Raw genomic sequence first — 72,089 nt, 5'->3', positions numbered from 1 at the left:
CTAAATGTCTTGAGATACATATTGTTTATTGTATATATGTTTGGAAAGTGACATTAATTGTTGCTTGCTTTTGCTTCTATCATTAGATGCTCAAGGTGGTAAAAAGTTGAAAGTGGTAATTTTATTGCTGTTTGTTGGCGATTTGGAGGATATGGATGTTGGGAGGGTCTTTTCAGCGACACACAAGAGGCAGCAAGAGAAATCTTAATAGTATGTATGAATATGATGATGATGATGATGATGATGATGATGATGATGATGATGATGATGATAGTTTTGCCCCTTCTACAGGCCTAAGAATAGGGTTTTTTCTAATGGACAAATAAAACATACATATAGATATTGCAATTTGACTAGGCAAGTTCTATCTCATCTTTATTTTTACTGTATAGTATTACTTTTACTAATCTTGTGTGCTTTTTCATGTTTTCTTGCATGTTGATTGGGCTAATATCATACTGCAAAACCTATGTAGACCGGATGCAAAATTAATTAATTGTAATACCAATTCATTTTGGGTTCAAGAGGATCTTTATGCAAAAGTTATATTTTTTTTATTATATAAAAGAGTCACTTTTATATAAATGTCTTGCTATAATTTGGTGCACCCTTCTCATTCTAGAATTTATATAAAACTTACGGTGCATTTGTTAAACAAGGATAAACTACGGTAGTGCTCATAAATTTTGTAATTTTATAGATATCGTACAGGTGATCAACATGTGTCCGACTCGAAAATAGACGGTTTTTGGGTACATTTTTCCGATACGCGGCCGGGACGACCCGACCTGAATTTTTGGGAAAAAACTGGGCCATGGGTGATTTAGACCAGGCTAATTTAAAATCCGACATGAAAATGATCCGAAAAAACACATGACCCGACACGAATTAGTGGATTTTGGCGCGGGATTCTTGGCCCGAAACAGGTCACTTTTTTTTAGCGAAAGCTCGGCCTATTTTCACCTCTAAGATATCGTCGTGGTTCTTATTTGAAAGTATTAATCATACTTCTTTATAATGATAGTCATATCAATAAAATTATGTTTTGACTAATTAATGATTGTAAATAATAATTGTTAAACGGGTCAGGGTTGCGCGACCACGGAGGAGCGCAAATCCGCTTTACAAGATCTAGAGCAAGAAGGTTCCACCTTAAAAGCATATGACAATAAGAAGAGTAGCGCTTTGCCTTATAAACTGGACACAACTCATATATTTGTTCATTGTGGGACACACATCCCAACACTACCCCTTAATTTGAAATTCATTAATTATGGTTAACACTTTCACTCACATATGGGTTGTTCATGCGCTCAACAATAATCATATATCAAATACAATATTGTCATATTATGTAGTACCTCTCTCTTTTTTTTTTTATAATATGGTTGCACTTTGCTGCTTGTGGTTAGAAACACTAATAGTAAGAGTTCGTTTGGTTACCGCTGGAACTTAATTCCCATGGGAAGTCTTATTTCATGGGAAGTAAATTCCTTTGTCTATTTCCTAGGAAAGGGATTTTGGTGTTTAGTTGAGCATACGAATTTGTAATTGACACAAGAACTTCTAATCACGGGGGGGGGGGAGTATTTGGTGATTAATTTTCTATACTTCATAAGAATTTCAATTTCCTTGGAAATTCTTTTTCCCATGAATTTCTTATCTCTTGCATATCAAACAACTATCCTATTTTGTACTTTCTAAGAAATCCAAATTCCAATGGAATTTGAAGTGAACCAAACGACCTCTAAATATCACATGTATAACAAATAACATTTATACCCCGGACAAATTAAAAAATTCACCTGATACCCTCAATGTTTCAAAAATTCACCATATACCCTTGAGTTTTCAAAAACGTGCACCAGATGCTCTTTTTCTAACTTCCGTTAACTCACTCTTAGCATTATTTACCATTTTGCCAATTGTTAACCCTAAACCCTAATTCTAATCTAACCCTAACTCTAATCTAACACTAATTTAAACCCTAATCCTAAACTCTTACCCTAAATCTAATCATAAACCCTTACCATAACCCAAACATCACCCCTAACCCTAACCACCTGCCAGCCCCCACCCCATCCCCCTCCACCCCAGCCCAATCCCGACACCTCCTCCTCTTTTCCACTCCACCGCCACAATCCATCTCCCACCCCTCCTTCTCCATCGTTGTTTCCCGTCTCCCACTCCCTCCCCATCGGTTTCCCCCTCCCCTTCCCCGTCCAATTCCCCAACCAACAACAACAACAACGATAACGAAACAAGAGAAAGAAGAAGAGCGCGAAAGAACCACCAGCAGCCGCAACGAGGACGACAACAATAGCATCGTCGGCGGTACATGAGCAACAGTGCAAAACAGCACAAGCATTGCCGTCATTCGCTGACCACCAGCGTACCTCTAAGCGCCACCTTTTTCGCGTCCCAGCACCACCCCTCGAAAAACAGAGGACAGAGAGAGCGTGAAATGGAACCCTCCCCCTCGAAATCGAATTTTTAGAAGAAGATCGAAAAATGAATAATAGAGGAGAGAGAAAAATCGACGGGGATTCGTGGCTGGGTTAAGGTGGTCGTGGGTTTAGGGGATTCGTGGCGGAGTTTTTTTTTTCAGGGGATCCGTGGCTGCGGGGTTGGTCGATGGTGGCAATGCAACTCGAATTCGGCCATCGATCTCGGCTGGCAAGGGGGAGGGGGTGAGGGATGCGGTGGTGGAGGGGAGGGGGTGGGGGCTGGTGGAGGGGAGGGGAATGAGTAGGTTAGTGTTAGGATTTTCATTTTAGGGTTAGGAATTAGGGTTTAGATTAGGTTTAGGGATAAGGGTTTAGAACAAGGGTTTAGGGTTAATAATGACAAAATGGTAAATAAAGCTAACAGTGAGTTAACGAAAGTTAGAAAAAGGGCATCTGGTGCACGTTTATGAAAGCTCAAGAGTATATGGTAAATTTTTTAAACATTGAGGGTATATTGTGAATTTTTTAATTTGTCGGGGGTATTATTTGGTGAAAAAGCCAGAACCATTTTCATGCCGTATGTGGTTAATTAAATTCATTTTAATGTTAAATTTCAAAATATACCAACTTTTAATATTTTTTATACATTCATATATAGTGAAATATATATTTTTATAGTCAAATGCATCTATATTCGGTTTTTTCACCATATACCTCTGATGATTTTTTAATTCACTAAATACCCTACTTTTTTCAAAATTCTCCTTATACCCCTGACTTTCTTAAATATACATTAGAATGCCTTAATGATTGACGATGATTAACTCCGCTAGTCATTAACCTTGGTTAATCATAAAAAATCCTAATTAACACTAATTCTCTCTCCATAACCACCAATACTCGACCGCCACCACCCGAGCTCCACCCCAACCCCACCAGCCACCCTTCCCTAACCTACCCTCACCAACATCCCCCACCCCTGCAACCCCCGCTCTCCCTCCACCCCCACCAGCAGCCCCACCCCTCCCCTACCCCCATAGGCCGCAGATTCCGGCATGAACAGATGTTCGGTAACCGGCAAGACAATGCTGTTGGATGGTCACGAGTGTGACAGCAGGGGGAACGATCGAAAACCCTAAAAACCCTAATTATCTCTCCATTACCACCAATACTCAACCACCATCACCCGATCGCCGCGTTTTCACTGCCACCCGCTATTGCCACTGCTATCCAGAACCACTACCACCCACCTTCATATGCACCATTTCCACCACCACCTCCCACCATTGTCAACCCTCAATACCCCAAGAATTTAAATCAGACCCCAAACTCTAGAAATCAAACCCCAAAAATCCTAGAAATTGAAATTAAACCACCAAATATCGAAATCAAATCGCAATAATCGAACCCCAAAAACCCAAACATTGAAATAGAACCAAGGATCTAATTTTGATAAAAACGAAATCGAGAACCTTGTCGAAATTTGAATTCCCAAAATAGACCGGCTTCAAAATCTTGAAGATCGAAAATACAACCTTGATGCCATAACTCAACTCGCATCGTCAGCTGATCTATTGAAGGGGTTTATGAATTGAAGAGAATATTTAAGGGAGACGGTAGACAAAAGTGAATATGGTTTTGGACGAAATGTGGTTTCAAGCGAGTGGTGTTCATGATTGAGCGGTTTCAGATGAGTACCAGTTTCGGGTTGATGAGGGTGGATTAGGTGGTGGTGGTTTGGTGAGTGGTTAAAATCGTGAGTTGTGGTGGTCGGTTGCAGAGGCTGCTGGAAAAGGTGATTGGTGGGTTGATGAGGGTGGAGAAAGTGGTTGGTGGGTTAAAAGGGTTATTAGGATTAATGACTAACAGAGTTAATTGCCGTTAGTAATTAAGGATATTTTGATGTATTTTAAAGAAACTTAACAACAAGGGTATTTAGTGAATAGAAATATTTATCAAGGATATATGGTGAAAAAATCGATATATATTTGAGACCATGAAAAAAAGTGTAACCATTAAATTTTGTAATATAACTTTAAGTAAAGTTTGAATAGTAGTTCACTAGTTTGTTCATGGGTAAAAAATGTAAAAAGAACTTATAACAACAGTGGTTTGTGACTTTTATTTTGTTTTTCGAAATAGTATATATCAAAGTGCTTGTGTATGTACTAAATATTCCATAATTACTTTCAAGGGTTTTATCATTACTAGTTGAAGAAACCCAACCTTTCTGATCTCTTTGTTTCCTCTCTTTTTCTCTCTCTATCTTTCCATGTGAAGAAAAAAGAGTAAAGGACACTTAATTAGCATGGAAAGAGATCACACTAGAAGCAACAACAATTTCCCAAACTATGACCTCCACATGTCCTTGATTCATTCCAATAACCACCACCATGAAAACACTACTACAAATTTACAAGGGTTTCCTCAAAGCTTGGAATTAGCTGATGATCATTCCAACCATGTCATGCTCACCACCTTCTTGACTCATCAACCACCACCACCACCACCACCGCCACCATATCAGATCGCCGAACATCGGGTCTCGCCTCTCTCAAACACCGCCACCGCCACCACCACCACCAAAGGGCTTGTTGGTAATTTCAATGATTATGTTACCACCAGGCACTCTTGGAATAATAGTACTACTGATCAGCAGGTTTAATTTATAGTAAAGCACTATCAATCAGCTCTACTAGCTTAGTCCATATGACATGCATAATTTCATATAGAACGGATCTTACATCTCCATCTATTTCATATCATACAAATTTGTATTCATATATGTTCTCTTTGTATATTGCAACATGGGTCTCAAATTATTTGTTTCATTTTTCTTTTCACAATCTCGATAAAACTTTGTGCATTTATATCTCCAATTACGTGTTTATAAATGTAACAAAACGTTCATATTTTGAAAGTAGACATTGTTATCAAGATCCTATATGGTACTTTCTCTGTTTTTTAATCGCTACAATTTGACTTTTGTACTATCACTTATTGTTTGGTGGCGATTTTAGACAATATGTACAAGAAAAATCATGTGCATGTAATATGTTGCTGAATTCATTTATATCTAGTACTTATGTTTTCACAATATCAACTTTGTGTAGTATTTGCAAATTTTTAAAAAATTAGAGATATTAATGCTCAACATTTTGCATCGATAATTGTAAAAGTCAAGCGAATAAAAGCCCTTGAAAGTAATTATGAGTGATCAAATATAAAAGTATTTTGAGTGCGCCTATATTATGAGACATTGGGAGTATAGTTGTAGTGAAATTGAATTGAATGACTCTACTTATTATCTGAGAGTCTTGATGATATATTGATATTAATATGTAATTTAGATCTACTAATTATAATTTATAAATAGTGTATATAAGTGTTTTGATAGTGTACAATGATTTCCATGATGATTATTTAGGTGGAGGGTTCGTCAGCTCCCAAAGCTACCATAGCTGGGGACAATACCAATGGTGATGGCCGCAACGATGAAGCCGAGCATTCTTGGTAACATTTTTTTTTTCTTCTCTTCTTCTTTCTGAACTTCGATCTGATGAAGGAAAAAAAAAAAAAAAAAAACTACTGCTTCATTTGTTTGCTTTATATGAACAAACATAATGTTGAGTTTTAGTAGGAGCTGTATTACGTACATTATGTAAAAACTAAAATGCCCTAGGAAAAAAAAACTTGAACTACAAATTTAATCAACAATATTAGTTTTTTTTAACCTTTTGCAGTGGGATGATTTATATTATTAGTTCACGAGCTTATCGTGCATGAGATGTAAGTTATGTATTACATTCTTAATAAAAAAGACTGCCCTAATTTTCTGTGTACATTTCTAATGTATACGTATCTCTCAAATATATTTAGTAAAAGAAAAATGTGTGAAATTAATGTTTTCTGAACTTTAATTTCTCTTTTTAATAATTAGCAAGTTCATACACTTTTATTCAATCTATAGTTCAGACATACTATATCTTACATGTTAGTTATATAGATGTACTAGGTAATTTAGAAAAAATCTTCTAACCCACTTATTCATATTATTATTTGTGTCACTTAATCTTATTGGTTATTGTCAATTATTCTTTGTCTTATTTATTGTTTTTAAAATAAGAAGTTTGTTAAATTTAATAATGTGGACCAATAATATTTATTATTAAGTGGACATATAATGGTATGAAAACATGGAACAATTAATTAGAATCATGTATTTAATTATAATTTGTTGAAAAAAAACAAGTTTGTAGACATTTAAATGTTTACTCATGTAATATATTGACATTGCCGCATTGTAATATATACTAATATATTAAAAAACGTTCCAAATAAGGAATGATATCACGTGGTGCTTTCCCTTAGAGTGTTTAACTCCATATAATCCACATATAATAAAAAAATAGAAAATACATTGTATACCCGTGATCATAATCATATATATATATATTAAAGTTTTAACCACTAAACCATATTATACTTGATGTTATTATTTTAAAGTAAAATATTAATAAATAAAAAACATAATTATCCGAGACATAATCTGAATCTAAAAACTAGTTATATAATTAATGGGTGTTCAAACTGAAGGTGGAAGAGCTCAACCTCAGAGAAAAACAAGATGAAGATAAGAAGGAAACTGAGGGAACCAAGGTTTTGTTTTCAAACAAGAAGCGATATTGACGTACTTGATGATGGTTACAAGTGGCGCAAGTATGGTCAGAAAGTTGTCAAAAATAGTCTTCATCCAAGGTAGTTAGCTGTCTTAGCACATATCCTTTACTTATTATTGATTTTATTTGCTCGATTTAGTTAATCTGTTGAGGTTTTGATGAGTTTGTACGTGTGCACTATACGTAAATCTTACTCTATTGAATTAAACCATCTAAAAGATAGGGGGGAAAACAGAAACCAAAAAAAAAAATGATGAATTACGAATTGATTTTATATATTAGTAAATATATTTATGTAGCTCCACATTACCCGTGTTATCGCGAGATATGCATATATAAACTAGTTTTTAAGTTTGAGTTATGTTTCGGGTAATTATGATTTTCATTTATTAATATTTTACTTTAACATTATCATATAACCAAACATAACTTAGTTTAGCGATTAGGACTTTAGTATATAAGTTTGAAGTCATGGGATCAAATCTTATGACATGCATTTTCTATTTATTATTATATGTGGATTACATGAAGTAAACACTCAAAAACAAAGTGATACGTGGTACAATGTCTTGTTTAGGCATGCTTTTTAAAATATTAATATAGATAGATAGATGCTACCTCAGTAGCTCGTTAGACGACCTTAATTGCTGGGTGTATGTAAAGTAAAACTAATGAAATCGAATTGGGGAAATATGTGATTGATCATGAGGGATGAGAACTCCCATGAGATAATAAGACAAGAGATATAAGTGAGAGTTATTGTTAAACGAGCAAAAATAATAATTGAAGTGACTCTTATTAGAAGAGGGAACGAATTCATGATTTTGTTACAATTTTTACCTCAATCAAGTGGATGATATATAATACCAATTTGAGGTGATTCTTTATGAGTTTGAACCGCGATCGTGTTGAGGTAATTTTGTTTTGTTGGTCGATCGATGGACAATAGGATCTACAAGACGATCATCTCAATAAAAATGTAGATTTTCACTTTGAAAAAAGTGGTGCACTTCATGGAGGAATTAAATATCTAGTAGATAGGACTATAGGAGAGTTCTAGTGATATAGTTCAAGTGACTTAGTTCTAGTGTTTGCAAAGTGACAAATAGCTAGTTTGTGGGCAAAAACAGAACTGTTATGATCTTAAGGTTGCAAATATGCCATTCAGCCATTGTCCATTTTACGCGTCTTGAATTAGTTAAAACGCGACTAATAGCACCACATAAGATATACAACGGTTGCATTAGATATATTCTGCGAGATTATCAATCTCATCAGTTTTTTTTTTCAAATAATTCGTCCGAGGCCGCTATAGTGATCGATGGGACGGGTCTATGCCTCTAACTACCAAGTCCTCCATTACTCCATAGTAGTCCATACATACTGTTTTTTTGGGTGGGAGAGATGATTAAGAGAAACACTCGTAATATACTGTCGTACTACACATAATGTAATTGTGGAGAATCTGGACCACTATATATCATATATGCGTAGTGTATTGCAATTTGCAAGTGATGAGAAAGTGGAACACATGGATAAGCAAATACTCCATGCATGCTATAATGCCCTTATACGCATATATACTGATATATATAGAGCTAGAAATGTATCTAATGTTGTTACGCTATAACAGAAGATCACATACACATAGAAATATAGAATGCTATTTTTATTTATTTCCTGTCCTTTTTTTTTTTCTTTTGAATTTGGCAACATTTCTTATTACCTACTTATCCAATTAATAGATGTATGATCAACATAAGCATCATTGTTTTAGCTAATTAGATTGCTTCTCGTGCAGGCAAAAAGGTGTAGTTGCTTCATATTGTGAACTAATTATTTAGCATGTGTGCTTAGTAGGCCTATATCACTACTAATGACTATACTGCTGAGATCACTTCAACCCTAATTTATTTACCAATCACTTCAGTCATGGTCAATCTAAATCAATATTACTTATGTTACCAATGCAATATTATTTGTTTTCTTTAATTTGTATACAATTTGCATCCTACACCCAGATTTAATGCATGCACCCTCTCATATTCTCCATTTATGTCCAGTCATATGCAAAACATATCTTGCAGAAAATTTCTGAGCAAGTGTATCATGCTTTAGGTAAATCCGGGTGTATAGAGAATTTTTTTTTATTTCAATGTATAGAGAAAAAAAAATGTCAGCAACTAATTAATGACTTCATTTTATATGCACATGACATATATAACTTAATTTGGAGCAAAAAAAAACATATATAACTTAATTAACAATAATGTTATTGCTTACTAGGTTTGAATAAGAAAGCTTATTTGAAATAAAAGTTTATGAAAAAAAACCTTTTAAAATGTTCAATTTTGCGAGAAAAAACCTTTTAAATCGTTCTTTGCAAAAAAAAAATCACAAATTTAATTTTTCTTGCAAGATAAAACCTATTTCCATTTTTCGGTGTGGTTTTTGAGATTTATAGGGGTGGTGCTGCAGTTAGTGGAAATAGGGGGTTAAAGAAAAATAGAAGGGTCGTTGTGATTGAGAAAAAACACACCGAAAAATGAGAATGGGTTTCTTCTTGCAAGAAAAATTAAGTTTGTGGTTTCTTTTTACAAAGAATGCTTTATAAAAAAATTTCGCAAAATTGAACCTTTTAAATTTTTCTTTTTACAAAATTTCCTAATTGTTAAGTTAAGTTGATCATTTGAACCATGTTAAATGCATGTTGTAATTCTTGGTTACGCTCTTTTTGTCTAAATTTATAAGGCTTTTATGTCATCTTAAGCGAAATAAGTTTGACTACTGAATTTTCTAATTTTGAAATTTTATTTGATATATGAATTTGACAATATAATGTATCTTTGTAATTTTTTTCAATTACTTCCTCCACTCCTATTTGTTCGTCTTATATGGAAATATGAGAAAAAACCAAGGTAAATGCATATTTTACATCCCCTCTCTTACATCTTACTCTTTAAAACCTCTCCCTTACTTTTTAAAACTTCTTTCTTACTTTTTGTTCTTCATATTACTTAATATTTTTTATAGGAAAAACTTTTTAAATTATTCTCATAGATAAAAAAAACAAGATGAACAAATAGGAATATAAAAAATATGAGAAAACACAATTGTCAATTCTCATTGTTGAAATATATAGACACCTTATTTGTCTAAATATTTAGATACCTTATATTTTAAAACAGATTGAGTAATCTTTATTCTATGATATATTCCCATTACCCTTTATTTGAGTTTTTGTCATAGATGACTTTTGACCCTTAATTTTTGCAATTATTATACCGTTTAATTTAGTCAACCATATTATACGTGCTCTCATTCAATTAACAATGTATCTGTCGAAAGATCCCTAATTTTGATTTCTAAAGTGTGCAATAATCAATTGAATGTTCTAAATCTACTTTTTTCAATTTGTGAATATTAGAATGACCATTATTACATAGCTTTATCTCTTGACAAGTCGATGGGATAGTTGTTACATGATTGTTTGCATGGCTTGCTTTTGGAGTTTTGGTAATTGATGAGTAGTTTTGATTACAGACAGAAAGATAATAATTAGCTAGGTATAGTAATTAGCACCACGGATTATTCTTGAGAGAGAGAGACAGAAAGACAATAATTAGGTCTAGTAATTAATGTAGGCATACACTAATTTTAGAATCCCTAGTAGCAGTTAACACATGATTTTCACTAATTGAAAAATAGAGCAAGGGATACATTATTATTAAGATGATGTTAAAAACCGTGCTACAACATATAGAAAAAGAGGTATTGTACGTCCATTCTTAATCATACTCCCTCCGTCCCATAATATAGTGCTTGTTTCTTTTTTACACGGTCTTCACGACGTAACTTTGACCTTTAATATCTTCAATTCCGTATTAATAAAAAATATAAAAAGTTGATATTATTAAACTACACATTGAGACGAATCTAACAAGATCCCATGTGAATATGTTTTTTTTATATATACAAATGAGAATATTTGGTCAAAGATTTTAAAGTTTGACCCATCAAAAATGAAATAGGCACTATACTATGGGATGGAGGGAGTATAAGTTTATTCACACGTCAATATCAAGCGATATTTTATCGTTGACCTATAAATTTTTCAATGTTTAAAACCCTTTTTAACAAAGTTTCACCTAACTTACCTACTTAGCAAAATAAAACAAATTAAGGCATAACAAAACTGAACAATCCATACTAAGGGAGCATTTAGTATGATTAATAAAAACGGAATGAAAAGGATTTGGATAAGGAGTGAAAATGTAAATAATAATTGTTATCTTTAATAGTTGTTTGGTATCCTAGTAGAATGGAAACAATTGAGAAGTTTATGATTGAGGAAGGAAACGTGATTTGTTTCCATTAGTTTGATAAGGGTCACAAATGGGGGGGGGGGGAGGATTGTGAATCCTTCCGAAAACGATATTTGTTACTTAACACTCATACTAAACAATTAGAAACAGAAACACTTATTTGAATCCGTTTCCTATACCAAATTTTTCTATACCAAACATCCTCTAAAAGTCTACAAGCTAAGCTAACCTATTTATTAACTTGTTTGTTGGTCAATCTTTTCATCTATACTTCTTTTTTTTTTAACTTGGGTGAAAAAAATTCAAAGTACTAACCCAAGATAATGGATCATTGTACCGACTACAGCTCTCATTATATATTAGTGGGCGTGCGCGCAAGCATAGCTCGTCTTTTAGTCCTTGTAATTTTATTGCATGATGAGAATCTATCTTACACCAATTTCAGTCAACAAGTGCATTATATCAGTTGGCAGTTGATTCTATATACTTCTTCGTAAAAAGTTTCAGCTAATCATGATTTTTGGTACGTTCTAACTTCTAATGGATACCCTTACAAGTTACAGCCTTACTGTCTTACACTATTTAGTCTGTTGCATGTATAAAATAGTGTAAAATTTGTAAATGGTCTCATATTCCATTATGCATCTCACTTCATTTCATGTCTTTTTCTGTTTGCCACATAGTGAACTTAACGTTTTTTCATTTGCATTTGATGCATATTAGTGGATTATACTGTAGTAGCTAGTTATGTGCCAAGAAAAAAAATGTGGGATATAGAATGAGCCTATATATATATACTAGAGGTTGAGGTAATAGAGTAATGGTATCACTTCTGAACTCGTTTTCCTGAGTAGGAATTTTAAGACTCATTTAAGGAATTCCCGGGTACACCTATATTTGAGAACTTAATTGGCATTCATCGTCTTACTATCATCATATTTAACAACTAGCTCATAACCAAGGATATATTGACCTAATGGTTAAGATTGAAGTGTTATGAACAATAGGTCATAGGTTCGAATCTCCGTTCCTTTCTTTGTACTTTGTATTGCCTTCGTGGCTCGTATGGATAAAAAAACAACTAGCTCATCAAGTTTTTTTTTTAAAAAAAAATTCTGATTTATCTGTACTTTCGCGAACAAGATGGACATTATACCCATGGGAATAAGATCAAATTTGCTGTGAAGAAATGCATTTTATCGTTGTAAACTCTCACATATATCAGTATTGTTGGCTTATGGATTATGATGATAATATAGTATTATTGTTGGGTGAAAAATATATAGGAGTTACTACCGCTGTACTCATAGCAATTGTAGAGTGAAGAAACGAGTGGAAAGGCTGTCTGAAGATTGTCGAATGGTAATAACTACATATGAAGGCAGGCATAATCACTCTCCTTGTGATGATTCCAGCTCTTCTGAGCATGATCAATGTTTTTCCTCCTTTTAAAAATCAAATTCAAATTGAAATATATCATGCTTTTATTGATTCTATTATAATTTATAATAATGTATTAATGTGTATAATGATATGATATAATGCCCATTATTGTTGTAACTTCTTTACTCTCGATATTAAGCAGTTGTAAAGAAAAGTAGCCTATGCATGAACAACGTATGTACGTACTTTTAGGTCATATGTAGTACAATTTTGATGATTAATGAATTACTCCATGATGCATGGTGAGGTACGTACGTAGGAGCATGAATACAAGCTTCTTTTTTTGCATATTTGTTTTGAGTAATATAGGATGAATACAAGCTAAGATGATGAATGATAGTGGACGTGTGCGTTGATCCCAGATTCCCAGTGGTTATAATCAGTACATTCCTCTTTAGATATAGCATGAAGTGTTTCAATGTTACATGAGCATCTCTTCCAGGATTGCAAATAAATATTAAGTACATTTCCTAGTTAGAATATTATGAATTTAGGAATTTATGGCATAATCACACTTCAATCGATGTAATTAATGTTTGTCTATTACTTAATATAATTAAGGATGTTTTGGCTTAATGGTTAAGATTAAGGTGTTGTGAACGATATGTCACAAGTTCGAATCCTCCTTCCCCTCCTTTGTACTTTGTACTTTGTATTGCCTTCATGACTCATGTGGATAAAAACATGACGATATTTGGCACTTTAACAATTTATATAATTTTGTAGGGTTGTGAAAAACTTACCCAATCCGTTTACCGAACTCGACCTGAAATAAGCGGGTTTGAGTTGAGATTTTTGACCCAATTAGATAAATGAGTGGATACAATTTACTCATTTAATTAAATGGGTTAGGTTAAGGTTGACATTTTTAACCCGAAATTAACCTGTTTTAACCTGTTTAACTCATTAAAATATAAATTTCTTAAAAAGTTGAGTTAAAGTTGGTGAAAATTTTAAAAATAATAATTGTGGAACACAAAAATCGAAAAGAAAATCAAATCATGCATACTTTTATGTGAATTTATTGTTGAAAAAGTAATAAATTTCAATAGAAATTTATTAGTAATAAGTAGATAAATGGGTTAAGCGGGTTATATGAGTAACTCGTTTAATAAACAGATCAAGTCAAGGTTGAGTTTTGCAATCCATTTAATAAACGGATTAAGTTTCGATTGGGACATGTTCAACCCGTTTATTATTGAACCGAATCCGAACACGACCCAACCTAATATATTAATCCGCCTTATAATTTTGTACAAAACATCTGTCTTCATGATAAACTCCTAGTTGAACTTTATCTTTAGCCGTATTTACTCCATACTTTTTCAATATGGTAAGGGATTAAATTAGTAAGAATATTAAAAATTAATATTTGAGGGTCGATGAGGGATGGTAATGGTCAAGACATGATATAGACCCTGTTGGACCATCCTATTTTTCAAGGATTTAGGACTACGTTTTATAGACCCAATGGCTCTGTGTCAGATCTTGGTCTAAATATTTTTGGCGCAGGTCTGGTGATGTTGGAGCGACACCTGCCTCAAATTCGACCTATGGACTTGCGTATAATTATAATTTTTTTCCAAAAATTAAATATATTGAAATGGTAAAATACAACTTACATGCTCATTATAATTCTCTATTTTCTAATAAAAGAATTGAAATTAATGATGAAAAGAAGGAGAATTTGTAGTTGGAAATTTGATATTATCAACCTGTACTAAGGTATACGATTCTTATGTAAGCATCTTTGACATATATGGTTTTTGATAGTATTGTATACTAAAATGTTGAATCAAAATAGGTTTAGATACTTAATTATTTATTTTGAGTTGTAATTTTACTACTTCATTAATGCTAGTAGTCGAGTTCATTCCTTATATATATGTAAACACATTTAGGTGAAAAATAAATTTTCTTTGTTTTTAAATAAGTACTATAGTTTTAATTACACACTTGCCAATATATAACTTTGACCATTAATATCTCTAATTATGTATATGTCAAAATGAATATCTTTAATTATGTCTTTACAAAAATTATAAAAAGTTGATATTATAAGAATATTCATTGAAACAAATTTAACAACATTTTATGTTTTTATACATTTGTAAAAATAAAATACAGTCAATGAAGTATGTAAATAGTGTAAAAGTCAAAGTTATGCACTTACAAGAAAACAAGAGAATTACATCTTAAATAGTTAATAGATGATAAAAAAAAAAAGTATCTTAAAGACCCACTCGAATCTATTTAAAGTCAAGACCCGCTAGACTCAGTGAATCTTGGTAAGGGTCTATAATAAAAAAATAACTATAGCCCCACACAGGAGACCACTTACACAGTTACATGGTTACATACTTACACTAAACAACTTTTCCCTCTCCTTAGTTTAACATACTCCCCCCCAGAAATGATAAAACGCTAGCAGCTATAGACACTTTTGTCTATAGCAAAAGCTAACATCTATGTGGCAACATATAATTAGCACACATGTCACAATATTGTTTATCCAAAACAAATTACTTTTTGCAATTTCTAAACTTGTATATCTCAAGAAATATATTTTAGAAAAATATAAATATATACCAATATTCATATATTTTTATTCTCTACAAATAGACATCCATTTTGATATAATTTCATCATACATTTATTTTACTCTTATCCTTATAACACACTTGTATCTTGTTATTACAATGCACCTGTTTTATGTTAACATACACTTGTTTCTTATTACCATACACTTGTTTCTTAATACAATACACTTGTTTCTTGTTAAAATACAATTGTTTCTTATAACACACTTGTTTCTTATTATTACAATACACCTGTTTCTCGTTAACATACACTTGTTTCTTGTTAACATACACTTGCTGTTTCCCCATACAATACACTTGTTTCTTATAACAATACACTTGTTTGACATACGGTAATTAAAACTGATATAAATTTTAAAACTAATATATGATGAAATTATATCAAAATAGATGTCTATTTGTAGAGAATAAAAATATATGAATATTGGTATATTTTTTATTTTTTTCTAAAATATATTTCTTGAGATATACAAGTTTAAAAATTGCAAAAAGTAATTTATTTTGGATAAACAATATTGTGACATGTGTGCTAATTATATGTTGCCACATGGATGTTAGCTTTTGCTATAGACAAAAGTGTCTATAGCTGCTAGCGTGTTATCACAGCTCCTCCCCCCCCCCCTCTTCTTTAATCTACACATTTTTCTTAACATGTCAGTATGACACATTTACTTTATCCTCTTTTTCCACACATGTCATCCTCTTTTTTATATTTTAACTCTTTTTTTAATTTCTCTCTCTCACTTTTCAAGATCTCTCTCATACTTTTGGACTTTCTCCTTGATTCTCTCCTAAGTAAAGTGAGTAAACTAAAAAGAAATTGAGGGTGTAGGTATTAACACAATACCATATTCCAACTCTCTCACTTTTCAAGATCTCTCTCATACTTTTGGACTTTCTCCTTGATTCTCTCCTAAGTAAAGTGAGTAAACTAAAAAGAAATTGAGGGTGTAGGTATTAACACAATACCATATTCCAACCCCCTCCTACATCCCTGTGCCGAAAAACAATAAAAAATTATTGTTAAAGGACGTTGTTACAATAGTTCTTTCACCAGTTACCTATGTGGTATTTCAAAATTCATGGGGTACTCTTTTTGTTTCAATAATTCACCAGGTAACCTTACTTTGGGGGTGAAATGTACGAAATACCCTTAATGACTAACGGTGTCAAATTTCCATTAATCGTTAACCCTAATTAACCATTTTAATTCCTCTAATCCTAATTAAGCCTTATAAACTAACCCCTAACCCATAACCCCCACCCTAATCCAAACCCCTAACCCCCATCCTAAACCCTAACCCAAACCACCCAATCACCACAACCCCCCTCCGCCCTCCCACCCTTCCCCCACCTAGGGGTGAAAGTTATTCGGATAAAATCCAAAATCCAATTCAATCCAATCGGATTTGAACTGTGTTCGGATTTGATTCGGATTGAGATTTTTTGAAAAAAAGTATTTTCGGATCGGATCAGATTGAGGGTAATCGGATCCAAAAATCCAATATAACCAAATAGCAATATGCCTTGTATTATTTATCTAGATTGAGCTTAAGTGCTAAACTGGATTTTTTTAGAAAAGCCTAGTCCATAGCCCAATAGGCGTATCATTTCAACACTTCTCCTAAAACCCTAACAACACTTATTAACTCATTACCTAGATCTATTAGGCTGCTGTTGTGCTTATTTTAGTTCACAGAAAAACTAGAGTTTTAAAAAATCGAATTTTCGGATCGGATTCAATCTAGAGTATGAAAATTTGGATTGGATCGAATTCAAACTCTAATCGGTTAGGATTCAGATTAGAAAATTGAAATCCAAATTTTGTTCGGATCGGATTGGATTAGGCCATAATTCAAACCGTACGCCGAACTTTCACCCCTACCCCCACCCCCTGCAGCCCATCCCTCCTCCCTGATCCCCCTTGTAGCCTACCCTCCCCCACCTCCGCTGTCACCCCCCTCACCCACCCCCTGTAGACCTCCCCATTTCAGTAGAAATTAGCTCGAAAATTTCACACCAAAAATCACAAAAATTAACATTTCAGTTGAAGAAAATCCATAAAAATTCATCGATTTTCCGTTACTTTTTCGCAACCAATGAAACAAACCCGGAAAATTTCAATGAAAACCGAGTAAAATTGAAGAAAACCCAGAAAAATCGAAGAAAAACCCAGAAAAATTGAAGAAAACCCCAGAAATAGGGTGAAAGGGATGGAGAGAGAAAGTGGGGGTAAAAGGATAGTTGAAATTAGGGAAAAGGGATGGGAGGGTCGAGGGGGAGTGGCTGTGGTGGTTGGGGTGCGGGAGGGGGGCAGCGGAGGAGGGGTTGAGGGGGGTGCGAGGGGGGTTGAGGGGGGGGGGTGGACTATCGGGGTGGGGGAGGGGGGTGTGGTGGTTGGGTGGTTAGGATGTGGGTTAGGTGTTAGGGGTTTAGGGATTAGGGGTTAGGAATTAGGGTTAGAGGGGTTAATTAAAATAAAAAAAGATTAATTAGGATTAATAACTAACAGAATCATGACGCCGTTAGTCATTAGGGGAATTTCATGTATTTTGTTGAAACAATAAAAATAACTTGTACATTTTTTTCAAAAAATAGAGGTATCCAATAAATTTCGAAATATCATAGGGGTAACTAGTAAAAAACCCTTGTTAAAATAATATTGAAACGGATGAAGTATTAAATAGTTCCTCAGAAAATTTCCGAAAAACTACAAACATATAGTGATTAGTGCCAAAAACTATGGGCTGTGCGGCTGTGCCATCATACATTCATACTAACCCAATTATAAATAGACAAACTTCTTCAATCTTCAGTTATCATTTCTTTATACAATCCTGAATTCCTGACCTGAACCTAAAATGTAATAAAGCCCAATATAATTATTGAGTAAATCAAAGATAAAAAAAATCCCGTTCTCTCTCTTTAGTCTTTACTATTTATTGCGGAAAAGCTCCTGCAAGAATTTCTCTCTCCCGAGTCCTGACTCCTGAGTAAAGCATCTCCCGCTCTCCCAAATTAAGGTTAGTTAACAAATTTACTTGATAAGTATAAATTATTCACTTGTCTAATTTATACACCTTGTTAATAATATAATTTTATATCATTGATAATTGTATCATAATTAGTACGATACTCTATAGTAAAACCTTTGCTTTTGAAAGTGTTGGCCAAATAAATTTTGGTATATATTTTATTCATTGTTCAATTGCAGAAATTTTATCTTTGCAACTGTCCAACAAAAGAAATTGCAGAAATTTTTCTTGATTCGGAGCAGGTTTATAATTGCTTTAATATTAATAGAAAGAAGCATGTAGTTCTTGTCTTGGAGTTTGATAGTAATTTTCTTTTGTATCAAATTGTTTTATGAGTGTTTATCGAATAAACTATTTGTTGATCTCATAAAGATTCCATTTTGGGAGAAGGGTGTGTTGTATTCCATTTTGTTGATCCGCATTTTAAGTTCGAAAATTTTCCCTCAACTATAATTCACCCCCTCTTGTAGTTGGTCTAGTGTTCATACTCGAACAACAGGATGGTGTGATAATAGTTGAATATGCTTGTTGGGTATTTCGTGTGTTTTTGTTGTTTTAGTGTTCACTTCCGAACTTTCGTCATATTCCTTTTTCGTGTCGTAAAAAACGGTTCCTGTTCCAAATCAGTTTTTTTATTTACTTTGTTGTATTTCTATTGGTTATTTTTGTTTGTTTAAGTTAAATGAACACAATTTACCTATAAAGCCTTCTATCGATGCTCTTTTGTACTCCCTCCGTGCCCAAAATATAGGTTCCATTTCCCTTTTTTCACGGTAATTTATGCAAGTAAAATCTAAGAGGGGTAGTAGATTTTTTGTTTATTTAAATAAATGTATGTGAAAAGATGATTTTAAGAGAGAGAGAGTGGAGAATAATTGGTGAAAGAGCATTAATTGTAACATTTTGGTTGAATAAACAAAGGAAAAAACAAATTTCAAGAAGAAAATAAATGATGAGACACGGTTTTTCTAGACAAATTACAGAAAAATGTGGAACTAAATATGGAATTGGGAACTATATTTTGGGACACCCAAAATGGAAATGGGAACTATATTTTGGGACGGAGGGAGGATAAAATAAAGGACAAACCATTTACTTTCTAATACAAGTACAAGATGAAACAAAAACCATGATGTTGTGCAGAAGCTTTTAACGAGATAAAGAATTAATGAACAATTTACACAAGATTTAAACATGGTTCACTAACAAGATGCTAGCTATATCAACAGAACTGATTTTATTAGGTTTGGAAGAGAGAGTATAAGTTACATATTAATGATCTAAAGAGGCAGGAGTTAATAAGAAAGTTTATATAGTACCCTTCTAATTCACCTAAACAGAATGAGCCTAAACCAAACCTAAGACAGAGCGGTAAATTGAACTAAATACACCGAAAAGGTTCGAGGGTGTTGCCCCCACACCTCCACCAGGGTGTTTCAGGACTCGCTTACTCCCATGCTTGGTCAACTAAGCGCCTCGTGATTCATGGCATATTTCAACACATGATCTGTTAGTCATTCCTTAATTTATGTGAAAAATGCAATTCAAGAACTATATTATGGAATAGAGGGAGTATATCTCATTGAAGTCTGTTTTTGTGGGGGTAATGATTAATTCTATCAAGACTTCACACCCTGTTTTTTTTTCCTGAGTGTTGATAAACTAATTGTGGTCTCTTGTCTTTGAGGTCCCCCCTTTCAAATGGTTGCTTTTGCCAAACTTGGCCTCACTTGCTCTCACTAAGTTCTCATCACTGCGCTCAATCCCATGCTCTTGTCGTCAACAGGCAAGAGTTCCTCTTTTCACTTGAAAACTCTCTGCTTGCGCGCGCCTGCACCCTTGCCGTTAGATACGCAACAGTGCGCGGCATGCCATATGTCATATCATTCTGACTGTGAGTCTGTGATAGTTTGTTCCTGAGCTTAGTCGAGTGACCATCCCTGAGAGACGTTAGTCATACATGATAAGTAATAATGAAATATTTACCGTCGATGAAAGACTCGAGTGGCTTAAAGATGAGGTTGATGAGCTAACACAATAATGAGATGCATTGTGTGAAGAGCATTCTATTATCCACAAACAAGGGGAGACTGACCATCATAAGATAGAGATTACACTCATTAAAGCCGTGGGTAGAGGGAGTGTTGGTACAGTCATGCAGTGAGGATTAAGCTGCCCAAACTGTAGCCTTAAATTACGGTGGTGAGAGAGACTCCAGAGAAGTTGATGATGTCATTTTTGACATGGAGCAATACTTCAGAGTTTCTCAGCCTACTATAACCTCAAGATAGACATGACTACGATGTACCTGGTTGATGATGCAAAGCTTTGGCGGCGTACCAACTACCAAGTATGCCAATATCCAAGCAATAAAGGTATCACTAGGCACCTGGGATGAGTTTAAGAAAGAGCTCAAAGATCAGAGTTTCTGGGTACTTTTGTTGGAAACCAAGTTTCCCAAAGAATTTCAAACGAAAGAACTCTTTTCAAGAATATGTAAAGACTTGACAATGTAATTTCTGGGGAGTCCAGCAGATTTAGGTTCCCAAGCGACATCAACCAACATATGAACTCACCTATGCAACCTCCAAGTAGTTGTGACATGTCAGATTTCACTGCTTCCACATCCCTGAAGCAAGCTCTCAAAAGAGACACCACCTGAAGATATAAACTCGAGAGACTCAAAGTTAAAATCTAGGTTATCGACTTTCTTTCCTTTTGTTGTACACGTTAAGTGGGAGAGGATTTTTGGCCACCCCTTTTATTTTCTTGCGTCATGTTTTCCCTTATGCTTTATGTTTGTCTTGTGCTTTCTAGGCTTCATTCGTGTTCTTCTAGGCTTATAGTCAATGTCAATGTTTGTTGCCTTGTTGGGTACTTTGTGCACGACCCTTCTGTGTGACGTGATGCTAGTTTAGATCCTTATTTGTGTTCGTTGCTTCCTTTTTACATTTAAGCCTCAGTGTGGGGTTCTGATCAGTAATCAGAACTTTACACCCTTTGCTTTACACACGAGTTGTTGTTTCTGTTGCTTCTCGAAGCGGCTTTTGCTGGCTCGGCTCGACGGTCCCTGCTAAGCTCTCACTTAATGTGGTCACTCCCCAATAGCATCAGACTCATGCTCTCTTTTTTATTGCTACAAAGAACCACTGAAAGTTCTCCAAGTTCACCCACTTTTTCAAAATGATGACATTTTTCACTCTTATTTTGAGATATAGTAAAATTAACAAATATATTCCTAGTAACAGACCCTGCATTGGTGAATCGTGATGGCAAACTGATTCTTGCCAAGTCTACTAAGAGTTGGTCAGACAATCATTATGGGAAGGAGGGAGTATATGCTCCAATATGCTTTGAGCATGCATGCATTTTTAATCTAATTTTAGGAGACGAATGAGATACATCCCTGGGTACCTTTGTTGGGAACATAGCTCACGGAGCAATTATATTCTGGTGTTATATGCACTTTGAAATGTTTGTCTCTTGTATTAGGATTTGGAACTGGGTGCCTAAGTTTCAGCTATAAATTGTTTTTCTGTTGGAAATACAGAGATTTGAGTAACATAGTTCTAAAGTAATAATTGCTTTGGATTCGAAAGCGGTCTCAAATTCAACTAAGTAGGGGATATATGTGAGTTGCACTGCTGCTGATTGTAAAAGCTGTTTTCATTTGGAACTTTGTTAGTCCTCTCTGAAGCCTTTTTCTTTGCCTTTAGCGAAACTTCACTCTTTATGCAGATCTTCATGGATCGTTGGACTGGTATCTTAAAGGTTCCTCTGTGTGCAAAGGGTACAGCAAAGTGTAGAATAGCAGCGTCCCTCTGCATTTCACCTTCAAAAGCACTTCTTGTAAGTTATCTTACCAGAAGCTTAGCAAGTTGTTCATGCCCTCTTGATTTGACTAAGCTAATGAAAATTCATCAACCTTTCCTGTCATAAAAGAGTGTAGTTTGGGATGGGAATGATGCTAAGTCGGATATTGAAGGCTCTATCTTTCTTGAAATTTAATGTCCAACTCATATACTATAATCTATTTTGCATATGAAATTTCAATGGTATGCAGGTGCCTGCAGCAAATGCCATCCTCTTTAACGGAGATCGAGTTGAAGGGACTGGAAACCCAGTGATTGAGAGGCTGTCTGATATACAAAATATAGCTGATATTCTTGTATCAAAATTTGGAGCTTCTATCAATGCATGGGTTATTGAGGCCTCCACATACAACGGCCCCTTTGCTGTATACAAGGAACTTCTTCAGTCTTCTAACCAGAGGGGGGAGCCTCAAACTTACAGTCCTGATGGATTTCCGGCCTCCACATCAGTTGTTGCACTTTTATCGAATTTCCTTGAAGAGGTGTGTTCTGCTAATATGATGTAGATTTGAGCCTTAAATTTATTTCATTGTTTACAAATTAGTTAATTATGTTCCACAACAAGATTGCAGTTACCCCAATAATAAGTTGCAAACTTACTGTTGTCAATAGAGACTAACCAAATTCATTCATTTGTGAGTTACTTGTTTTAGTAGTTCACTATTTTTTTACATTCAGGATCTCCAATCTTTTATTTCTTCAGCATATGGTACCATTGCATGCTATTGTTTTATTAGCATCGATTCGTGTAGACCTTTTTTGCACTGTTGTGTGCTGTAGATCTGTGAAAAGCAAGCTTTGGAGGAAGAACATAGGAGATAACAGTGTAATCATATTGCGCTTCTTAGAGTTTTTCTCACTAGCTGCAGAGAGCACCTCATATCCAGTGGATCCATTGGATCCATTGATATATTGGATCCTTGTGGATTCTTGACTCTAGAACAGCCTTATTGAGCCTAACATTCTAGTGGACCACCAGTGATCAGATGTCTGATGAGATTTGTGAAACTTTCCATGGCTGCATTACACTGCATCCTTATGTGCTGTCAATCCGGTGGTTGAGGTGTTGGAAACAGTTCACCTTAACAAGAAAAAATTATTTTATCGTGAACCTGTGTGACTTGAGATTAAAATTGTAGCAATTCTTTGGAATGCAGTTTTGCGTGATTACTTTGACTGTGAATCATCAACCTGCCATTCTGAACTGTCGTGTGCTGTTTCAGAATTCTTTGGCTTGGCTAAGGGATGCCCTTTAGTTTACAATGCCTGCCAAACAATACTTGGATAGCATGATTGAAACTGATTATGGCCTAAACCCAACTTAAACAGAGAAATAACCAGCAACTGCAGTATCTAGAAACATCCCCTTGTGCACCAAATCAAGGTCTAGGGTTTTTTCATAGTTTTGGAAAAGATGTAAGACTTAGCGCCGTTTTTCCTTTCTATCTGTTCTTGTTTTTTAGGGTGAGGTAGAAGTAAAAGCTTTGTTCACAACAAAGTCTCTAAGACACTTGATCTGTGATGCATATGCTTAGCATATGTTTCAAATACTAGAGTACTTGTATCATTGATTATCAATACATAAATAACAATATCAAAGCATTACTTTCTGATGATAACCTTGATTTATGTTTATATATGTCTGCTCTGCAATCATTCATAGTTAAGCTACTCTGTTAAAAGATTGCTGAATTTTGATGCAGATACCTTGACTATATAGTCCTAGTGACATGCTTATCATTTTTCTTAATGAAATTTGTCTGCAGAGAGCAAAGATCATCCCTCACAAAGAACAGTACCAGGTCTCTGCAGAGCATACATCTTTTTGTCTTCCCAAAACATTTATTCTCGGTTTTAGCAAGGGCGGTGTAGTCCTTAATCAGCTAGTTACTGAACTCGGGTTTTCGTATGTCAAAGGCATGGAGGTTCCACCACAGTCGACGAGCTTCTCGAAGTCTGCGAGAAACCAGATTGTACCAGTTTCCAGAGAGAGCTTCATGGACAGCATAACCGAAATCCATTTTGTTGATGTTGGTCTGAATTGTCCTGGAGCTTATCTCACTGATAACACTGTCATTCAGAGATTAGCCGACTGGCTTATTGAGAGAGATGCAAAGATTCGGTTTATGCTTCACGGGACTCCTAGGCAGTGGAGCGATATAAGACGGCCTTGGATACGTGAAGAAAAGGATAAACTTCTTCAATTACTTAATTCTGTAGGGCGGAAGAGCAAGGGGAAGCTGGAAGTCTGTGAGAGAACTTATTTTGCTGAATTACTTCCTGACTTGCAGATGCATTTTGAAATAATTGAGAATTTAGTTGTCATTTGAGGTATCGGTGACAGAAGAGATCGCTTTTGGTTTGCAGTCTTGTGTTCATCATGTAAAGAAAAGGAGAAAATATAGAAGCAAAAAGCCATGTTTCATGGAAAATAGTGGAAATACAGAGTGATCAAGAATACTCTAATTTCAATGCAGTCTACCTTTGACTGTGACTCCTATTCTAACTCCGCTTGGGATGACTGGGTAAACTTCAATATCACTCAGGAGTCGGGATAAACACTGGCAAACTGTTTTTGTGGTTTGATTTTGGCACCTTAGGAGGTCGGAAACAATGTTAATGAAGTTATGATAACTCTCTTTTTAGCAGATTTCTTGTGGATATAGATGCAACTAACAGCGCTCTGCAGAAGCCAAGTTGTGAATATTGACCTCAATCAGCACATCCTCACTTGCACTCTGAAAGGGTACATCAAGCTCAACAGTGATGGCTGTTGGAAGGGTTTTCAAATGCAGGAGGAGATGGTTTACTGAGAAAAGAAGATGGCTCCTGGTAACCTGGTTATTCCCTCAAATTCATGGCGGAATCCTGAGCAGCAGCAGAACTCCTAACAACTAGGAATGGGCTCATATTTGTACAAGACTTTGGTATAACTCATCTTGAAGTGGAGACAGACGCCCAGGCTCTTGAAACCATGCTCGAAAACCTTGAAAACTTCCCCAATCATGAATTAGCAGTGATCATCAGAGATATTGGTGCTCTCTTAAAGAAGTACTAGAATGCCATTCTCCTTCCTGCTAGAAAGATAGCTAATGAGATAGCCAACAAACTAGCCAAGTTCAGAGTCTTAACTCTTAAATGGAGGAAAATAGAATGATCCACTTTGTCACTTCAAAATGTGCTGCTGAAGCCTTTGAGGATTTGGGACATAGTCCTAATCGTCTTTATGACACAATCAACAATTCGCTTCATTTTCAATTAGGACTTTCCCTTCCTGCTTCGTGTTTAAACTCTTGGAACGGAGTCCCTGTCCCGTTCCTGTATATGTTCAAAGACTTGGTTAATTGCGGTTAGCCCTTTTGTCACTTTAAAACTATCTGTCTTAGGCTGTACCCCTTGTTTAATGTTGTTCTCTTCTTTCTGTATAACAAACACTTTTGTCTAATTCAACTATTCACGGGATTTCGTCACCTAAACTGCGTTCTTTCTATGACCGGTTTGATTAGTGGTACTAAACAATGGTAATAATAATGTTTTTTCAAGTTCATATCTTGAAGTTAATAAAACCTCAATACTTTAAAATTCTAATGCTCCATTTATAAAAAAGAAGTAACATGGAATAATTAAGAATATGTCACACGAATATTCATATTGCGAGAGAAGCCTCTCAAGGATAACAATGGGACAACTTTTCAGATTACGATTTATAAACTGCCTCTTCAAGAATAATATGTTTGAGAAACTTCCTACATTTCAATTCAAATTTATTTTAATTCTCTCACTTTTTCTGAAAAACTTTTTTTTTTTTTTTTTTTTTACAAAGCATCTGGTAGTAGTGCCTAGCATTGATGAGTAATTAATTAATTAATTTAATTTTGATATTTAAAAGACTGTCATTTGACGTGGATTTTCTGTCAGTTGCAAGAATTTCTCATATGCGTTGATAGTGGGCCGGCTAATCTGCTACTTTCTCACTCAAATCCTAATCATAATATTTTTTTTCACATTGAAATTAAGAAAATTATTTTAAAAAAATTATAGAAGTTGCCCAATTCAACGTTAAGAAAATTTCAAATTTATGTATATATATATATCTGTCAAATCTAATTCATTCAAAGTTATTTATTTTTTTGAATTGTGAGAATTAGCTAATTCTCTCATTCTTTTAGGTTCATTTGCTCAATGTTAGCTTCATTTTTATGCTGAGAAATTAATCATAAATTTCAGCATTTCTCAATTTCAGGTAAATTTTTATCCTTGAACTTCTTTTCGAAAGTTAAAACTTACGTCAGTATCTCAATTTCAATTCAAACACGGAATTTGTTTATACTATAAGACAGGACAGAGGAAAAAAAAACGAAGTCTTTGTCTAAAGAAATGCGTTGAGAAAAGAGTTGAATTTAAGTACTACTTCTATTTGCTAATATTGAATGCACAAATTTGTTGCATTTAATACATATGTTAAAGTCTTGTTCGGTTACTTTGTTTCTTTAATTCTATCAAGTTTTTTTTTTCCTCTTAATGATGTGAGCTTAAAGATTGCAATTATGAAAATCCAGTCTTTGATTAGTTTTCCTTTTCATTAGAAGATGAGGCATTAATCAATGATCATGCAATTAATCTAAGACAAAAATAGAAATCATTAAGAGGATTTAACATGTACTACAATTATAATATAAAAAGGGTTCTACTTCTGTTCTCTTATTTTCATCTTTTAACTTATGAAAATATTACAATAGCAATGTTGTTGACTTCTTTTGGCAGATTTTGATCCAAAAATTTTGTAGGCGAAGAAAGTTTTGAAGTTTCAAACATGGAACCTCAAGAAGCCAAACCCGATGCTGATTTGGTAATATACTAGTACTCTCTATGTATCGTACTATTATAGTGAACCCTCTTCATTTTACCTTAAAAAAAAAGTCGTTTTATATTTTATAATATCTGTAATTTAGAATATCAAAATATTTGTCAATTTTAAATACTAGATGATATTACAACGTGCATTATGTTTCCAAAAATTACATATCATCAATGGAGTTAGTATATATTGAAATCGGAATTCGGAATATGCAAGTGAATGTTGAGTATATAAGCAGGGTCGACTTTTACCATGTTCAACATGTTTCATGGAACATAGCTCTTTAATTATAAAAGTCCCATAATAGAGAAAGTCTAAGTAGTAAAAAGAAAATGTTTATCTACTTTGGGCTACTCTTTTTTCATAATATGACTGTATGAAGTGAAGAATCATGAATGGATGAGTTACTACATTATTGAATTCTTCAAATATGAGTTCGCACAGGGCTTCTATATAATTCGAGACGGACCTGTGTATAGGTATGTATAATCATTTTGGTTTGTGTGTAATATGAGTGCAGGAAAATGTACCAATTGAAGAAGTATTTGGCAGTCTTAAATGTAATAAACATGGATTAAGCACTGATGAGGTTGAAAAGAGAATAGCAGAATATGGATATAACAAACTTGAGGAGAAAAAGGTTAGTGGTTGAAATTTATGATGACAGAAATTAGCAAGATTTTTCATTTGTTTACATTTTATTTGATTTTTTCCTAGAAAAATGAGATATCTTAATTTTGGGAAATAATGTTGATTGACAGGAAAATAAAATACTGAAATTCTTGGGGTTTATGTGGAATCCTCTATCATGGGTCATGGAAGCTGCTGCTATTATGGCAATTGCTCTTGCTCATGGAGGGGTAATTACTAATTACTTACTATTTTTTACTCTCTTTGTCTCTACTTCTCATGAAAGTTTAACCTAATGGATACAGGATACACATTGTTTGATTTTGATATACTATCTCTGTTTTTTTAGATGTAATATTTGATAATTTTAATAAAAAAATAGAGGAAGTATTACATTAATAATCGCTAGAATTTAATAAATTATTTTTTTCCATTTTGTTTAGAACGTCTCAACCATAGTCAGAAATTTGACCGTAAATTCTCAACAATATACTTTAAATATTCATGTGGATACTTATTAGTTTTATTTTAATGTGTATTTTTAAAATATTTACTAATGCAAAATTAGAGTTAGTAACTATCAAATATATACATTCCAAATCGTAAAAGAGCAAGAAAATTAAAACAAAATAGAGAATAAGTATCTTGATTACTTTATTTGAGATGGGTTAGTTTTGAAAATCGAGTTTTCTCATATGAATATGTTTTATCTTTACCTCAAAAACTTAGTAAATAATTGTGTCAATTCGGACTTTTTTTCATAATTAAGAGAAAGGGAATGGGAAAATTATGTTCTTGCTAGCATGTTTTGTTACTCTATAGTTAGTCATATTACATTTTATTAAAACAGAAAAAGTTGTGTGTTCTTTATCATGTTGACTACTTATATAAAGGTACAAGTTTTTGTAATAAAATGTGTGGTTCATACACTATAATGTTGTATAGTTTGATAGTAAGTTAACAACTCCTCTATTTCCCCTGCTTTCCTATACTATCTAGTAGTATTAGTTAATAACACATGATTTTCTCTTCATATATAATTAAAATTCAGAAAGTATAGGACTATACACTATAGGAGAGTTAAATTTGGGCATGACAAACTTTTATGGTTTTCGAAAATGAAGGAAATTGTATTTTTTTTGGGATAAAAACAGGGAAAAGGTCCAGATTACCCAGATTTCATAGGAATAGTAGTGTTGCTGCTCATAAACTCAACAATCAGTTATATAGAAGAAAACAATGCTGGCAATGCAGCTGCTGCTCTTATGGCGCGTTTGGCCCCAAAAGCTAAGGTATGATACTCTATCAGAGCAACTCCAATGGTTGCTTTTAGGTCCTAGCTTGCAATTTTCCAAAAGTTAGAGCTACTAGCTCTATTGTTGGAGAGAAAACAAGCTTATTGCTTTGTGAAGCCAAGTAGCTCCACAAAGCTACTTGCTTTGTCAATTTTTTTCGGGCCCCACTTTCACTTTATTCTTTCAAATTAAAAATTGTTATATGGTGATGACATGTGGGACCTAAAAAAACTACAAGTGGTTGTAGTTTTCCAATGGAAAAGGTTGTAGCTTAGCAATGTTGTAGTTTGGAAATCTGATGTGGCACACAAAGCTATAAGTAGTTGTAGCTTGCCATTGTGGGTGCTCTCACTGGCTTTAACTAAACTAACTAAATTTTTAATATGCGTAAAAGTGTTTTACATGTCTTATAATTTGAAGCGGAGGGAGTGTTAATCTTTTTCGTGTAATTTTAATTGATAATCACTAATTTTTTTATTATTTTTGTGGTTGAATTTCGACTACAAAAGGCTCTTTAACTGCAACGAATTATATAAAAGTTTCAAATTTTTTTTTATAGTTTCCCCATCCTGAAATACATGAAACGCTTCTCACTTATATATGAGAGCTTTATGAGAAAGCGTTTCATTTCTTTAAGAGCGGAGGAAGTATAAGATTTCTAGCGACCTTATCATATTTTTATTTCATCAATATAGCTTAAAAGTAATATAATGTAAGAATTTGATTCTAAAAACCATAAAGTATTTTATTTTGAGACGGAAAACATAATATAACTAATTCTTTTATCGATGAAACGTACTTTAAAGCAGATGGAGGGACAAAAAGAAATTGCATCCATTTTTTTCACTGAGGAGGTTTTATGAATTAGATACTTTTCCTCTTTGATAACTAAGAAAATTTATGAAGTTATATACTCCATCATTGTTGAATTATATAATTTTATTTTTATTTTATTTTTTTTTTAAGGATGAGGAACTAGCTCATGTGGTAGAGCACTCCCCTCTGATCCTTGAGGTCAGGGGTTCGATCCTTACCCCCCAGCATTATGTTGGGGTATTTCCTTAGCATGCTTTACCATCCAGAATTTCCCAATTTAAAAAAAAAAAAATTGTTGAATTTTTTTTGACATCAAGAAAATGTGTATTAATGAAAACTTGGAGTACAGCCTAATACTAATACAACTAAACAGAAACAACTGACACTAACAAGAACTACACTAACTCTTACATACATATTAAAGAAAACACTAACTAATTTGTGTTCAGTTGGAAAAAAGTTTATCATCGTTGAAATTTCTTGAGGCACAAAAATTTGGGAGATCAAGATGGAAGAATGTGTCATATATTTTTTTTTATAATCATTAAGTTGTTGATTTATTAATGACTAAGCATATTACTAATGAATGATTGGGTAATAAAAAAACAAAATAAGTAGGTCCTGAGAAATGGGAGCTGGGATGAAGAGGATGCAACAATGTTAGTGCCAGGAGATATTGTTAGTATTAAACTTGGAGATATTATACCTGCTGATGCACGTCTTCTTGAGGGAGATCCTCTCAAAATTGACCAGGTAATATGTTTTTCAATATTCTATCTTAATTCTTTTTGTAAACTTGTTATTATGTTTAATTTATTTCTCAGCCGGCCAAGTCAAGAAAGTGCCATGCAACTACAATATGTCTTTCCTTTTCTTACTTAAAATCATATCAATCAAGATGTAAATTTGATAGTAGTATGGAGTTTTGACAACGAAAGACCATGACAAGCACGTTACAAGAATTATTTTTTCATTCATTTTCGTGTGACGTAATAAGTTCAACCTAGTCTTGGTTATTGGATGGGTCAGGATAGATTGTTATAGATTGAGCTAACGAGTTGAGTTATGCATGTTCATGATGAATGGGTTAATGTAGGTCGAAAACGAGCTAGTCAATATAAAAGTAAGGATGCACGAATTCGAAACGAGAGATAAATGAGAGAAGTAAGTAATATAGATAAATGAGAGAAGTAAGTAATATGTGAATTTTATACCATTGTTGTTTTCTTTTGTAAAAAATACTTCAAATTGTATTGTTCTCTCCATGAGTATTTATTTTACTTATTATCATACCTAATAACATAATTATAATTCTACCACGTTAAATAACATGTGCAACGCATGATTCATGACCTACAAAAACTTGTATCTTTTCATTTAACTCAACCTTATAATTGAGCCACATCTTGAACTGAGTTAAAGAACAGATACATCTGATCAGATGTTTGATAAAGACTAAAATGATCTAAGACAAAGTATTAGAATAAGGCCACACATCCCGAAAAAGGCAAATCTTGCTAAATCAGACCCTAGTTTGAGATGGAGATGGGTGTCCGAACTTAGGTAGATTACTTTTTGGTGGTGCTCCGTAAAGTGTTATTTGGAGGAATAGATTGAGAACGATTTTACACTTTTACAAATTGCAAAGAGGAAAAGTAGGTGTATCAATGATTCGAGTCGAGTTCGAGTTAAGTCGAGCTCACTCGAGTCGAGTCATAACCGAGCATTGACCGAGTCGAGCTTTAACAAAGTAGATTTCGAGTAGCTTGCAAGTGTCTCACGTTAAATGCTGCAACAATAAGGTAGAAAATTGTTGAATTTAGGTATTTTGCTATTGATAATTGGGTATTCGAGTTTTGCACGAGTTTTCGAGTCGAGTATCGAATTGCTCAACTCGACTCACCAACATCTCGAGTCGAGCTCGAGTTCAATTCCAGCTCACTCAAGTCGAGTTTTGACCAAGTCGATCTCGAGTAGCTCGCGAGTTGTCTCATCTCATCTATACCCCTAAAGGAAAGCATGTTAAATACTTCTATATGCTAATTATTTTTTAGGATAGATTTAGGAGTATTTCCTAAATATATCTATATAGAAGTGTTTCTTTGATACTAGATTTTTTTTCCTCCAACCGCAACGTGCGTATTACTGCTATTTACTATTGCGGGAGGGTGTTAGGATAGTTTTAGGAGTATGTCCTAAATCTATCCTAACATTATTTGTGTGATAAATCTATTCTTTCCCAATAGTCCTTGTGGATCATTTTATACAAAACAAAAAACAAATACTTCTATATGCTAATTACTGATACTTGTAATACTTTTACCTACTGCACCTAAAAAACAAAAGCTTATATCTAAATTTTTGTGTACTCTTTACTGATTTTGTTGAATGTATTTGAAGATTTACAATTTATCTAGACTTAATGCAGCTTTTTGTTAAAAAAAGTTGAAACTTATTTGAACTTAATTATTATTAAAAACTATCCAAGCTTATTGAAACTTCCCTTGACTCATCTTTCCTAACACGGTATATTTTAAGGTGAAGAGAATGCATCCTCAATTATCTATTATCATCTATTAGTCAAGTCTGTTAATCATACAATTTTTATCACCCAATCTCCAATTGATTTGATCTTTGGTTCTTTTTTTTTGATGTTGAAATTTCCTGACATTAATTCCCTAAACAATGTAACAGTCAGCACTTACAGGAGAGTCACTTCCAGTAACAAAACAGCCAGGAAGTGCAGTTTACTCAGGCTCAACATGTAAGCAAGGTGAAATTGAAGCAGTTGTTATTGCTACCGGCATCAACACATTTTTTGGCAAGGCTGCTCATCTTGTTGAAAACACTACTCATGTTGGCCATTTCCAAAAGGTTTGTAATGTTTTAGTATTGTTGTTGTTAAGAATCTCATTGTTGAGATTAGTATTTTTTTGAAAACACTACTCATGTTGGCCATTTCCAAAAGGTTTGGTAATGCTCCAAAATTGTTGTTGTTAGATCATTGTTGAGATTAGTATTCTTTTGCAGGTTTTGACAGCAATTGGAAACTTCTGCATATGCTCAATCGCTGTTGGAATGCTGATCGAAATCATAGTTATATACGCGTTACATGCAAGGCCATACCGAGTTGGTATAGACAATCTCCTTGTGTTGCTTATTGGTGGGATTCCTATTGCCATGCCTACTGTTCTCTCTGTCACAATGGCCATTGGCTCACATCGTTTAGCCCAACAGGTCAGTTGCCCTTTTCTTTTCTGCATTTCAATATTGATTATTATGTCAAGCTCGCGTTTAGTTGTCCTACATTGAAGAGTGGTTAAGGAGCTTAGAAACTTAAAACTTCATGAGTACGTTCAATAATTTGTCTCACTGGCAGGGTGCAATTACAAAGAGAATGACTGCAATTGAGGAAATGGCTGGCATGGATGTGCTTTGCAGTGACAAAACTGGCACATTGACACTTAACAAGCTTACTGTTGATAAAAATTTAATTGAGGTTTGTAGATTTTCTTAACTGATCACAAATTTAATTAGCAGGTCGGATGTGTTTGTATACGAAAGAGATTGATTATGTAATTACCCTGGTGTGTACTAACCTCGCAATTAAATCCTACAAGTACATAGAACAACTAAACTAAAACCACTAGTTTGGCTTATAATTGCAGGTATTTGTCAAAGGTGTTGATAAAGACATGGTAGTGCTAATGGCAGCAAGAGCATCAAGATTAGAAAATCAAGATGCTATTGATACTGCTATTGTAGCAATGTTGCCTGATCCTAAGCAGGTATAATTTCTATCTATATAGTATTATATGATGTTACAAGGATTAATTAACACTCTTACTTAATTATTGGAATTTGATCAATAATTTCATTTTATGTTCATAGGCAAGAGCAGGTATTAAAGAGGTTCATTTCCTTCCATTTAATCCGACTGATAAAAGAACAGCGCTAACTTACATCGATGAAGCTGGTAAGATGCACAGGGTTAGCAAAGGTGCACCAGAACAGGTATAAACATTGTCAAGAAAAATAAAGAAAAGAGCATCAAGATCTGCATTTTTGCCTTATTTTTCGATATTAATCTTAATGTACAGATTTTAGAGTTGGCACATAACAGATCAGCAATCGGACCTAGAGTTCATTCAGTGATTGACAGTTATGCCAATCGTGGACTTCGATCCCTTGGTATTGCTTCCCAGGTAACCAACATTAGTAATATCTAACTTTCAATCGCTTGCAATGAATCGAAAATCATGTTGTTTGGATTAGTTAATTGTATATATGGACTGTGTGAACAGCTCGTCTCTATGTATCCTAACACTTTACCACACAGAGATTGTGATTAGCTACTAGTTAAATAAGCTTAATGCAGTTTCTACTATGATCAGATACTTGTAAACTGTAATAGCTCTCTTTCAAGTGTCCAATGGTGGTTCGCAATCTAAACTCTATAGATGGGAGCATACAAGTAACATATGTAATAAAGTATAAATCTATTCCTGGGGCCTCAACCATCAGTTTAAGCTTTTGGTTGAGTTGGTCCTTTGACATGGTATCAAAAGCTAGCGTGACAAAAAGGTCACGAGTTCGAATCTCATCCACCCCTCCTTTCCCAATGGAATATTTAGTCAGGTATGAGGGAGACTTGTGCTACATCCTCTTGCATGAGAGAGCGTGATAGAGTATAGATCTATTCCTGGGGCCTCAACCATCAACTTAAGCTTATCTTCGAGCTTAGAATCTAAGCGTTGCTTTAACTTCCACAGTGAGTGAGTTCTAATTTTTGCTACTCTGTGTAGGAAGTGCCTGAGGGTACCCAAGAGAGCGCAGGTGGTCCTTGGGAATTTGTTGCTCTTCTACCACTTTTCGACCCTCCTCGTCATGATAGTGCCGAAACTATCAAAAGGGCTCTCGACCTTGGTGTCAGCGTAAAGATGATTACAGGTTGATTATCATATATATTAATGGACATCTAACAAATGTGAATTATTATTAGTACAAGTTAAGAAAACAGATTAATGAACAACTTTTTGCTTGTTATAATAACAAAAATAACAGGGGATCAGCTTGCAATTGCGAAAGAAACAGGAAGGAGGCTTGGAATGGGAACAAACATGTACCCATCTTCAACTCTTCTGGGTGAAAATAAAGATGGGGAAAATCCTGATATGCCACCAATCGACGAACTTATCGAAAGTGCTGATGGTTTTGCTGGAGTTTTCCCTGGTAACTAACTAACTGTTAGTTCTTCAAAAGCTCAAATAGTTAAAGAATATGGTAAAAAAGATAGGTGGTTTGGCAACATATATGTTTGGTCAGACCGTGTGACATAAGACTAGTAAATACAATGTCGAATTAAGAAGTGTGGTTATATTGCAGAGCACAAGTACAGAATTGTAAAGAGATTGCAAGAGCGAAAGCACATAGTTGGAATGACGGGTGACGGAGTGAACGACGCGCCGGCGCTAAAGAAGGCTGATATTGGCATCGCAGTTGATGATTCAACTGATGCTGCAAGGAGTGCTTCTGACATTGTTTTAACTGAGCCAGGGCTTAGTGTTATTATTAGTGCTGTGCTTACAAGTCGAGCTATTTTCCAAAGAATGAAAAACTACACGGTAAATTTCTTTGCTTTTCTCATAGAGAAAAGAGGATAGATCAATAACTCAATGTAAGTTGAATGCATTTCTAATCATAGTATGAATCCTTATGCAGTGCTTTCTCTTTTCTCTTTACAGATCTATGCAGTGTCCATAACCATTCGTATTGTGGTACGTATAAATTATGATGCTCTACTAATTGATTTGTAGTCAAAACTGAACTAATTAATGGAGTTTAATGGGTAAAAGATTTCATTTTATCATTAATAATGGTGCACTGAAAGCTGAAATTATAGTAACATTTTGGAAATTAAATTATTTTCATGAGGGTATTTTGGGCCTAATTATTGATTGAAAATAGAAATAAGACTTTGGGATATATTATAAGGAAACCATACTTATATTATGAGACGGAGGGAATAGTAATCAATAGTGTTCAATATACTATGCTCATTTTAAGTGGTTGTGATATCATTCTAGTGGATATATATTCCGGTACTTAACATCTTACTCGTGGCCAACCAAGGATGTCTTAGCCTAGTGGTTAAGATTAAAGTGTTGTGAACGATAGGTCATAAGTTCGAATCTCCATTCTCGTTCTTTGTACTTTGTACCACTTTCGTGGCTCATATGGATTAAAAAAAAAAAACATCTTACTCGCAGCAATTAATGTCATACCAAAGTAGTAACTTATGAATTCGTGCAAAAAACTAACCTAACTATAATTTAATTGTTTCGCAGTTGGGATTCATGTTGCTGTGTGTAATTTGGAAATTCGATTTCCCACCTTTCATGATTCTAGTCATTGCAATTCTCAATGATGGTAAGTTGACGAGTAGTAATTGCTATATTACATTCTAATGCCAAGTTATGTTTTTCAACTGGCGTAATTAATGATTAATTAAATTTAAGTTCAATAATTTCATGTAATTTAGGTACCATAATGACCATTTCGAAAGACAGAGTAAAACCATCTCCAATGCCAGATCGTTGGAACCTCAAGGAAATATTTGCCACAGGAATTGTCCTTGGTACTTACCTTGCTGTCATGACTATTGTTTTCTACTGGGCTGCTTATGACACCAGCTTCTTCGCGGTAAATTTTAATCCTCCTACATTAACTTTTTGTTAAAAGCAACAAGTCTTATCTATTTTCTGTTCAAATCAACACCGATTAATAGTAGAGGTGGATCCAGAAAAAAAATTTAGTAGGGTCAAAGCGTAATTATTAAATTTTATCGGGGTTAGATGGTCAATTTTTTAGGATAATTTTTTAAAAATCGAAATTTTTAAAGAGAATTTTTGCAATTTTACCAATTCAAATGGGTCAAGTGACCCTTAGTTTTTACATGCATCCGCCATTGGTTAATAGTTTTGTTGCTTGAATGTTAGATACAGTACGAAATTGTAATATACTCTTATTTGTACACAATGACTCCTCTTTTTTTTATGTAATAGAAGTCGGAACTTAATGTCGAAAGCCCATGAAAAACTCGCTGTCCCATTTCACATTGGAAACGATGAAATAAATTAAACCAACTTATATACTTGCGAGGTTACTCTTTGTACTTCATACGTTCCGAAATAATAGAAGTCGGAACTTAATGTCGAAAGCCCATGAAAAACTCGCTGTCCGATCCCATTTCACATTGAAAACGATGAAATAAATTAACCAACTTATATACTTGCGAGGTTACTCTTTGTACTTCATACATTCCGAAATAAATGCAACAAATCCATTTTTACGCATCATTATTTTGATCACAAATATCTATAATTACATATGAGTAAAAATTACAAAAATTACATTTATGAACGTATGTCACGATATGAATATATCAAAATCCTACTTGAGTATGTTTTTCATTATGTATAAATTACAAATCTTAGTCAAAGTGAAAAATTTAAATAGTGAAAAAAGTAAATTTGTTGCATTCAACTGGGAAAGGAGGAAGTATTAACAATTGGTTTCGAGATTAATCATCTTCTACATATTTATAGTTGTTGTATAATGTAATGTTATAATGTGCGCAGGAAAAATTTGGCGTAAGAGATTTAAATCAATTTAAACACGACATGACAGACGTAGAAGTTGCGAAAGATCTAAAGGAAAGAATGGCATCAGCTATATATCTTCAAGTTAGCATTATAAGTCAGGCACTTATATTTGTTACTCGAGCAAGAGGTTGGTCTTTCACTGAAAGACCTGGATTTCTTCTTGTAGTCGCCTTTCTCATTGCTCAACTAGTAAGCAATATTTTAAGTTTCATTTAATTGTCATTTCTTTCACTTTTAAATGTATTAATTATAATTATGAAATGCAGATTGCAACTGTAATCTCGGCTACTGTAAGTTGGGATTTGGCTGGAATTAGAGCAATTGGATGGGGTTGGAGTGGAGTAATATGGTTATTCAACATTGTGACATACGTGTTTCTTGATCCTTTAAAATTCGCAATTAGATATGCTCTTAGTGGAAGAGCATGGCGTCATATGTTCAATGAAAAGGTAATATTATTAATACCTTTATATTTTATCTTTTTGAAAAGCATGATCACAATCCTCGGTTTCAAATTATTCGCTACACTTTAAATATGGATATTTTGTATTACTTGTTATACTTCTTTCTTATTCCTTATAAGTTACTCCCTCTGTTTTTTTTTTTATCATTCCTACTTTTCTGTGCGCGTCTTCCAATGCGCGTTTTAAAACTTAAATATCTTTCATTATATATTAGTAAAAATTATAACGATTGAATATTAATAAAGTACTAATTGAGACGAATCAAACAAGACCCCACATGACTATGTTTTTTCTTATAAATGGAGAACATTTGAGAAGATTCTCTCTATGCATGAATAGTGTCAAGATTCCAAGTGAGAAAGATAAAAAAAAACAGAGGGAGTATAAGTTTAAAGGTGTCATTTTACCAAACTACTTTTACTTAGAAGAATAAAACCTACCTATTAACAATAATTAACTAAGGTGGTGTATGTCGTCCTCTCTTTTTTTTTCACCATATATGCATTTTACTTGATAAAAGTGCAAGTGGTCCCTTCCTTCATGATCACATACCCCTAACACAACTAATTTAACACTAAGAAAATTTGCATTGTGAACCGTCAAAAAAGAAATGTAGCAAGCTTTTTGAAACGGAGGAAATAAGTTGTATAAGTCATTACCGATCGAAAAATAGTGTTCAAAATAATAACTAGGGGGAAATACCTCTACTTTACATGATTACATCTTGGTACCCTTATATGCAAACAATGCTTATTGTTAGTATAAGTTACTCAAAAAATGTTTGATTAAGATTAAAATTTGTATACATATATATTATGTAATCCATTCTACAGAAAAAAAAAAAAGAAGACTCATGGTCTAGTTTGGAAAATTAAGAGTTGATTAATTTAGATGTTGAAATTGGACTCATTTTAGTTTAAGTCAGTCAAAAAATCGAACTTGAAAAGAATTTAGATTGGTAATAGACTATAAATTACAAAGAGCGAATTTAGTTTTGGATATTAACCTACTCAAGTTTAGTTTTAAATGCAACAAATGAATATTTTATATCTTATAAAAAACACCCATTTATTGCATTTAAAATGAAACGGAGGAAGTAAAAAAAAACCAACATTACATTTACAAATTACAGCCCTAGTGATTGTATGTACATGCTATGGACACACATAATGGTAATAGACTAATGGTAATGTTAATGGGTTGATACAGACTGCATTCACAGACAAGAAGAGCTATGGAAGGGATGAAAGGGAGGCAGCATGGGCGGCTCAAACATGGACCCAACGTGGTGAGAGAAAGTCTGCAGAGATGAAGTCATTGTTCAGTGAGAGGAGCTCTTTTAGAGATCTTAATTCCATGGCTGAAGAGGCTAAACGAAGAGCCGAGATTGCCAGGTTTTTTCTTCCTTCTAAAACTATGAAATTGTGATTATTTATATTATAATAATTTAATTTGAAATATTTCATGGAACTGAATCAAACAAGAATTTTTATGTCGTCCCTAAAGATGTTTTAGGTTGGCCCTGATTGAAGGGCATTCCTAAGTTTTCTCCCATAAGTGCGGTTGAATTAGGCTATTAATCTTTGACTTTGAATTTTTAGATAAAAGAAATGGGTAATTACTTTAGGAGATGGAGTAGGTAACAATTTAACAATTATAACAAAAGGTGTTAATGATGTTTCTTTGGTTATGTTTAGTTCACCTGAAATTTTTTTATCTGAACTTATCTGATTTGATCTGATCTGATATGAACTTATTTTTTCTGATCAAATCTGATTTACAAGATCTTATTTTTTAGATTTTTCTCAATATATAAGAAAAAATATAGTCATGTGGGGTCTTGTTTGATTCGTCTCAATGAGTACTTTATTAATATTCAATTATTATAATTTTTACTAATATGTAATGAAAGATATTTAAGAGTAATAATGATTTTTAAATATAAGCATGATCTGAACTGATCTGAACTTAGTTTTTCTGATCTGATCTGATTAAATCTGAAATAAGAAAAAATAAGGTGAACTGAACATAGCTTTAGAGAAATATATTCGCCTTTGATAGTAAAGGAATTTGACGAGTAACTTTAATGGTAATGAATTCTCCTTATTTGTTACTTTCCCCTCTTTTTTAAGTAACAAAATCTATTATTTGGTGATTATGGTTATCGTTTATTTTCATTCCTTGGGTTGAACCAAATTAGATTACCAAACACTCAATAAAAAGAACCATTTTTGTTACCATTTTCTTCCTCTATTTATGTTCGTTCCATTTTCATTCCATATCTTGAACCAAATTAAATAATCCCTTAGAGAATACTTAATATTGACGATATACTTAACCAAAGGTTCCAACATCCTCACCATCATTGAACTACATTATTAAAGCCAAACTCAAAAACTCTATAAACAAATAAAGAACGAAGAAGGATGAGATCATGAGATAATCTGCTCATGTATGAAGCAGTAATAACGCAACAATATTGAGACGTTGGTAGCTCAAGTTAATGGCTCCACCTTTTTGTATTATATTCTGGTGTGTCCTCACATTACTCTATTGCAATTTGCAAGGCATATATACTAGGAAACCCTTCTCTAGGTCATAAATCCTAAGAAGATCCTTACGCATGATCCTAGAAAAGAAAAAAGTCTAAATATTAACTTTACTAAGGTCATGTGCACATCACATGATTCATACACTTCTATTTTCCTTTACACCCCCTCTCAAGATGAGGTTAAGAAGGATTGAACACTATCATCTTGCTTAGAAGCCTGCCATACTGATGAACATGAAGTGTCTTAGTTAGGACATCAACTATATGCTCCCTTGATGGTACATAGAAAGTTTGGATAGTGCCTTGTTTAACTATCTCCCTTATTAAGTGGCAATCTACTTCTATATGCTCGATCCTCTCATGATAGACAGGATTTGCAGCTACTAAAAGTGCAGCTTGATCATCACACTTTAAATGCAGCAGCAGGAAGTTTCTTGAGGCCAAGATCCTTCTAGAGAGACATCAACCAAGTGATTTCACAAGTTGTTGGGGCCATTAGAGGGATTTTCATAGCTTCTTCCAGTGTCTATAGCCCGCAATTCCTGTTAATTGTGGGTCTACTTTAAATGATTTAGGTCCATTAGAGGGATGCATATACATGGGACTATTACATTCAATGGTAGTTTTTGAAATTTCTCCATAAAGATGAATACACAAGCCACTAGCCATAACTCATGCACAGATGAAAGATAAAAACTTTAAACTATTTTCAGCACTATAAAGCTATAAACTTTAATCAATAGATTCTCAATTACCTTTCAAAAGCTCTGATACCATGTAAACATATAAAGAACAAAGAAGGATGAGATAATTTGCTGATGTATGCAGCAGTATAGCGTAATAATATTGAGAGGTTGGTAACTCAAGTTGACGGCTCCACCTTTTTGTATTATATTCTGGTGTGTCCTTACATTACTCTATTGCAATTTGCAAGGTATATATAATAGAAAACCTTTCTCTAGGTTATAATCCCCAAAAAATATCCTTACACATGATCCTAGAAAAGCCAAAAAAATTAACTTTTCTAAGGTTATGTGCACATCACATGTTTCATATACTTCTATTTTCCTTTACAAACTCTAGATTATGTAAAAGAAAGATCGAAGCCAAACTCATCCTCATTCCTCACAGACGGTGGCGAAACATGATTTCGATTAAAACCAAACTCCTCATCATCATCGAGGATTGTAATTCGTTTATTTGGATTAAGTTGACGATCAACATATAGCTTACCATATTGTATTTTGTTGTTTCAGGCTAAGAGAACTCCAAGGTGGGAAATCACATACTGATCCCAGTTCAAGTAATTGAACATATATATTGGAATAGAGTGATTCGTGTGCATCTCTAATTTACCTCCTTTTTTTTTTTGAGGGGATCTCTAATTTACCTTAACTACGACGGGATGAATGGATTACCCCAAACAGACAAATATAACTTCAATTATTAATTATTATTATACACTTGAAGTTTGTAGTATCATTTATTCTATATTTTTTACTACCCTATCTTTGTTTTTCTTGTTTCTGATATTGATTTTAGAGGTGATTTTGGTGCTGTGAAAGAAGAAATCTGTACTCCATCATTAGATCATTCTTACAAGTCCTCAGCCAAATATTACTGGTGTAGAAAAAAATCCTTCTCTTTAGATCTAACAAAAAGTAATACTATATTCGTCATGTCTAATGAGCCAAATTAATATCCCTTTCAATTTACTTACAACATATGGACCTTGAGTTCGTTTTTGGAGAGACAGGTCTCACGTTAGTGTTAACGTGACACAGTTGATGTCATACCGACATCATGCGCGTGCATTAAACCAGCACTAGAATTAGTTAAGCGCTTGCACCTATTAGTTATGCTAACTTTAAATTGCTTCTGGGTGAATTAGACAATTAGTTAACCGCTGAAATATATAAGTTAAACGCTGAATTATATTAGTTAAGCGCTGAAATATATTAGTTATATCATAAAAATCATATTATAATGCATTTCATTAGCCATAATTTCATTATCACGCATAAATAATTCTCTCTTTTTCAAAAAAAAAAACTAACGCACTAATTCTCTCTTTCTTAAATAACTATTGCATTTTTGCATTAGTTATGCCAACCTCAAATAACCAATGCAAAAACAATGTTTACTTATGCATGCAATAAATAAATCTAATGACCTTAAAATCATAACTTTTGGCCGTCTATAGTATCGACCCTCAAAGTATTATTGTTTACCAAATATCAAAGATGTAACTATAAAACCATGCATCATTGTCACTCATGAAATTAATAAATAATTATTCATATGCTATAATTATAATATTTCAGTTATTTTCTAGACTAAAACAATTAGCCATAAAACCGAAACTAAAAACAAAAAGTCATAACTAATGTAAAAAACAATAATAACTAAATATCCAAATATCATAACTATTTATCAGAAACTAGTAACTAATAGCCAGAATCATAACTATCAACCATAAAACCGTAATTATTAACCACGATTAATAACTAATAACCTAAAAATCAGAACTATATATCCAAATTTCATAACTATTAAGCAAAAGCTAACAATAAATCAGAAAATCATAATTAAGAGTAAAAAATATGTAACTAATTATTAAAATTCCTTAACTAATTGAAAAACTATATTGATCGAGAATGACAAAATTTGCCCCATAAATTCACCTTTCACCCGAAAATTAACTCACCCATCCAAAAAATTCCACCACTGAACCCCCGGTAACCAACCCCACCACTCACACGCCATATGACCTAGAAACCACCACCTGAACACTAATAAAAATCAACCCACCACAACATAACAAAACCCACCATCTTCTAGTAACTAAAACTCAAGCGTTAAAAAAACATTTGAAAGTGAGATGTAGATTTAGTTACATTTTCATATCTTTAATTCCACAACCTTAATTCTCAGAGTTTGTTTATGAGTTTCATTTTCTTCAACCAAGAATACATCTTGAAAGGGGCTAAATAGAAAGAGAAAGAGCGATGAATTTGGAAGAAATTAGAAAAGGAAAAGGGGGGAAATCGAGGAGGATGTTGGAGGAAAACTACTACTTTATTATAGTAGTGGAACCATGCATTTAAGACCGATTGAAATAACCAAGGATGTCTTGGCCTAGTGGTTAAGATTGAGGTGCTGTGGACGATAGGTCACAGGTTCGAATCCCCCCTCCCCTTCTTTGTACTTTGTACTGCCTTCGTGGCTCATATGGATCAAAAAAAAAAAAAAGACCGATTGAAATAATTATCTAACGGTACGAATTTTCTTGGATAAAAAAAAAATCTATCACGCGACTCGATGTTGGTTATTATTCCCTCCGTTTCACAATATAATAAGGCACGCACGATATTCGAGGTCGAACTTTGACCATCAATTACTCTCAATTTATGTTAATAGAAAATTTTAAAAAAATAATATTATTATAGTATTTTTCTCGACGAATCCAACGGTATAATTTTTATAATTTTTATTTATCGTATTTGAGAGATATTTGTGGTCAAAGCAAATTTTCGTAAAGCGTGAATGCCTTATATTTTGAAACAGAGGGAGTAAGTAGTACTCCCTTCTTTTTTATAGTTTCACCTAGCTTAGTATTGACCAGTTGACCACTATATATTGATATTTCCCACTTTAACCATCATTTGTACTTATTGCAGAAAGAAAATATAATAGTATGTTATTTTGTTTGATTCGTTTCAATATATATTCTCGAAATACCAACTTTTTATGCTTCTTTTCCCCATGATACATTATACTTGAGTTTTAAAAGAGATAAGTTGTTGTGTGGTTATATATCAAAGACTATTTTACTAAAAAAATTGTGATATGAGTTAGTGAAATACTTCTATTGAAATAGATAAAATAAGAGACCCTTGCACTTTTTACTTTTGGATTAAAAGGGTGTTAGAAAACTACTACTTTATTATAGTAGTGGAACCATGCAGAAAAAAGAGAGTGTCTAAACTATTTATGAAACGAATAGAATCATTTTTACAAATACACTATTAAATATTTTAGTATTCAATAATATACATTGGTGTGCATAAAGTCAAAGTGAAATATTAAATAAGATTGAGGGAGTGTAGTACTTATTTTGTAAATTTGTTTTTGATAGGATATGAATTTTAGTTAATCCACAATCTTGCTAATCAATATAGCAATTGTCTTCCATATAATGCTTAACAAAAGAGCTCAGACGCATGATTTTGATAGTGAACACAGAGATGATCATGAAAGGGAGTGACTAGTGAGTAGTGACTAAGGTGGTTGCCATAGAGTGTACTTATCTTATATTGTTACAATTTAACTTTTTTTTTTTTTGAATAGTTGTTACAATTTAACTTTCTTCTGCATTCTGGACTCATCTAGTCATCTTCAGTTAAAGGTAAAAAATGAAAAATAATAAAATATTGAAACAAACATTATCCATCACAACATATACCAAATAAAATAAAATAATGAATAATATAGTTTGATAAAAGGTGAGTTCAAAACTCTTAATACTTATCCTCTTAGATCCTCAATATGGATCTATCCAAAACTCAAACATTGCTGCTTTAGGGTTTGTGCCTTTCTTCCCTTCATCTTTTTTACTTGATTAATTTTTGTACTCTACTTAATTTTCTTCTGTTGTTATTTTTTTTGCACATAAATATATTTATGTTAATGTTCTAATATTTCATGCACATCTACTCCTTTTTAATTCTAATCTTGTACATGATTTTTGTGTTCTTCAAATTTGTTAATGTTTATAACTCTTTACATTTTTTAATTTATTTTACATCGGATGACTAGATCTATATATGCTATCATTTTCCATGTTAGTTTTAAGCACTTATTTTATATAAAATCTTTCTTTATTATCCAATTTCTCCTGTTACAGTTAGATCAGTATCCCTGCAAAAATATAGTAGTTTGTTTTAGCCAAAAAGTAATTTTTAAAAATTAAAATCAATAAATATAGAATATTATTCGATCTAGAATTAAAAGGCAAAAGTCCCTAATTAAGTTTGTTTTTTTGTGATATGGAGTAAATAAATAGGAGAAATTATTTTTGATATATTATTGCAGGTTGATTATGTCGGTTTGTAATTTGTATATTAGCAAAGCACCGCTACACTTGATTGTTATGAAGTTTTGACGGCAGAACTACCTGCCAGCTTGCGCAGTTGCGCTCATCAAATCTTGTTAGTGCTTTCACTTCTTATTCCTCTTTAATTGTTAATTGCACATAATTATGTCTCTATGTTCTTAATTATATCATTGTTGCATGATTATACAGTTTTGTTTGTGTTGTCACTTTTCTGATCTAATTATATTGGTTTCTATTTCTTGCAACTTTTTGTTCGATTTATCGCCGTGGCAAAGTTGTAAATAAATAATTGATCAGATTCATGATCTATTTTGGGGGGGGGGGTTTACTTACTTACATTCATGATCTGATTCACATTAGAGTTAATCTGATTCACATTATAGTTGATCTGATTCATATAATAATTGATCTGATTTCTCTCCTTCATGATCAGAGTTGTCTAAATTGCCATTAAGTCAACTTTTTTTTGTCTTTTTCTGACAAAATTACTAATATATCTCGCTATGGACACTGTTGGCCCATACCAGATATGCCCCAATAGTTTCTCAGCTAATACTCTTTCCGTTTTATTTTAATCTACACACTTACACTTTTTACGCATGTCAATGCAAAATTTTGAGGACATAAATCTTTAGTTTTGCATTTGTAAAAATTATAAAAAGTACATATTAGTAAAATACATGTTATGATGAATCTAACAAGATCCTATGACTATAATTTTATCCGCGAATAAATCACAAATGATAGTCAAAGTGAAATTTGTGCATAGTGTAAAATGTCAAAGTGTGTAGATTAAATTGAAATGGAGGGAGTAAAAGTTTAGGGTAGGAGTGGTTCTGTTTAACTTATTTCGTCTCATCTTATACTATAAGATCTTATAAAATCTTATCTGATTTTATCTTATTTTATTTTTTCTGAAATGAGTGAAGATAAGTTAACCGACTAAGTTAGTTGTATTTAGTGTTATTATCATAATTTATTATATTAATAAATGAAATTTTTTCTTATCCAGGCTATAGGGGTCTAATAACTAGTTCTTTATATAAGAAAGAGAATATATTCTCTTAAGTAGTTCTTTTTTTTGAAAGGATTCCAAAAAGGGAACAATTATATTAGATCAGCCAAAGCCAAAGAGACAATTGAGTCAGGCACGTCCTCAATCCACACTCGCTTACCCAATTCCAGGGGCTGGAAATGAGCTAACGCATGGGCCACATTGTTTCCCGACCTCCTAACAAAAGACCAATGAACACTAGAAAAAGATGACGTTAGCATACGAATATCATCGATAGCAAGAAAAAACTTATTCTGCCCCGTCTTCTTGCTGGACATCGCTTGTATCATGGCCAGGCAATCACCTTCGCACTCGACTCTGTCAACACCCACCTCACGAGCCAACATCAAGCATTCTACCATAGCTTTCGCTTCCGCCACCATAGGCTCCCATCTGGTCGTCGACTGTATAGCACCGCGGCCCACCACCTCGCCCAGCTCATTTCTGCACACTACGCCCAACCCCGAGCGACTGCCACCAAAAATGCTGGCATCGACATTGATTTTGAATCCCCCCTCCACTGGTGGTCTCCACTTTGCGTTGAGATTCGAGTCCCCCTGAACACCCCTCATCTGCTTCTCTTCTCCCAACCCCATGACCTGGTTAAATGTAGAGTTTGCATAATCCACTACCGATTTCGAACTCCATACTTCACCCTCAATAGATTTACAGCGAGCGCCCCAGATTGCCCAACAAAAAGTCAGAATTTTTGCCCTCTCCACTGCATCCATAGTTTTAAAACACGAACCCCACCAATCTGCCACCAGCGTACATCCCGACGGCATAGTGACCTCCATCGCGCTAGCTTCCCAAATCGATTGCGCGAAAGCACACCCGTACAAGGCACGGAGGCCCGTTTTTGCTGGGCAGCCACAAAGTCTGCAAGAAGCCACAACTTGCACCATTCGTTGATGGGGACCCACATTAGTTGGCAGATCGTCCAGTGCTGCTCTCCACGCAAAAGTTTTCACCCTCACAAGCACATTAGAATCCTAGATGACCTTCCATAACTCTAAAGGTTGAGACGTCGCAGCTTCCGCATCAGGATGCTCATCCCCTGCTAGTGCTCTATAGGCCGACCGTACTGAGTAAGTTTCGTGCTTCTCTAAGTCCCAGCACACCTCATCTTCTGGCATCCGATGACTAATAGGGATACTTTGCACTCTTTCCGCTTCGAATGGCAGAAATAATTGAGAGACCAACTCCAAATTCCAGTCCTTTGTGATGGGATTAATTAGCGCACCCACCTCAATATCTTCGTTGGCTTCTCCTCGCGGAGAAATAATTCGCCTCGACTGAGTCCCAGGGATCCATGGGTCCTTCCACACACGTATCTTCTCACCATTCCCTACCCTCCATCGCATCCCTCTCTTTACAACCCACTTTGCTTCCCAAATGTCGCGCCATGCATAGCTCGGATGAGACCCAAGCGACGATTCCATAAACGAGGCATGCAGATTGTAACGCGCTTTGTATATTTGTTCAATGAGACTACCTTGTTCCAACACCAACCTCCAGGCTTGCTTGCCTAGGAGAGCCCAATTAAATAATTTCATATCCCGGAAACCTAACCTACCCTCCGCCTTGGGTCTACAAAGCTTCTTCCATGCTATCCAATGAATCTGTGCTCACTTCCCTTTTGACCCCACCAGAACTTTGTCACAAGGGCTCGAATCTCATCACAAAAGAGGACGGAAATTTAAAAACACTCATTGCATAGGTAGGAGAGACTGGGCAACCGCCTTTATCAGAACCTCCGACCCACTTTAGATAAAACCATCCCCTTCCAGCCTTGTAACTTCTTCCATATTTTCTCCTTAACCCCTCGCGTGATCACCTTTTTCGAACGTCCTACCACTGCTGGTAGCCCTAGATATCGATCATGAATATCCACCTCTTGCACTTCCAAAAAAGCCGTTATCTCCCCACATCTACCTGCAGGCACTCTGCGACTAAACGACACATTTGTTTTCTCAAAATTCACTTTCAGCCCCGACGCCTTCTCATAGAGACTCAACACCTGTTTAATTGCCACTGCATCTTGCATTGAACCCCTAGTAAATATTATACAGTCATCCGCAAACAAAAGATGGTTAATCGAGGGAGCTAAAGGAGCCACCTTGATCCTCTTCAATGAATTATTCTCCTCCGCCCTACGCAATAAATGAGAGAACACTTCAGCACATAATATAAACATGTAGGGGGGTAGAGGATCCCCCTGCCGGATGCCCCTTCCAGTGTTCTAATTACAAACAAAAGATAAAATTTTTTAGTGTTCCTCTTGTTTTGTTTTACGGAAGAAAATGTCTAGGATTCGAGGTGAATACAGAGTAATTTTTTTTTCTCTTAAATTTTTTTGTAGAAGGAATATTATAATAAATAATAATGTTTAAAAATAATTTTATTAAGTAGTTACATAATAAAACAATTGATTAAATATATAAACTTCTTTATAAAAATCAACCATCGTTTTTAGATTATGAACTATCAGGATTGTCCTTACTTTTTTTTAGGGAAAAAGGAGAATCCTACTTATTATATCATAAGATTAAGAAAAGTTTTTATACGGCTATTATATATTCCCTCTGTTTTTTTTATTGTTCTCACTTAGGATCTTTACACTATTCATACTTAGAGAGAATCTTCTCAATTTTTTTTAATTTATAAGAAAAAATATAGTCATCTGGGGTCTTGTTTGATTCGTCTCAATTAGTACATTTTTAATATTCAATCGTTATAATTTTTACTATGATATAATAGAAGATATTTAAGTTCAAAAATGTGCATTGGGAGATGTGCACATAAAAGTTAGAAAGATAAAAAAAACAGAGGGAGTATATTTTAATTTTCTTAAATAGACACTTGACATTCAAAATATAATGCATGGGATGAAATATAATATAATTACGTATCCCTAAAAAATCGTAATATTGTTTGTATTTTAAAACAAATATATCTTTCTACCCGTGTTAAATTTTCTTAAATTAGTTCATGAAAAAAAATATTCCATGATAATGTTATTAGTTCAATTTTTTAAGGAATTTAAAGAGATTGTTGATATTTATTCACAAAATTAAAAAAAAATCTTGCTTTAAAGTATTGAAAATGTCACAATTCTAGATTGTTTTCAAGACAAGTTTATCTTACCTATATTGGACTCTTTTCAAATTAGTGTACCATAAAATATACAATAATAGTTTCAACCGTCCAAAAATTAAAGAAAATAATGAAATTGTTGATTTCATTTAAGCCTGTTAAAAATATACAAAAATGCATCATGTTTCAACTTATTTTTCACATTGTTATTTATGGTACAAAAATCATAAGTTCTTGAGTTTATAATTACTCTATTGAATTATCTATCTTACGCTACATATATGTATTTTTATCACTTTAAAGTTTTTTTAAAAAATTATTTTAAATTTTAATTTTCAATATATGACACCTTACTGCCCGAACTAATAGTGTCAAGTTAGGATGTATTAAAATGGTGAATTAGGTGAACATATATTACAACCTACCTAAGCAACTTCTTTGCCACCTTGAGGGTGAGTTATTCCCTTAAATTCGACTTTAAATTTTAGATTTTACCACATCAGTTTTTCACTAATTTTTAATTTTATAGACTCACTTCAGATTTATTTCAATTTTATATTTTATTTCTCAAACTCTTTTCAGACTCATTCTACAAAAAAGAAAAAGACACATGGTATTTTTTTATTGGTCAAAAAATATATTATTTACATAACAAGAGTCTTGAGACGAGTCTTGAATATAAAAATTCAATTTAAAACTCTGTCCAAAACTTTATTCAAATATAATCGGGTCTTGTTGAATCCTGTCATAAAACTCCTCTCAAAATCTCTTTTAAGACTCTCAATATTTTCACCAATGAGTAAAAGATTGATTCTAAAATGAGTAATCTATGTAGTTCTAGAAAGATTCCTTGAATCCTTGCTTTGGGTTTAGGTATATCTCTAGGTTCCAACAACTGTCGTCATCAGGCTAAGATAAGATGGATCATATCTTAACTTCTGGGTCATAAGTAATCCTTATCATCACTCTCAAATTATGCGCTAATTTTCGAAATTATGACTATCAATTTTATTATTGGAGAAGAAGACAACACTTTTTTATTCTTGTTTGTATCCTAATATTAATTGTTAGAATTTTATCTTTGAGTTGGAGCTTGTCTGTTCTCTTTTTGGTTTGTTAGCAAGGTTGGTTGGGAGAGGAGTGTTTCTTAGTTTCTATTCTGTGTAGCATGTACTTATTCATCTACTATTATACACAGCTCTAAAAGATGAGAAATCAAATATAGGTAATATCTAAATGCATAATTAAGAATTAAGTTTAGCCTAATTGGTTCAAGATCCTCTTTTCGTTTCATGTGAAGAGGTTCGTTTCTTACCTTTTATAAAATGCATTATCAATTTCTCCCTACTTGTAGGAAATTTAATCTTATCTTAAAAGAAAATTAAAGATAAAATTATATCTAAATGCATAATGTATGGATGCGACTATGTGGATATGCATAATCATAGGAGCTCATTCATATATACCAAGATGCATTATATGTATGGTATATCTAATATTAATTGACCATTTGCTCATTTAGAACTCTCTTTTTTGTTTATTTTGATCATTTCAAATGAGTAGTGAGCAAAAAAAAAAAAAAAAAAAAGCCTTGGCCCTTGAATGTGCCATGTTCAAGACACTTGCGTATATAAATTTTTTATAATCACATTTATTGGTAAAATCGTAGAAGCGGATAAAATAGTTTTTTATATAGTCATGCACAGATTTATCAGCTTTATTTTGAGAAAAGGTTTTCTTTATATATATATTATTCCTTGGTTCTTTATTGATGCTCTTAGGTATGCACTTTTTTTTTTTTTGATAGAAATGTACGTCTTTAACCATTGATATATGAAAGTACTTGTTAGTGCAAATTATAGAACTTTGGTACTATTAGGTACTCATTGATAGGAATAAGATAAGATTTTACTTGACTATCCTTTTCTTATATACTGAAAATAATTTAGAAGTTTTTGTTTGTAATTCAATATATAGTTTTTCTAACCTATACCATAAGACATAGAGCATCAAAATTCTTATATTAAGATATGATTATACAAAGAGTTTAAATTTAAAACCTAACAAACTAAAAAAACTTACATGATTCTTGATATTCTTGATACTAGTTTTTATGTGCACGCGATGCGTGCGAAAATACGTAGAATTTTTTTTTCGGGAATGTTGAAAATTAAATTAATTTTTAATTATATCTTATCAATTAGGTATATTTGAATTGTTGATGGTTTTCTTTTTGTAATGTTTTTTTTAAAAAATAAATTAATTAAGTAGTTTTCTTTTTTCTTTTTAAATTAAAGTAAGTAGTTAAAATAGAAATGTAATGAGGGTAAAATGGGGTTTCTAATATTTTGGTGTCCTACCCCTCTTCCCATATAGAATAGAGATCTTTAGTATCTATTATTATTATTATTTATTATGTTTAAATAGAATCTTGTTATTTTTTTTAATGAAAATTTGAAATTCTCAAACCTATACTCCTTGTGGTATAGGTTAGAAACGTCCCAAAAACTGCTAATATTACAAGAAGAATTATAATAATAAACGAAGAAAATATATTATATTATTATACTTCCTTTCCGTGAAACAAAATAAATTATCTAAAAAATGTATTAAAAAGGAGATATATTTTATCTATTTCAGAAAGGATGAAGTCTCCCTTCGTCCGTTAATAGATTTTTTATTTCTTCAATGTATCTTTGCAGTTGGTTTTGTATTTAATATCTTTAATTATATATTAGTAAAAATTATAAAAGTTTAATTTTTGTCTACAAATTTTCTTCACTTATAAACAGTTGAAAATAAAACTTTGTTATTAAGAGATATAGGGAGTAGTTTGTTGAGGTGATTCCATTTTGCAAATGGTTTTTGCACCGCAAGTAATATCTGAAGCGAAAACAAAATCCACCGCCTTAGAGATACCAGAAGTTATCTGCAATAGATAAAGATGCAGGCTTGATTTATCACGTTACGCGACGACATATGTGGTCAGTGTCCTATTTCCGTATACTATTTGTATATATATATGTTGAACTATTACAATTTACAGCATTAGAAGTTTCCGACTTTTCCAAGTTTGGGTTAATCGGCACCTGCGCCGAGTTTTGTCTTGCAAAAAGAAAGTATTACAACACGAGGGTGGGGAGTAGAACAAATACACATGATTCACTGATTGCACATCATGTCGTCTGCTACTTTGTTTTTTATATATATATATATTATATGCACGCGATAGGTATGAAGATACATATTTTTTTGTTTCAAATTAGTTGTGATATTTTTAAAATTAGGACTTTTTAAATAATTTTTGGAGGGTAGAGACTAGAGAGATAGAAAAAGAAAATAAAGGGTCTTATGTGATAGGAGAGAGATGAAGAGAAGTTATTACCTAAAATAAAAGTATGACATTTAATTTGAAACTTATTGAACTAGAAAGTGACATATCTAAATTGAAACAGATGAAGTAGAAAATTTAATCTAATATAATAAATTAAGGATTTTTAAATTTTTAATTAGAACATCTCACTAAAGTAGAAATTCTAAAATTCTTTCAAAAATTTAAAGAGGGGAGTAACTAATTGTATTGCAAAGTTCAAAAGTTTTCTTTTTTTGTTCCTATTGCGTTTTTCAGAAAAGAGCATGAGTTTTTTTCAACAATTTTTCAAAATAAAAGAACACATAATTTAAATTTGAAAAACATGTACATCTTTAATTATGAAAGGGTTTTGTGATGCAGATTGAGGAACCTCTACTTTCTTTGGAAGGTCTCTCATAGGATATTGTATTTTCAATGTTGGATTCTTGGTCTCTTGGAAGATCTAAAAACAAAAAACAGTCTTAAAATCATCAATAGAGTCGAAATCTAGAAATATGTTTCAAACAATAAGTGAATTGGTAAGGGTTTGTTGGGCCTCTGGGGTAAGTGATTTTGTACGAGGACAATCTAGAAGAAATTCATCTCAACACGGATTTCCACAAAGTGGTCAAAAAAATATATGTCATAAATGACTTGGTATGTACATGAACTATGTGGACGAGTTTGATGAGATCTTGTTTGTTTACTCCAAATATTATTATTTTTTGCTTGTGTAGTAAATAAGCTAAATTCCCACACCTTTGTGTTTGTGAGGTTAAATATTCATGAGCAATTTGTGTGTTTAGTAATTGCATCATACTCCCTCCGTCTCATTTTATAGTTTTCGTATTTTATTTTAGGTGTTTTAAAATGCTGTTTCCATTTCCCTTGTTTTATTGTTGATATAATTTTTTTCATCTCTCTCTCTCTCTATCTTTTCACATGAGTTTTTGATACCTTCATTTAAAGTTCCTTTAATCTCATTGGTTGTGTATAAGAAAAAATATTTTTTACTTTCTCTCTCCTCTTTTCACATGCTCACCCATTAATATTCTAATTCTTTTTTTTTATTTTTTTATGACAATAATTTGAAAAAAAATATAACAACTTCCAATACAAGTACACAATACTCATGGTTTTCTTAATTTCTGTGCTCAAAGTGAAACGAGAACTATAAAATGAGACGAAGGGAGTATGTTTTTGTCCTTTAAAATGTAAATCAAGCGAGGACTATATGTAGATTATCCCTGTCTTTATGTATTGGTTGGTAATTGGTTGCTTCATTTTTAACTCGTAGCCATTAAAATGTAAATACAAGTACATAATACTCACCTTATTTTTGCTTATTTCAGATCTAATCAGATTAGATCAGATCAGAAAAAATTAGTTCAGATCAAATCAGATCAGTTTAGATTAGATCATGCTTATATATAAAAACTCATTATTACTACTTCCTCCGTTCCGTTTCAAATGAAACGTTTGCTTTTTCACGCAACCCAATGCGCTTCTTTAGTCATTAATATCTATAGTTGTGTATGCGTAAAAAATATAAAAAAGTTATAATTTGATAGTATGCATCGAGACGAATCTAACAAGATCCCACTTGACTATTTTTCTTTATATAATAGCGATAAATTGGAGTCAAAATTGATCAATGAATAGTGTCATTTGATCCAATGTTTCATTTAAAACAGAACGGAGGAAGTATTAAATATCTTTCACTACATATTAGTAAAAATTATAATAATTGAATATTAATAAAGTACTCATTGAGACGAATCAAACAAGATCTCACATGACTATATTTTTTCTTATATATTGAGAAAAATCTAAAAAAAATTCTCTAATTGTGAATAGTGTCAAGATTTTAAGTGAGAAAGAAAAAAAAAATACAAAGGGAGTATTATTATTTACTAGTACATTTGTTCAAAAAGATTATTATTGTTGTTGTACTTATTAATTATTAATATTGGTAAGTATTATTAATCTTGTTGTTATCATTATAAATGTCATTGTTATCATTATTTTAAGTTAATTTGTTGTTATTAAATAATAAAAAATTAAAAGTCACATGTTAAGAACATAAGATTGACGCAAAAATTAGAAATATATTAAATATGATAGCTCAAATTCATGACAACGGAACTACAAAGTTCGGATTACATTTCAAAATAAGCTAAGTGCGAGGTACAAATTATAAATTTAGATTCGGTATACCTCTTCCTACCGAATTTCAAGTCTATCTAGCTTTTCGAAGTTGCACGCTATTTATTTCTTTCTTGCGCAAGTCATAGTTGTTTGTATATCTTATTTTATTTTATATGAAAAAAAAGAGTTGAGTCTGCCGACTTCTCAAGTGAGAAACACTTTTTCTTAAGGAAAAGTGTGAAACATTGTATAAGTGCTCTTATAAATTAATGACTTGGGTTATATGATTATTTTTAACAATAATTATTATTATTATGATTATAATTATTGTTGTTGTTCTTATAATACTGATAATAATAATAATAATTATTAATAAAAGTTGTAATAGAAATAAAATGATAATAATAATAGTAATACTATAAATAAGATCTTATAATGTATTGCATGATACTGAATTACAAAGTAATAATATAACAATAGTATATTTTATAAAAGATAAGATCTTGTAAATAAGTTCAGATCAGAAAAAATAAGTTCAGATTAGATCAAATCAGATCAGATAAGTTCAGATCAGAAAATTTCAGGTGAATTAAACATACCCTTAATTAGAACGACTCCATCTAATTAAGATTGTTTAGACTTTAGAATTGCTTAAAGATTTTTTTGATTTTAGCCACTTATAGATCATTTGTTTTACGCTTTATCACTTTTTGGATTTTTTTTTGTATTTTTACTAATTTGTTAAGAATCGCCATCTTGACTAGGGATGGCAATGGGGCGGGTCAAGTGGGAGACCCGCCCCATCCCCGTCCAAGTGGAGCGGGGATGGGTCTAGGTTTGGTAGGGATGGGGCGGGGATGGGGATTAAAATGCTACCCGCAATGGGTGGTGGAGCGGGTATGGATTTTATGCTATCCCCACCCCATCCCCCCCGCCCCGCCCACCCCGCCCGCCCCACATATATATGATTAAAATTCTATTGATATACTTATATTATTAATTATTTTATCTTGCAAAATATAAATATGTGGATATGACGTAGGTACGAAGCGGGTGTGAATACTCATGTGGGTGTTAGGGGTGGGGATGAAGTGGTTACAACGCGGATATGAAGCGGGTGCGGGTACCCATGCGGGTGGTGGGGCGGGGATGGGTATAAATACGTACCTCGTGGGGCGGGGATGGGTCTGAAATTTTCCCCCGCAATGGGTGGTGGGGCGGGGATGGGGATTGGAATTTAAGGCGGGTGCGGGTGTGGAGGTACCATCATCCGCACCCGCCCCCCCCGTCCCGCCCCGCCCCGTCCCGCCCAATTGCCATCCCTAATTTTGACTTAGCTACGGTAAAAAATCCAGCAAGGGGGCTTAATAATTGTTTTATATTTAGTTTCCTTCAATTTTTCTCCTTTAGCCTCGATTTTTCATTTTCTCTACATTTAAATTTCAATTTTGTCTCTCATTCCTCTAAAAACCCAACTTTCTTTGACAGAAGCCTAAATCAAGTTAGGGCTTGCGTTTTTTTTTTAACAAATTCGACCTTAATCAAATGAAAAAATGGAGATCCCACTACAGTTGAAGGTATGCTTTCTCGGCCTACTGTAACAGGTTAGGGTTCTTGTTCATTGAATGTTTTGGTAATTTTAAATTAGGACATATATTAGACTTGGGCATGGGTCGGCCCTGTTCACGGGCTCGACCTGTGGGCTTGGGGAAATGCCGGGCCCGTGCCCTTGTGTGGCGGGTCGGGCTTGAAATTTTCAAATTTTGTCCACGGGCCGGCTCGTGCATTCCGCGGGCCTGGCCCGTGTTTTATGTTTTTTTTTATGTTTGGTAGTTTTAGGCTAAAAAACAAAGGAAAAGAGCGTTCGGCCCGCGAGCTGGCCCACACGGGCTCGTGTCGGTGCGGGCCTGAAATTAAAATTCTTGGCCGTGACAGGCCCGCGGCCCACACAGCGGACAACGGGCCAGGTCGGGCCTCGAGCGGGCTCTTGCCGGACCGGACCGAAATCGTGTTGGGACGGGCCGACCCGGCCCATGCCCACCTCTAATGTCATATATGGTGTTATTTAGCATGTTGCTTGCTTTGGTCCTTATGTATTTTCATTATTATAGGAACATAATGTCTCGGTCTTCTTCCCAAAACAACCAAAAGAGAGCAACTATGGAAGTCCTCCTGCTATAAAAGTCGAAATATAAGGGGAGAAAGAGGAGATTGGTATTTTGGATTTTTTGGGTGAAGTGGAGGAGAAATAGTGTAAAAGAATCTCTGTCAAAATTAAAGAGGAGTTGATAATTCTTACAAAAAGTTTGTTGAAGGGAATTGAATTGAAGGTAAGAATGTGAATAGTTCAAGGGGATAGAAGGTAATAGAGGAAAAGTGGAATGAGGAAGGAAGAAAGAGAAATTTTTTTTTGGGGGTGTTGGGGGGGGGGGGGGTTGAGGAGAGTAAATAAGGAGGGGAATATTTTTGTCCCAAATGTGGGTCTCATCGGATTTTTGGCTGGAAAATGAGTTAGGTGGTAGTTTTTAATAAGTTGGAAAATTGAATATGGCAAAATTGAAGAAAATAAAATAAAAGGTAATAAAGCGTAAAACAACCTACTTATAAGGTGTTAAATTTTTTTTTTTAAAAAAAGCCTTGTTTAAATTCAGATTTGAGCTCAAAATGTGGAGAAATGTTGGAGCTAGAGGCATGATTGAACATTTACGAGGCTATAATTCTTATCAGTCCAAACCCAAACATACTAAAAACCAACTGATTTACAGCTCTACTTCGGGTAATTATTGGGATTTCAGTTTGATTAGCGTCGAGGATTGACTTCCATTTTAAATAGTTTTGTAGGTTGTAACTATATGCAGATTAGACTTGATTTTGATTACCATTAAAAAAGATACTACATATCAAAGAAAATACTACTATTGTAGAAGTGCGACCTATTTGCTTTTTATATTGATAAAAAACAGAAAGAAAATGAATATAATTGCGGCAATTGGTGGGACGGAGGTTAGTTTGAAAGCTACATTTTGAATATCTCCGAAATTGTGGCATATCTGCAACTTTTAGTGGTATCCAACTCCACTGATGTCACTTCGTAAGTTATAAATATAGGACTTTTAGATTTGGATAGTATGTATAAACATATCTACTGCCGATTTTTCGTTGGGACAATTTTTGGCCTATGCAATTAGAATGATGGAATTAGGCTCAATATATTTGTTTTAATTGTTTGAAGGAAAGATAAAAGAAAAATATTGATTCAGTGATAATCTTATGAGGAAAGGAATAAAGAGAACATGAGTTCAATTCTGGGTATTGTAATATTCATTGAAGTTTTGTTGTTAATTTGTTGAAGCTATGATGTATAGTGCACACCACATGTGAGTGTCCCACATAGATAAATAAGAGAGATGGGTTCACTTTATAATGCAAAGGGGTTACTCCCCTTATTGCCATATGGTTTTAAGGTGGAACCTCCTTTGTGTTGTGAAGTGGACTCTCTCTCCTTGCGATGGGTGCGGCCCAGGCCCATATTTAACATGGTATAGAGCCAGACCCACGACCGGGACCGTTAATTACTCTGGGCCAATTGAAAAAGGGACCTCACATGTGAGGGGAGTGTTGAAGCTATGATGTATAGTGCACACCACATGTGAGTGTCCCACATAGAGACGGGTTACTCCCCTTAACGGAGGCCATTTATAAATCTGTCAAAGGACCAACTCGTGAGATGCATTGTTGAATTAAGTTAATCCACTGAGGAGGAAATTCATAAGCTGAGAGGATCGTGAGGATAAATAACCAACTTACTCTGTCATAAGCTTTATTTATTCATATCTAGCTTGAATGCTGCTAGATGATGAGTGCAAGTTCGTTGCTTATTTATGATATGAGTGACTTCGTGACTGATGAGGAAATAATATTCATGTGTCGACCCGGAATGAAAGCATTTTGATAGCATCGGGGTATAGTTATAATGGTTTGAAATGTTATCTTCTGCTTAGAAAGCTCAATAAAGATAATAAACGTAATTCTTTATACTATCATGCGGATCTTTCCCCCTAAAGTCGCGATCAATTTTGTAAAATCAAAATATGGAGCTACAAATTATGATACTGCTAGTTGAAACCTTACGTAAGCAATAACTCCATAAAAGCTGTAAAGGACAATTTACCATGAATTAAACACTAAAACTACATCAAAAAGTTGCGGCTCAAGAAATTGTGAAGTAATATAAATCCGGATATATCAAGAGGATGAAAATTTGACACCAAGAAGGTCTACAAAAAACACCTTATTGCACGTATATTTTGATAATAACGCTCAGAGTTTAGCAATATAAAAAGATGGGAGTAGCATTAATTCGAAAAATAGGGCTTTTGTAAGCCATAGAATTCCTAGTCAAGTACCTAGATGAACATCTTTAACTTACCGGATAAGACTCCAAAACACAAAATTAAAATGCACCCTTGGATCCAAAGGCACTTTTATATTCTTTTAGTGGTGAAGGTGTCCCATTTCAATTTTGATGCATTATTTTCACATGTTATTAATTGATTTCTAAGGTTAGATAAGTAGGAAAGGTGCTTGTCATTTTGTAGATAAGATAAAAATTGGTTTTCTTTGCTCATTTTACAATTTTTTTTTTCATTTTCTTATGTTTTTGCTCATTTCGTGTTTTTTGTTCGTTTTAAGAAATTTTTTGCTCATTTCACGTTAGAGTTTTCATTTTTAAGCATAAAGAATGGTTTTCAGCAATTTTGGCTTTAAAAATATATAATTTTGACAATTAACTTTTTTAATTATAAATTTAATAAAAATTATAAAAAATAATATTATGAAGATTGAAACCGGCATTACGTGTGTTAACTCGCTCAAAGTCAACAAATGAATAAAGAAACATGGTTGATAGATGCAATCCTAGTTATTAAGTAAATGCAACCTCCTACAAATATCTAAAATTCCCTCATACTTCCTAGTCTCATTCCTCATTTTTTATTTGATCTACAATGGCATCAGCAAACCCTCTTTCAATCTTCCATTTCTAAATAAAAGCTTTGTAGCAATAATTATTACTATGTTGAAGTTCTTCGATCTGCAAGGTCTGCAATTAGGATTATGATATGATCAATATCATCATCAACTACCCTTACTACTGTGTCGTTTGGGACGGTTAATGATTCCTAGACTATTGTAATATGCACACTGAGTAATGATATATATAAGGCGATGGCAGCTGATGAATTGGACATTTGATTACTTTTCGAGTATTTTGTGCAATGTGCATGAATGCCAACTATTTTGTGCAATATATCCGAAAAAAGTAGTTTATATTTCTTACCATTTGTGTGACACGATAAACTGTCTTCGTCAAATTGCACGAAACAATCCTGTGAGGCTGTGATTTCATATCAGTGGCACAAAGTTCTTGGAATTACAAAATTGTAGTACAAAGTGAAAGTATTGGGTCAGACCGTCTGACCATAAGTTATGGTCAGACGAGCACAACCCAATACTAAAATTAAAAGAGATGGTATTCTTTCATTGCTCACATCACCAGAGAATACTCTAAAACAGAAGGTACGACATAAGAAAATATTAGATTGCTGGAAACATAAATGAGTATGAATGTATGATCATGGATGAAGAAAGAACGAGGTCTTAGGCTATGTTCAGTTCACCTTATTTTTGCTTATTTCAGATCTAATCAGATCAGATCAGATCAGAAAAAATAAGTTCAGATCAGATCAGAAAAAATAAGTTCAGATCAGATCAGATCAGATCAGACCAGATCAGATCAGTTCAGATCATATCATGCTTATATTTAAAAACTTATTATTATTAAATATCTTTCTCTACATATTAATAAAAATTATAATAATTGAATATTAATAAAGTACTCATTGAGACGAATCAAACAAGACCCCACATGACTATATTTTTTCTTATATATTGAGAAAAATCTAAAAAATCTCTTATTGTGAATAGTGTCAAGATTCTAAGTGACAAAGATAAAAAATATACAAAGGGGTATTATTATTTACTAGTACATTTGTTCAAAAGAATTATTATTATTGTTGTTGTTGTACTTATTAATTATTAATATTGGTAATTATTATTAATTTATTGTTACCATTATAAATGTCATTGTTATTATTATATTAAGTTATTTTGTTGTTATTAAATAATAGAAAATTAAAAGCCACGTGTTAAGAACATAAGATTGACGCAAAAATAAAAATATATAAAATATGATATCTCAAATTCATGATAACGAAACTACTATGTTCGGATTACATTTCAAAATAAGCTAAGTGTGAGATACAAATTATAAATTTAGATTCGGTATACCTCTTCTTACCGAATTTCAAATCTCTCTAGCTATTTGAAGTTGCACGATATTTATTTATTTTTTGCTCAAGTCATAGTTGTTTGTATATCTTGTTCTATTTTATATGAAAAAAAAGAGTTCAGTTTGCCGACTTTGTGAAACTTTTTTTTAAGGGAAAGTGTGAAACATTGTATAAGTGCTCTTATAAAATAATGACTTGAGTTATATAATTATTTTTAGTAATAATAATAATTATGATTATAATTATTATTGTTGTTCTTATAATTATGATAATAATAATTATTATTATTAATAGTAAAAGTTGTAATAGAAATAAAATGATAATAATAGTAACACTATAAAGAATATCTTATAATGTATTGCATAATAATGATTTACAAAGTAATAATATAATAGTAATAATATATATTTATAAAAGATAAGATCTTGTTGAAAAAATAAGTTCAGATCAGATCAGATCAGATCAGATCAGATCAGATCAGAAAAAATAAGTTCAGATCAGATCAGATCAGAAAAATAAGTTCAGATCAGATCAGAAAAAATAAGTTCAGATCAGATCAGATAAGTTCAAATCAGAAAATTTCAGGTGAACTGAACATAGCCTTAGTCGTTCAATCCAAAAAAAAAACAAGCCAACTTGATAAAACTAGTTTCTGTCTTTGTCAACTCAGCTCTCAAGCTGACAACAGCATGTCATAATTATTAAACTCTGCTAAAGTATGAATGGCTATTTGATTGATTACCTATCCAAGCTTAAACACCTTGGCTATTCGATTCAAGGAGAAAGTAACTTATATCCTTTTGTATGTTGAAAAGACAATGGTTATCCTTTGCCATACTCCAATATGTACTAAACCCAACAAATACAGCAGTATGTTTTTTTTTTTTTTTGGTGTGTGTTAAGTGTTGTTTTGTATCATTCACATATGTTTTTCTTTCATTTGATGTTGTTTTTCTTTCATTTAGACATTTTTACCTTTCATTTGGTATTTTTGATTTTGTTTTTCTTTGCTTTTTTGATGTTTTCAGTTGATTATTGAATTCTTTCAGTTGGTGTGTAAATTCTTTCAGATTGTGTTGTTTTTCTTTCATTTGGTCTTCTGTGTTCTTTCAGTTGGTGTATAAATTATTTCAGTTTGTGTTGTTTTTCTTTCATTTGATCTTCTGTGTTCTTTCAGTTGGTGTGTAAATTCTTTCAACTTGTATTGTTTTTCTTTCATTTGGTCTTTTGTATGTGACGTCCGACGAAAATGGTTTGTCAGACGAGTCTAACCCAATACCATCTCAATTACAAAATCCCTCTTGTTTTGAAATTGTCGACCAAATATATTGTTTGTCAAATTTATTATACTTTTCAGAAGATTTTCGATCTCATAGTTCAATATAGTGTGTGATCGATGGGGTGAGTGAGAAGGTGTTTTCTCTTTTTCAGGGAAGGTAATCATAGGAGTTTGGGGGCTGCGTTAAGTAAATATAGAGCGTATTTAGCATTGTTCATAATATCAGCGTGGTTAGGACACATGTCGCGTTCTTGATTGCTAGCTAGAGAGCTCTAACAGTCTTATTATTGCAGAGATGGATTATGAGTTGCTGGAGTCTTATTTTCATGTATATTATCTTCTTTGAATTAGATATTTTATTTGATTTCTAATGTCAAAAGGTCTAATTTTATCTATATATTTAAACAAATTTGTATATAATCTTCATTATGTGTAATCTCGATAGTCAGATACGTTTCAATAAGCATTTTAAAAGTATTATTTTTCTAATTTTTCAAAGTAAACATTGAATACTATAAGAAATAGGTTTGCTTTGTCGCAAATAATGATAAACCTCATTACCACCTTAAGTACTTTTAAGCAATAAACCACTAGTTTACTAATGGTACAAGGGAAACGTCTTGCCTTTAACTTGTCATATGAGCCTCAAAATGTGCGGAGTAATGTTGATATTCTCATGATGTTTTGAAATTAGCTAGATCGACACAAATTATTGAAATGAAGCCTTTTTTTTTATTTCCTCCAAATCCTGATCAAGGTATGGGGCATTTTTGGAACTTAAAATTTTAAGAATATCTTTTTTTCAGGTGGTCCAGCCAAAATTCCATAGACCTTATTTATCGTCAAGTTGTAATATTTTTATTCTCCCGAAAAGAAATTTTTAAAAAAAATTGGTCCGAGTAAAACAAAACAATAATAGTATTATCTGAAACCGTACAACAGTTAAAGTTGGCGTAGAAAATTGTCAACTGTTGTGATCATTTAGCAACATCCTCGTCCAATGATATTACTACAATATTACATTTGTCAGATTTCCATGTCAAGAGCATTATGTATATACCTGGTACCCTATTATACGTTGGTGGTGTTGACCGCGTGCGATGGTAGAGGTGCTCACGGCCTCAGCTGGCCTACAAGGTGGGTCATATAGTTGTCAATGTTGTAACAGGTCACAATCTTTAAAAAACTGTGTCACATGCAGGCCGGGCTTAGGGGTATAAATGATGTGTGTCTGAGTTTATATTTGAGCTACTTGACTCGGTAACAATTTGAGTCGAGCTCATTCGAGTTTTGAATTTTTCATCAAATTTAGATCTCGAGTAGCGCTGAGCAAAAAAATCTGGGTACCCGAATCCAAACCCGGACTTGGTCCGGACCGTGTATCAATTCTGTTAAAGTGACAACCGTGTATCAATTCTGTTAAAGTGACAACCGTGTATCGATTTTCGGACCCGTTACCCAACGGTATTAAGTCTGGGTCCGAAATTTTAGTACCTGGTTGGACCAGTTCCAATTCCAATATTTTGGGATCCGTCAGTTCCGGGTCCAAGTCTACGAAATTTCATCGGGTATCCAGTTGTGCTCATCTCTAATCTCGAATATCTTACAAGTGTTTTGTGTTAAATGCAATCCTAAGGTAGAAAAATATGGTGACTAGGTATTTTTGAGCTAAATATTTGGTTATTTAAGCTTCTCACGAGTTTTCGAGTTGAATATTGAGTTGTTCGACTCAAATCGCTAACATCTCTAGTTGATATCAATTTCGAGTCGAGTTTTGATCGAGTCAAGCTTGAGTATCTCGCGAGTTGGCTTGCTCGTGCTGCTTGTGGAAGGACATATCGGGTTGTTTTGCAAGGCGACTTTTTTTTGCGGCATTTGTCTAACAGTGTAAGCATGGAGAAATTTTCAAGTGAAAATCAAGGTGTGATTATGTTAGAAGTTTTAGTCTTAAAATTAAGAGGAGAGAGAATAATTTGGAAGAAAGTAGAGGTAGGAGCAATGTAGGGATGTATAGGAGTGAAGATGATCTTATGACAATAGGAGCCTAGATGCCTAGTCATACATGGGAAAATCTTATCTTAAAATACTGACAAAGTGATGATTCTAAAGTTAATATGTTTGAATTTTTTCCTTGAATAATGCAAAAGTGGGTTTTAATTCCCAAAATATGCCCAAAAAAATCAAAATTCCCTGCGTACCGTCCACGTAGGACGGCACGCGAGAAAATTATTTTTTTTTTGTTTTAACCCAGAAACCGCTACTCAGAGTAGCGGTTTAATTTTAAAATAAACCGCTACTCGGAGTAGCGGTTTACAAATAAAAACCGCTACTCTGAGTAGCGGTTTACAAATATAAACCGCTACCCTGAGTAGCGGTTTATAAATATAAACCGCTACTCTGAGTAGCGGTTTACCTGCGCAAAAATATGGTAGGCAGATATCAGTTTTCATAATAAACCGCTACTCGGAGTAGCGGTTTATAAAAAAAAAAAAAAAAAAAAAAAATTTTTTTTTTTTTTTTTTTTTTTTTTTTTTTTTATAAACCGCTACTCCGAGTAGCGGTTTTACCTAAGTTGAAAAAAAAAAAAAATCTCGACACTTATAAACCGCTACTCCGAGTAGCGGTTTTACTAAAAAAAAAAATTCTCGCGTGCCGTCCTACGTGGACGGTACGCAGGGAATTTTAATATTTTTGGGCATATTTTGGGAATTAAAACCCACTTTTGCATTATCCAAGGAAAAAATTCTAATATGTTTTGAAGTTGTTTAAGGAGTAAAGCATTTCTATAGTTATACAATAGTTGCACCGGAAATTTGGAGGTTATAGGATGTAAAAAAGTCAATTCCCTCGTACACCCCAAATTTATAAAAAAATAAAATAAAATTTTAGGAGTAATAAGTTTCATACACTTAGCGGACCATATTGCGCTACACACAATTACGACATGCCACGCATATATTAGGAATCGTAAGCCGCGCAATATCTGAAAAAAAAATTGAATATGCAACATATTAAATCAATAGAAACAATTTGGCTTAGTGGTTTGTTGGGCTCCGTAAAGCATTAATGTTGATGCCTCCCTTTCTGTCGAGGGATGGATTGGCTTAGGTGTGGTAGCTCGTGGTTCGACTGGGCAGGTTCTGTTTGCTGCCACAAGACGCATCAAAGCGTTCTGGGCCCCTGAAGTTGCGGAGGCCAAAGCAATAGCTTTGGGTTTGAAGTTGGGTAAACGCTATGGGCTCCAAGAGATTATAGTGGAATCGGATTGTCAAGTTGTTATCAACCGGCTCTCAAAAAGTGCTCTTTTTCTCTCTGATTTAGATCTTGTTCTTCATGATATCTTTTCTTTATGTAGTTCCTTTAGCTCTCTCTCTTGGTCTCATGTAAGAGAGATGGGAATTTCGTAGCTCATCATTTAGCCAAACTATTTCCTTTCGGTGTCGAACAAGTTTGGGAGAACCATTATCCGGTGGAGGTGGCTCCTTATGTTCTTGTTGACAATTTGGTTTTGAATTAATATAAGTTTGGCTTTTCCCCTCAAAAAAAAAAAAAAAAAGCATTATTCAATGCTTGATGGCGCGTCTTCAATCTCTACGACTACATTTTATTTCATTTTCCTTTATTTTGTTTAGCTCCTCTGTTTTTTTCCCCTTTATTTATTTTAATGGCAATATCCTCTCAAAATTCAGATGATTAGCTTTTTACTTTTTGTATTATTTTCTTATTATACAAATCTATTCTTTAAAAAAAATTCACATACGACTATACTTTTTTTTTACAAATATACAATGAAAGATATTTAAGGTCAAAGACGTGCATTGTCAAACGTGGAACTCAAAATAAGAAAAACAAAAATAAATAAAGGAAGTATTCCCTCTATTTTTTTTATCATTCTCACTTGGAATCTTGACACTATTCATACTTAGATAGAATCTTCTCAATTTTTTTCAATTTATAAGAAGAAATATAGTCATGTGGGGTCTTGTTTGATTCGTCTCAATTAGTACATTATTAATATTCAATCGTTATAATTTTTACTATTATATACTGAAAGATATTTAAGTCAAAACATATGCATTGGAATATGTGCACACAAAAGTGAGAAAGATAAAAAAAGAGGGAGTAGTATTTAGGCAATGTTCTGTCAAACTTATTTTATTTCGTTTCAGTTAAATTTAATTATTATTATTATTATTATTTCACTGTTATTTATTTATTATTATTATTAATATTATTTTTATTTATTTATTACTCCCTCTGTTTTTTTTTATCTTTCTCACTTGAAATCTTGACACTATTCATGCTCAGAGAGAATCTTATCAAATGCTCTCAATTTATAAGAAAAAACATAGTCATATGGGATCTTGTTTGATTCGTCTCAATGAGTACTTTATTAATATTCAATCGTCATAGTTTTTACTAATATATAATAAAAGATATTTAAGTTTTAAAATGTACATTGGAAGACGCACACAGGAAAGTGAGAATGATAAAAAAAAACAGAGGGAGTATTATTTATTATTTATGATAATAATTATTATTATTATCATTTATTATTTATTATTATTTATCATCTATTATTATTTATTATTATTATTCTTTTTCTTATTATTATTTTAATTATTATTTATTTATTCATTACTATTATTATTATTATCTATTATTATTATTATTATTATTATTATTAATTTTAGTTCAGTTCAGTAAATTTTAGTTCAGTTCGGTTAATTTTAGTTCAGTTTAGCCAGAATAAGTTTAAAAAAAATTTATTTTAGAAAATGTTTTAAAGTTCAATTTTACGAAAAAAAAAATCTTATGCAAAAAAGAAAACCACAAACTTATATTCTTTGCAAAGTGAAAAATATTTTCATTTTCCGGTTTGATTTTTTTAGATGTATAGGAGTGTCACTTTTATCTTGCTTTGATTTCGTATGTCCATTAACAGCAGCACCATCGTTATGTATCTCAAAAACCACACCGTAAATTGGAAATTCTCTTGTAAAGAAAATTAAGTTTGTGGTTTTTTTTTAAACGAATATTTAATTTTTTTTTTTTCACAAAATCGAAACTTTTAAAAGGTTTTGTTTTAAACAAATTTTCCCTTATTTTATTTATTGTGCATCCTTGTATAGAGTCTGAGATGGCCTACAGTGTGGAGCAATCCATCCCATCCAGCCCAGCCCAGCCCAACTCGTGGACTGTGTGGGCCGGGCCAGCAAAAGCCCGGTCCAGCCTAGCTCGAATCGTGAAATTGGTGGGTTGGTCGTGGGACAAATTTAATTTCTTGAGCCCAGCCCATTATTAAAAATGCCCAGTCCAGACCATGAAATCGGACCAACCCGACCCATGAACCAGACCAGCCCAATCCAAGTAAATAGTGAACCAAATTGTATATATTTTAATCAAATTGCATATATTATAATTCCATCAAATTTAAAAATAATGAAATTATTCATTAATATTAATATTTGTATATATTTTTAATTCATTTAAAAGATTTTATGTAACATCAATGAATAATTTCAATGATTTAATAATTTTGAAAAAAAAATTCTCATGTCGGCCCGTCAGCTCGGTCCAGCCCACCAGGCCCACGAACCGTGAAAACCGGTAACAGGCCGGTGTGGGATAGTGATGGCCACTGGTGCGGGCTGGGCGGGCCCGACCGTGGGTCGTAGTGTGCTGGGATGAGATTTCACGGCCCAGGACCGAACCGTGAAATTCATGGGATGGGCGGGCTGGTCCGCAGGCTGAAAAATCTTTGCCCACACCGGTCAGTTACCAATTTTCACGGTTCGCGGGTTTGGTGGCCTGGACCGGATCGACGGGCCGGCATGAGAATGGAATTTTTTGTAAAATTATTTAATCATTTAAATTATTCATTATTGTGACATACAATCTTCAAAATGAATTAAAAATATATATAAATATTAATATTGATGAATAATTTCATTATTTCTAAATTTGATTGAATTATAATATATATAATTTGATTAAAATATATACAATTTGATTAAAATATACAAAATTTGGTTCAATGTTTACTGGGATTGGGCTGGTCTGCTTCATGGGTCGGGTTGGACCGGTTTCGTGGTCCAGGCTAGGCGGTTTTAGTAGTGGGTTGGGCTCAAGAAATCTGACCCACGGCCCACCCATCAATTTCACAGTTCGAGTTGGGCTGAACTGGGCTTTTTGCCGGCCCACACGGCCAGATTTCTTGAGCTCAGTCTGGACCATGAAATTGGTCTAACCCGACCCATGAACCAGAACAGCTCAATCAAAGTAAATATTGAACCAAATTGTATATATTTTAATCAAATTGTATATATTTTAATCAAATTGCATATATTATAATTCAATCAAATTTAAAAATAGCGAAATTATTCATTGATATTAATATTTGTATATATTTTTAGTTCATTTAAAAGATTTTATGTAACAATAATGAATAATATCAATGATTAAATAATTTTGAAAAAAAACTCTCATGTCGGCCCGTCAGCCCGGTCAAGCCCACCAAACCCACGAACCATAAAAATCGGTAACAGACCGGTGTGGGCTAGTGATGGCCACTGAAGCGGGCTAGGCGTCCCCGACCGTGCGCCGTAGTGGGCTGGGATGAGACTTCACGACCGAGGATCAGACCGTGAAATTCACGGGATGAGCGGGCAGGTCCGCGGGCTGAAAAATCTTGGCCCACGCCGGTCTGTTACTAGTTTTCACAGTTCGTGGGTCTGGTGGCCTGGACCGGGCTGACGGGTCGGCATGAGAATAGAATTTTTTTAAAAAATTATTTAATCATTGAAATTATTCATTATTGTGACATAAAATCTTTGAAATGAATTAAAATTATATACAAATATTAATATTAATGAGCAATTTCATTATTTTTAAATTTGATTGAATTATAATATATATAATTTGATTAAATATATACTTCCTCTGTTTCTTTTTACTTGCAACAGTTTGACTTTCACGCTTGCCAATGCATAATTTCAACCATCAATAAGTTTAGTTGCCGATAAATAAAAATTATAAAAAGTATATATTCGGAAAATATACATTCAGACGAATCTAACAAGATCCCACATGAATATGTTTTTCCTTAACTATAAATCACCAAACATAAACTAAGTAGAGTTGGTGAATAGTGTAAAAGTCAAACCGTTGCAAGTAAAAAGAAACGGAGGAAGTATACAATTTGATTAAAATATACAAAATTTGGTTCAATATTTACTTGGATTGGGCTGGTCTGGTTCATGGGTCAGGCTGGACCGGTTTCGTGCGTGGTTCGGGCTAAACAGTTTTAGTAGTGGGCTAGGCTCAAGAAATCTGTCCCACGGTCCACCCATCAATTTCACGGTTCGAGTTGGGCTGGACCGGGCCTTTTGCCGGCCCACACGGCCAGATTTCTTGAGGCCAGTCCGGATCATGAAACCGGTCCAACTCGACCCATGAACCAAACCAGCCCAATCCAAGTAAGTATTGAACCAAATTGTATATATTTTAATCAAATTGTATGTATTTTAATCAAATTGCATATATTATAATTCCATCAAATTTAAAGATAATGAAATTATTCATTAATATTTGTATATATTTTTAATTCATTTAAAAGATTTTATGTAACAATAATGAATAATTTCAATGATTAAATAATTTTGAAAAAAAAATTTCATGCCGGCCCGTCAGCCCGGTCCAGCCCACCAGACCCACGAACCGTGAAAACCGGTAACATACCGGTCTGGGCTCTTGATGGCCACTGGTGCGGGTGGCTGGGCGGGCCCGACCGTGTGCCGTAGTGAGTTGGGATGAGATTTCACGGCCCAGGACCGGACCGTGAAATTCATGGGATGGGTGGGCTGGTCCACGGGCTGAAATATCTTTGCTCACACCGGTATGTTACCAGTTTTCACGGTTCATGGGTCTGGTGGCCTTGACCGGGCTGACGGGCCGGCATGAGAATATAATTTTTTTAAAAAAAATCATTGAAATTATTCATTACTGTGACATAAAATCTTCAAAATGAATTAAAAATATATAAAAATATTACTATTAATGAATAATTTCATTGTTTTTAAATTTGATTGAATTATAATATATATATTTTGATTAAAATATATACAATTTGATTGAATTATAATATATATAATTTGATTAAAATATATACAATTTGATTAAAATATACAAAATTTGGTTCAATATTTACTTGGATTGGGTTGGGCTGGTTCATGGGTCGGGCTGGACCGGTTTTCTGGTACGGGCTAGGCAGTTTTAGTAGTGGGTTGGGCTCAAGAAATCTAGCCCACGACCCACCCATCAATTTCACGGTTCGAGTTGGGTTGGACTGGGCTTTTTGCTGGCCCACATGGCCCATGAGGTGGGTTGGGCTGGATTGACCCGTACTGTTGGCCATCTTTAATGTGGGTTAAGATTTTTCACCCTGCAGACCAGCCCGCCCAACCCATGAATTTCACGGTCCGGTTATGGACCGTGAAATCTCAATCCAGCCCACTATGGTCCACGGTCCGGCCCGCCCAACCCGCACCAGTGGCCGATCACTATATAGAGTACACATGGGTCTAGGTCTCTAGGACAAGCCTAATAAGCTTAACGTTATCCTATTTAAGGGTGCTAGCTGAATTTTGTTGAAAGAATCTTAGATTGGGTATGTCTTTATGTGGTGTAGGACTGGAGGTTTTCTTGGGTAGGGCATGGTTCCGTCTAATGCTTTTAAACACATATTGCCCCGCTTAAGCTTAAGGGCCAAAAAGAGTTTGTAACCTTATCACTAACATAAGTAAACTGAAATTATAGCCACTAGCCTTTGTATTGCCATTGACATACTCCCTCCGTCCCTTAATAGAGTGCCCATTTCTTTTTTGGACACTATTTAAAGGTAAAGAAAGCCCTCAAAAAATATTTCTAATATATAAGAAAAAACATAGTCATGTGGGGTCTTGTTTGATTCATCTCATTACGTACATTAAGAAAATCAAACTTTTATAATTTTTA

General features: G+C 33.5%; 3 protein-coding genes and 1 long non-coding RNA gene across 6 annotated transcripts; all 4 read left to right on the top strand.

Annotated features, from left to right (window-relative positions):
* Positions 1–4,637: 4,637 nt before the first annotated feature.
* On the top strand, positions 4,638–13,182 carry LOC104905263 (probable WRKY transcription factor 12). Its single transcript, XM_010693736.3, has 4 exons — positions 4,638–5,106; positions 5,875–5,960; positions 7,044–7,205; positions 12,738–13,182. The coding sequence occupies exons 1-4, from the start codon at positions 4,756–4,758 to the stop codon at positions 12,901–12,903; spliced, it is 765 nt and encodes a 254-aa protein (XP_010692038.2). The 5' UTR covers positions 4,638–4,755; the 3' UTR covers positions 12,904–13,182.
* A 5,152-nt stretch (positions 13,183–18,334) lies between these two features.
* Positions 18,335–25,846, top strand: LOC104905264 (uncharacterized). Of its 2 annotated transcripts, none has more exons than XM_048640181.2 (4): positions 18,335–18,517; positions 22,246–22,378; positions 22,593–22,883; positions 24,168–25,846. In XM_048640181.2, the coding sequence occupies exons 2-4, from the start codon at positions 22,262–22,264 to the stop codon at positions 24,729–24,731; spliced, it is 972 nt and encodes a 323-aa protein (XP_048496138.1). In that variant the 5' UTR covers positions 18,335–18,517; positions 22,246–22,261; the 3' UTR covers positions 24,732–25,846. The 2 variants fall into 2 exon arrangements, with proteins under 2 accessions (XP_048496138.1, XP_010692040.2); XM_010693738.4 differs by having other exon boundaries at positions 18,336–18,517; positions 22,268–22,378.
* Positions 25,847–27,175: 1,329 nt separating this feature from the next.
* On the top strand, positions 27,176–42,170 carry LOC104905265 (ATPase 7, plasma membrane-type). 2 transcript variants are annotated; one of them, XM_010693740.3, is made up of 21 exons: positions 27,176–27,250; positions 27,780–27,899; positions 28,021–28,119; positions 29,044–29,181; positions 30,619–30,753; positions 32,695–32,874; positions 33,031–33,237; positions 33,380–33,499; positions 33,669–33,788; positions 33,892–34,014; positions 34,101–34,205; positions 34,806–34,950; positions 35,065–35,232; positions 35,386–35,624; positions 35,745–35,777; positions 36,348–36,429; positions 36,542–36,702; positions 37,641–37,853; positions 37,931–38,113; positions 39,338–39,522; positions 41,936–42,170. In XM_010693740.3, the coding sequence occupies exons 1-21, from the start codon at positions 27,215–27,217 to the stop codon at positions 41,988–41,990; spliced, it is 2,847 nt and encodes a 948-aa protein (XP_010692042.2). In that variant the 5' UTR covers positions 27,176–27,214; the 3' UTR covers positions 41,991–42,170. The 2 variants fall into 2 exon arrangements, with proteins under 2 accessions (XP_010692042.2, XP_057250717.1); XM_057394734.1 differs by lacking the exons at positions 27,176–27,250; positions 27,780–27,899; positions 28,021–28,119; ... (1 more) ...; positions 30,619–30,753; positions 32,695–32,874 and adding an exon at positions 32,942–32,968.
* A 3,008-nt stretch (positions 42,171–45,178) lies between these two features.
* Positions 45,179–58,064, top strand: LOC109136254 (uncharacterized). The gene is made up of 2 exons (XR_008969231.1): positions 45,179–45,264; positions 45,774–58,064. It is a non-coding gene; the product is annotated as an uncharacterized LOC109136254 (long non-coding RNA).
* The last annotated feature ends 14,025 nt before the right edge of the window (positions 58,065–72,089 follow it).

Source organism: Beta vulgaris, chromosome 1, assembly GCF_026745355.1.
Source record: "Beta vulgaris subsp. vulgaris cultivar EL10 chromosome 1, EL10.2, whole genome shotgun sequence".
Classification (NCBI taxonomy): Eukaryota; Viridiplantae; Streptophyta; class Magnoliopsida; order Caryophyllales; family Amaranthaceae; genus Beta; species Beta vulgaris.
Note: the sequence above shows the minus strand (reverse complement) of the source record. Positions and strands in the feature narration are given on the sequence as shown.

Bases quoted from the DNA above. Each gene is read 5' to 3' on its own strand.
- LOC104905263 (XM_010693736.3), top strand. From the start codon at position 4,756: ATGGAAAGAGATCACACTAGAAGCAACAACAATTTCCCAAACTATGAC. The intron at 5,961-7,043 runs GTAACATTTTTT...TTCAAACTGAAG, and splicing joins GATGAAGCCGAGCATTCTTG to GTGGAAGAGCTCAACCTCAG. The intron at 7,206-12,737 runs GTAGTTAGCTGT...AAAAATATATAG, and splicing joins AAAAATAGTCTTCATCCAAG to GAGTTACTACCGCTGTACTC.
- LOC104905264 (XM_048640181.2), top strand. From the start codon at position 22,262: ATGCAGATCTTCATGGATCGTTGGACTGGTATCTTAAAGGTTCCTCTG. The intron at 22,379-22,592 runs GTAAGTTATCTT...AATGGTATGCAG, and splicing joins CACCTTCAAAAGCACTTCTT to GTGCCTGCAGCAAATGCCAT. The intron at 22,884-24,167 runs GTGTGTTCTGCT...ATTTGTCTGCAG, and splicing joins TATCGAATTTCCTTGAAGAG to AGAGCAAAGATCATCCCTCA.
- LOC104905265 (XM_010693740.3), top strand. From the start codon at position 27,215: ATGGAACCTCAAGAAGCCAAACCCGATGCTGATTTG. The intron at 28,120-29,043 runs GTAATTACTAAT...GGATAAAAACAG, and splicing joins TTGCTCTTGCTCATGGAGGG to GGAAAAGGTCCAGATTACCC. The intron at 34,951-35,064 runs GTTGATTATCAT...CAAAAATAACAG, and splicing joins CAGCGTAAAGATGATTACAG to GGGATCAGCTTGCAATTGCG.